The 72,089-nt window shown below is 36.0% G+C and overlaps 2 protein-coding genes across 3 annotated transcripts; one reads left to right on the top strand and one right to left on the bottom strand.

Moving 5' to 3' along the window:
- Positions 1–41,407: 41,407 nt before the first annotated feature.
- LOC125489796 (translation initiation factor IF-2-like) lies at positions 41,408–44,836 on the top strand. Its single transcript, XM_048626891.1, is given in 6 exon segments — positions 41,408–41,633; positions 41,715–41,847; positions 42,551–42,733; positions 43,298–43,403; positions 43,582–43,758; positions 43,850–44,836. Coding segments are annotated over 6 exon segments (990 nt in total). The 5' UTR covers positions 41,408–41,583; the 3' UTR covers positions 44,191–44,836.
- LOC125489795 (putative nuclease HARBI1) lies at positions 43,827–47,395 on the bottom strand. Of its 2 annotated transcripts, none has more exons than XM_048626888.1 (7): positions 46,746–47,395; positions 46,424–46,614; positions 46,196–46,331; positions 45,930–46,071; positions 45,557–45,835; positions 44,974–45,108; positions 43,827–43,960 (listed from the first exon to the last, which is right to left on the bottom strand). In XM_048626888.1, the coding sequence occupies exons 1-6, from the start codon at positions 46,980–46,982 to the stop codon at positions 44,975–44,977; spliced, it is 1,119 nt and encodes a 372-aa protein (XP_048482845.1). In that variant the 5' UTR covers positions 46,983–47,395; the 3' UTR covers positions 43,827–43,960; position 44,974. The 2 variants fall into 2 exon arrangements, with proteins under 2 accessions (XP_048482845.1, XP_048482846.1); XM_048626889.1 differs by having other exon boundaries at positions 44,974–45,105.
- Between the last annotated feature and the right edge of the window lie 24,694 nt (positions 47,396–72,089).

The following is a 72,089-nucleotide window of genomic DNA, read 5'->3' as shown; positions in this document are numbered from 1 at the left end:
ACGTATAATACCTTGCAAACGAATAGCCCACTCCAAGTTTCTACATTCACCTGTATGGTGCTACAGCTTTACGCCTCAGTCTTAAGGTTAATTTATGTATGTCATGTAAGTTTATTATGATGTGTTAAATATACAGGGTGTTGCAAAAAGGGTATACTAAGCCGAAAAGAAATGACTCAGGGGAACAAAAGATGTTGAATGACCCCCCAAGTCACTCCCTTTCGGCGTAGTACCCTTTTGCAACAATTTGTATATTTAACACATCATATGGATAGGCAGAGGATACGCCTAATTAGAGTGTATACAGTGTCAGCATAAATTCATAATAGCATCAGCTACCAACACGGTTTCTCTTCCTTGACGGGAAACTTTTTGCAACTTTCCATACTTACTCATGTACATGGAAATTTCGCTGAGCTTGTAACTTTATTAGTCTTGTTTGTTTTTGAGCAAGCATGTTGAGCAGTGAGACGAACGAATATACAAATGAGTTTGAGTTTTGAAGTATTATTTATGGTTAGATATAAGTAGGTATATGTATTATAGTCCAAAAATAACCTACAGTAATTATTTAACAAGAAGAACAAAGTTTCGTCGAGATTTTTTCCGTTCCATAATATAATTATATAATAGATAATTCGTTTTACTATTCCATTCAAGTTTTATTGGTATGTTGGTTCTTATAATTATCTGGATTGTAGGTGTGATTGTTTATGTACTGAGGTAAACATTGTTAAATTAAATGTCGTTTCCAAATATTTGAATTCTCGATGAGATAGGTGGTCCACCATGTAACCACAGCCACCCATAATCATAAATATGCTACACTTCTACATTCGCAGAAACCATTCCAAGCCAGTACACGCGAGCACACAAGTGGAACTATTCGAGTAGACAGTACAGTCACGTTCAACTATTACATATCAAAGACCTTGAACTGAGGTTTTGGGTCACAAGATATGTCCAGCGACAACGCATAACGCCATATTCATGACTCCATTTGGTGAACCGTAAAAAATATCTCAAATAATATTATTTCGGGGCTGCTGTTATGTTCATTTTCGGTCTGTATTATTACAAAGGGTCATTTTATGTCATGAATAAGTCACACATATATTTAGTTATCGTGTGAGGATTTGATGAGCACGGAATGTGATGTCGCTCTTTGGGAGAGACTTGTGTGCTGTACAGTGACGGATGCGTAGATTGAGGATTAAATTGAAATAGTTGTTAAAATTGGTTAGACCATTATAAATAACTAAGGGTGTTACTTTGTATAATAATATGTATCTATCTATGTAACTGAGGAAGATGTCCACGCATATGTATAAAAAAAGTGTCCCAAACGTTAGTCCTTATGAAAAAATCGTTCCGGTTTTAGTTACACTCACAATTCACGAGCAATGAAAAACCTACCTAACCTAGTAAGGTGTGATTACATTGACCTACCTTCATCTCCGTAGTTGTTAAACTAGGTCCGCTGTATACTTACTAATGAACCCAATGAAAATGCTCGAATACCAATCCACGTGCTAATGGCGGAGAGGGGAAGAGAAGAGGAGGGGAGGGGGGGAGAACGAAATTTTCTATTCATAAATTCCTGGTGGCCGACTGTAATGGACAATTTTTCCCCGATATCCTCATGCATTTAATGGCCAAAATTGAAATGCAAATATTCACGTGCCATTGGCTATTCGAAAGAGGATTTAATAATACCAACGCCTATACAAAGCTCGTTTGGGTTCCAAGTGCAAGTTTGTCGTTTGTCTACTGTGACTTTAGGATTTGATATTATTAATCTGGTCTAAGAAATAAAGGGACTTGGCATTAAAACTTAGATACATGCTATACGATCGATGTCTAGAAGCTGTCAAATGGTGGATATCAGATAATCGAACAAGTCTAAGAGCTATTTTAACTCTCCTCACATTTACGTTTTCCAAAATACACATACAGCAGTGTCTCTGTGAGGACGTCGCATGAATTAGATCAATTTCCCCATAGTGAGGGTCTCAATAATTGATTTTACTATCAACCAACACTCGAGCCCCACTTGCTGTAAACAATTGACCCAGGGTTGCCTATTGATCCCATTGCAGCTCGTCCTGGCCGGTTATTGTAAGGCCTTTATTGTTCTAAGACAATGACGAGACACACCCCTATATCAAGTTAAATAATAGAAAGTTTATGTTTATTTATAGGTTAGAATAGTTGGCATTAATTTGCCAAATGTTTAGTCGTGACCACATTTGAGCGTCAAGCGGAAAAGCTTTTCCTTAAAGTAGAATGAGGTAACTCTAATGCAAGGGGGGTCAACCAAATTTTATGACCAACATTCTACCATAATTAAAACTTAGTTTGGAAGAGTATAATTAAGCTTCAAATGAATAATCAGGTAGAATCGGTAAGTACAACCGATTTTTCTTTAGCCCGTAGACGTAGACTAACAAACGGCCTAACTCTAAAGTCTATTCCCGTGCATTCCTTTTCCTCTTTAAATTAGAGTTTAGATAATATATAATAAAATATTATGTTTCAGTTGCATACCATGATGTGCAGATACCCGTGTCTGTGCAGAACGGGTAGCAAATAAAGCGAGCTCGAAAGTTTTATTAAATTTTGCGTGTTTTTAGAAACTATGTAGATGTACTATGCGACAAAAACGCTGCAAGTATACTTCACAAACACGTTACAAACGATTATTTTATTATTATATGTACATGAGTGGAATTTTAAAAGGAAAATTCATGGTATTATGTTTTTGTATTATTATGTTATTATTATGTTATGTATTGCCAATATTGAAATCTCGAATTACCAAATAGAAGTAAAATAAACTACTAATCTAAATAAATTACACAATACTGACAGTTTGTGAACCTGTAACTTAGGTAATGAAATGAATATTATATCTTCGTCAAAAAACTCCAAGTGAAAAATTCATGCCAAACAATAAGCGAAAAGAACAAGTTCTTAACAACGAAAAAAAAATGCGTTCGAATAGCTCTGGCGCGATTATTTGGCGAATTTCCGGCCATTTGTGATAAGGGTCCTCAAATTATCGTTTAAAACTTCGCACAGTTTTCGGGCGATGTTGCCAAATTGACAACTTCTGACAAGGAGCTTATACTACAGAAAGATTTCCCTATTAATTTCTTTGGTGGGATGGAATCGTAGTTCAACTTTTGAGGGCTCTCAACATCCTCAACCGGAATAACAATTAAAATGAGCCTTTTTCTTTCGTTATTATATTTCATATTTCGGTATTTTCTTATTTCAAGGAGTCTTTACTCAAAATTTTGCTTCGCTATCCACAAAACATGTTTGATAATAATATGTACCTACTTGTAACCTTACATTAGAGTACAAATAAAGTTGTAGAGAACAAATTAGCTTGTGAGAGTGCTTTCTGCGGACATTTTTAACCCAATTATGCAAAAGCATAGCGGCGCATATTGCACTGTCCAAATATGCCTTGACACGGGGGTCACAAATAACAAAGGAGCTAAATGTTATTATCATACACAAAGTTGCATTGCATTAAGTAAGTACATATTTTGACGATAGACGCTGCATACCGGATTATTGTGGGATATACTCAGATGTGGCTGCAAATGGCATGTCATTATACCAGCTAAAGCACCTATTAGTGGTAAGGATTATACTCCCACACCATTCATTTGAGACCTAATAGCTTTGTACTGTTTCATGCATATTGTGCCATCCACGGCGTGGGATCCATGAAGTGGTGTGCAAGAGAGATACTAATTCGGTGCTATAAATGGTTTTGTCAAACCGACGCAATAAAAGGTACAGGTTTAAAACAGTACTTCCTACTTCCACGTACAAGTAGGTATCTAAGGGCTGATTTTTCAATAGGCAGATAAGTGTTATCTGAGGTATAAAATTGTAGCTGTCACTGTCTTATACAAACATTCAGTCGGACAGCATGAGTATTATTCCTCAGATAACTTTTATCTGACTATTGAAAAATCAGCCCTAAGTATATAGATCTTACTCGTAAGTAGGTACGTAACCTTTGGTAAACCTATCAGTGTATATGTTACTGTAAAAGCCCGAACAACGGTAAATCCTAAGATTTACGCGTAAAACCTAAGATTTACCAACTCTTAATGGTAAAAGCCCGAAAGATTTTGCGATTCGCACTTTTACCACTATTCACTTGGTAAATCTTAGGATTTACATTAAGGCAAGGTAAATGTTGAAAAAGCCAGGTTATAACTAATATCCTCCGTAGTCGAACAAAGCGTCCGTAGTCGAGCGGGCTTCAGTGATCGTAACTGATCACTGAGGTTTAGCAACAACCATTGGACAGCCATTGGATGGGTGACCGATTTCAAGTGGTTCTTTTCTGGATGCTTTCGTGCTTCGGACGGCACGTTAAGCCGTGGGTCCCGGTTGCTGCTTCGGCAGCAGTCGTTAAGCCTAGTCAGAGGCCTTCGGGCGGCTTGAAAACGTCTGACAGTCGGGTTGCCCACTTACCCGACAACTCGCTCAGCACAAGCTTGCTTGTGTTGGGGCCAGCGTGGTGGACCAGATCGAAACCCTTCCTTCATTGGAAGGAGACCCGTGCCCCAGCAGTGGGGACGTTATGAGTCGTGATGATGATGATAACTTATAACTAACCGAACTTAAGAAATATTTATTATTGCAATCTACTTTACTCGACGTCAACAATAATAATACGTGAAAATTATTTTACTTTCGGTTTACGTGTTTAAATTATCGTTCAGTGAATGAGTGAAAATAAAGTTATTTTCCAATAATCCAGCATTCAATAATAATTCGCTTCTATTACTATACACATAAATACCATAATCCGGTACATTACATCGCCCAAAAGTTGATGAATGACCTTGACCTCCAATTTCTTTTCGACAAGTGGTTATTGGGAAAAACCGTTATCGCCAAATCAAAACGCACTTTTTTCCCAGCACATACCGACTTACATCGCTAGCACACAATGTCGAGTTTGTGCCCTCAACGGCATCTGTTTTATTCCCAAAACCAACTTTTACTAGGTGTCAGTGGTAAAACCTAGCATTTACCAAATTCTAATGGTAAAAGCCCGAAAAAAATGACCCATTTTCACAAATCCTTACATTTACCAACTCATGTTGGTAAATCCTAAGATTTACTGGTAAATCCTAGGATTTACCGTTGTTCGGGCTTTTACAGTAACATATATACTAATAATAGAAGTGACTCTGTATACATGCGTACATGTCAAGATTAATGACGTAATAACTGAGAAGAGCCATTTGCTTTTAATAAAATTTTACAACTTCCTGCACAAGATCCGGACTCTATAAAGCCAGCCTACTTGGCTATAATTAAAGGGAATGACTCGCCGTAATCATGGGGGCCCTCTGTTGTTCCAATTGCCACACGATAAACAACGCTACTGTTGAAGAGATATGGAGTATTTTGGTATGGTATGAAATTAACCTATATTATAAAGGCGTTGAATTTCGAACAGATTTTTGGGTGACTAATTTGCAAATTCAAAATGAAGGGAGAAAACAATATTTTGAAAACGGTGAAAGTTAAAACCGATACCAGCTAAGACTCCTACAGCTAAGGATACATTTTTGAAGATACTTGAACTATGCTTATTGCTTACAGTTATGGTTCATAAATTATGAAAAGATCTTTCTCTTGCGAGTCACCTCTGAATGAAATATTCTATCAGTGATTACGGTCGAGACCATTTATACGTCTACACAACATACATACGTGCTAGGATAAAACTAACCCCAAAGTTTAGTATAAATCCATTAAAACAGTCCCCTTGTTTGTATAAAGCGGAGTCATTGCATGTTTTACGAGGCCAGAGCTAAGCCTGCCAAATGAGGTCGTGAAAAAGATATTCAAAGCCTATACGGAGAATATGTAAATGATTTTTTTACTGCACAAAGCCCCGTGGAAGGACCGTGATAGGTATTTAATGGGTGACAAAACTTTTTTGTGGCTGTAGCTGAAGTAAAAGTACAAAGGTTTTATATTTGTAAAATTTATTTCAAAAACATTTTAGGTAAAGCATAGTGTAGTGTATCTGCATAAGGTAGGTATTGCACATAATTTAATAATTAATTGTGCTAAGATTTGATACATAATCAAAGAAATGTAATTACCCGGCCTCAGGAAAGGTAATTTAGCGTATTCAACTAATAACAGGAGACAAAAAAAACTGTAGATGATCCACCGTTTACTCAGTATCAAGTAATATACTGGCTAACTGGTAATTGAAGTAATTTTTGAAACTTAAAAAACTCAACACCGTTTTAGGGTTCCGTAGTCTACTAGGAACCCTTATAGTTTCGTCATGTCTGTCCGTCTGTCTATTCTGGCTCGTTCTTTATTACAGAGTAACGATGCTATACATACAATACAATCAGTCAAGTCTGACCCAAGATCGTTTTTATGGAGGGTGAAACATCTCATCTCTCCGCAGACTAATTATACAAGCGAGAACTGACACTTTAAATGTGATTATATGAAAGGGGAACATTAAATCTTTCAGGATTCACTTTAATTCAAGAATTAAATAGGATAAGCTCTTCATAAAATTTTCCTTCACTATTCTGGAATTTCAAATTAGAACCTACATAAAAAAGAGACCGAAGAATTTAATGAGCAAAGGTATTACGGCATAATCGAGCAACAATTTGTCCCATGAAGCATCTGTACAGGGTGTTGCAAAAAGGGTATATTAAGCCGAAACCTATGATTTTTTTTTTCTTGAATTTTCAAATTCTGATTTTTGTTAAGATCTACCATGCTGCACATGTAGGTTTCGGCTTAGTATACTCTTTTTGCAACACCCTGTATACGAACTATTCTGTACCTCAATGTCGTGTCGGTGATCCATCCCATTGGGTTATGTATGAGGGTGATGGGACTGAGAGTGCTCTTATATACTGCGTACACGTTTGTGTACTATAATCTATACCAGGACCTGCTGTAGGCATTTATACCGTTTTTTTTATAAACGACCAGATGGCGTAGTGGTTAGTGACCGGCTGGGCAGAACTTTGTTTAAACACAGATATTTGTTCTCGGGTCTTGGATGTGCCCGTAAAATGGCCTGCCCCCTATTACATTGGGACTAATATAACACTGGCGAAAAGTGGGTGCCTACCCCGCAAGGGAGTACATTAGTACAAGGTGTGAGTGTTTATATATAAACGTTAAATCGTATTAATTAACGTTATTACTTTCATTTTGCAGAATAGGACCTCAACAGCACTGAACTTAAGGCTCCAGCGGTTGGACTTCATCTCATTTACTGAAACGTCTCGCGATATTTTTTTGAGTCTGAATATTTTATACAGGGTGGATTTTTATTAATGTAACTACTCGTTCAATGTGAAGAAATAAACGGAAGCTCGTTACAGTAAAGTTAAATACTATATACTCCACCAATAGGTAGGGAACATTGTTTTTTTTTCGCGATTTCTGAGTTGAATTCATAATTAAAGTTGCTCAGTATATCGTCTAAATACTCTAAAATAACCTACCATCGGGAATATCGCTGCAAAAATTTCACTCTATATAATTAGAACTATACTAAAAGCAGGTAAGACTGAAGTACAGATTTATCTGTCACGTAGGTAACTGCCACAGTTACAAACAGCGTGTGAAACCCACACATTTTGATTTACGATGGATCTTTTTCAATAAACACCGGGAATATTACGGAATAGAACACGGAAACCCACTTCAAGCCGACATCCGCATTGAAAGAAAGGTCACAAAGGTCACAAATCACGATTGAAAGGTCTAATTTTCCAATATATTATTATTCTTTCTTCGAAAATAAATTAGTTTACAATCTCCCTGCAATTCTGTCAAACGAATGGATCAATCAGTATGTATACCAAAGAAATAAAAATCAGTAGGTACAAAGAACCAATAAACATTCATTGAATTAAGGAAACTATCATGCAGAAGGGATAATGCCTAATGATGTGGGATAAATCAATGAGGACAACGGCTATCCTCCAATCACGAGAATGTAAAAGTATTCTTGTTTCATACTAAATAATAATAATATGAAAACATAGTGTTAGCGCGGTTTACAATACAATACAACACAATACAATCCTCTTTATTTGCACCAAAAACAGAAAAATACAAAATAAAGCTTAAAAATAAAAACAGTACTAAAAGACGAACTTCTTAAGCTTATCGGCAAGTGCCTTGTGATAAGTGATAAAATGTAATATTTTGTAATAGTGCTACGAGTGCTACGCTACACTACGCTACGAAATTGCTACGACGCGTCGTAGCACTTAATCCGTAGCGGTTGTTACTAGCAGATCTTGCTGTCGGATTATAATTATAATGTCGGTTCCAGGTATTTAATGAGATGATGTTATATTGGTAACAAATGAATTCATGAACTTCTTATCACTTACGTACACGTAGAGGTGCAAATTTCATTATTTTGTATGGAATACAAAGAATTCAATACAATCATAAGGAGTACAGTGGCAAAGACCTTATTAGTATTATGTTTCATGTTTAATAACTCCTTTTATATTAAATATAAATTACACAATGTTAAGTACGTATAATAATTTTATATACAGAATAAAGAAATATCATCCAGGGTCTAAAAGTGTTGTGAAAAGTGCTGTCAAAATTTCATGATTTACTGCTCAAAGTGAACATCTGTCCCAAAAAAACCTAATAAAATCTACTATTGTGCATCGAATTAATAAATTACAAGACATAATGTTATATTGCACATGTGAGCGTAATACACACAAACGAGTCAATCACATAACCCTTTTTTCCCCGCCGTAGCCGGGTAAAAAGTTGCACACGTTTCAGTTGGTAAAAAGATTTGTCACGTTGCAACAAAGTCAACAAGCTGCAATTGCAAGTAACAGCCTCTTGAGGGAGGGGATAGACGGAGACGGGAAGGGAGGGGATGGGGGGGGATAAATAAAAGATTGTAACACTACTCGCTCCGGCTTCACTGTCCGCCCATTAAGTCTTTGAGCTACGGACGGTCTAGTTATGGGCTCCTCCGGTTTCATAAGGAATGACGGGAAAATATCACTTTACCGCAGTTAAATCTAGTTTATATTTACAACAAAACGACGTTTAACGGGTGTTTAAAACTGAATTTATAAAGCGTTTGATCGCATGTTTTTAGGACAAGTTTTGGTTTTCTGTCTGGTAAGAGAACCGATACAGACCTACCCTGCGTTTAAGAACACACTTAAGTTAAATTTTATCAATTAAGTAACATTATAGGTAGTTTAGTTTATAACATTCTTTATTATTAGGCTTAAGTTACTATCTCATAATAATATATTGTAATATTTCCTCTAATTTAAATAAACCTATAATTTATTAAAAAAAACATTCAAACATTTATACCCAAACAAATAAAGTGTTACCGAACATTAAGTTCTAAAAATAATATTAACCTAAAAACCGAAATTTAAATAGAACTATTATTTATTGCTGTACCTAAAATTAAATTTGCCCTAGAAACAAAAACATCCCACATATAATTTTATTACGTGTTTAAAAAAAATCTACTATTGCCTAAAAAAATATGAGTCCTCAGTTCACATTGGGTCTAAGTAGAAGAACCCCCTGTCTCCATGTACTCACGAGAGTCTCGTGCACCGATTAAGGAAATCTGAACGTGCCTCCCGGTAATATACGGTTTAAGGTGTAACTTGACGGCGGACAACATCAGCAGACGACGAATCCTATAGAAATTTTGTATGCATACATTATTATGCATGTTTCTTTCATTGTCATGACATGAGTAAGAAATTATTACATTCTGAAAAAGAAATATTCAATACTTATTCAGCCCAGAACTGTTATTTTGACGAGCAATACTGTACGAATTGAATGTTATACATTATAGTGATAAATCAATTAAATGAATAAGCTTCTTACATCAATACAATCCCCAATTATTAGCAGATGGAATGGCGGCACCGAAGAAAACTGATAGCTTGAAATAAGGAGAGGTACTTGTGAGGGCTTATGTCTGATACTATTAAAAGTACAGTAAACATAATAAGATGTGAAATATTAAAACAAGTCAACCGTAAACGTAGCTTATTGAAAAAGAGTGAGAATATGAATTTAACATAAAGGATGTTTCCAAACACAATTCATAATCCTAATCAATTTTTGTTCTAAGTATTTCATAGTTTTTAAGTATATTTTTTTATGTCGGTGTTTTTTATACGTTACATTGTATAGTGAAATGCAAATAAAGAACATTATGATGCCTACCCGATATTCGCTCCATAAAATAAGTCTTCATTATCCGTAATAGCGATTTTGCTAATATCGTGGCAGCATGGAGCCGATACAGTGGCGTTATCGTAATTATATCGGCTTTTAGGACGACCGTAAACCGTTGGCGATTGAAGCTTGATCGCTTGGCTTATGCGAGATTTGCAAAATTGATTAAAAGGATGTTATTAACTGACTGGTGTTTGTACTTTTATGCGAGTTACTTTTAAATATGTCTTGAGATATAGGTATTTAAAAAAATTCTAGTTACCTATTATTCTATGATGAGTCACAAATTGATGTTCCCATTCAGAAAACGAACTCTTGACCACCTAACTTCAAAGAATGCAACTAGACTAGACGAGGCATACGCAAGCAATACAATTGAATTCAATTATTTATTGGTAATAACTTAAACAATATTACAAGTGATACACAGTATGTAATTGTTAAGTATGTACTAAGTATAATAAGCACTACTGGGCAACATCAGAGGCCAAGCCACCAACGCCAAACTTAGTTGTTATAAATATTTGTTAAGCAGCTTGATACATGTCACCTGGCAGAACAATACCAAATTACTAAAACTATCAACGTTCAATTTACCTCTCTGTATAAAAGTGTTATTCTTCTTATTGGCTGATGACAGAAACAAGCTATAGCTACTAGGGTTTGTCACTGTGATGAAAGGATTGGCCAGTTAGAACAGTGTCAGTTGCTGACCGTACAGAGTGCGAACGTATATCAAGAAAAAGACATACTAGAATATAGTCAAACATGGTTCTATTTTTAGATTTAGAGCCAATTTCACAATATCGGATTAAAATTTATCTGTATGTATATTTTAAATTAATTAATCAACCATTGTTTGTAATCATGCGGCGTCTGTAAAGAATAATTTCTGACGACAAAGTCTAGCTCAAATTAGCCAAAGCCTTAATAAATCTCGACCGTCATAACTATTACCCAGTATACTATTACCCAGTATAACTATCACAGTTTTCGGCCAGCAATAAGCCGGGGATTACCCTCGTTCAATAAAACGTGACCGCCCTGAGGCGGCGCTGTATAGACAATATTGTGTACTCTAACTAATAGTAACTACAGTTTAACTCGAACACTAAGTTATGGATGGAATTTGATGTTATTGTCTGCAAACTTTGTGGTTGGGTATTGGATAAATTGGTTTTCATCGTCAACTGAATTATGTTTTACTGATTTTGATATTTCAAATGAAAATAAATGAAAGATAAGTTAACAGATACGGTCTAGCAGTACATTTATACCCTAAACCCATAATTAAAATATTAATAATATTTGAAAATGAGAAATTTTGAAGAACTTGTGTTGACACTAGGCTTAGTATACCCTTTTTCCAACATCCTGTATAGTGCATTTTTAACCAAAAGGAAAAAAGGGACGTCATCCAAGGTAAGCACTATTTTTTCTAACAATAATGAGGAAAATAGAAAAAAAGTACTTTAAAAATTGAAAGACTTTAAAAAATGCACCCTTACTAATTCAACACTTTTTATGAATTAAAGAAAAAATGCGACAAATCACGCCTACCCGTAAGCTGTAACTTATGTTTTAATGAACACATGAACTCCTGAAGTTCTGCTTCAGTAATAAAGCGAAGATTCCCATCGCAGCACGCGCGCCCCCGCCCCGCTCCGCCCCGCCCCCGCTGTAACTCGCCGCTCAGTTATTATGAACGAACGTGACCATTCCTATTTGAACAGATTATACTTAGGTACCTACTTACTTGACAAGTGCTAGTTGGGTATTTTTAACCAGAGCACGACGCGGTGGAGAGAAAATCTGGATTATACACTAGTATTTATGTGCGTATGCTTTCCTTAAACAAAAAGTGTGTTTTTTTATTCATTGGAAACAAAGGGTGCATGAAAAATATGAAAGCGTGAGCGAGTGACGCGTGCGTGCATTGTTCTGGTTATTGCGGCGTAAGCTTCAATTTCTTCGTTAGATTGTCTGTTTGTATTGGTTAGAATCCGAAATGAACTAACTAAGTACTGATATAAAAATTTTACTCACAATTAGGTATAAAAATATAATATAAATATGTCTCAGTTCTGTGGGGGTGTGCACTGTGCAAGTTTATCCCATAAATTCCGCAGATACCTTCCAATCTTTATAAAGTCCATAACGGAGTTTACTGAAAATACAATTTTAATTTTATTTTAAATTAAATTGTAAGACAGTTATTGTAGTATACAGGGTGTTGCAAAAAGGGCATACTAAGCCGAAACCTACATGTGCAGCATGTTATATCTAAGCCCGAAACTGAAAGCAGAATTTGAAAATTCGTTAAAAAAAATTCATTTTCCATAGAAACTTTGTTGGTCACGTGACTTTTACTATGGAATTTTTTTATAGATTTTTTGTAGGTTTCGGCTTAGTATACCAATTTAGCAACATCCTGTATAACCTGAAAATCCGTATAGAACATAGGTTTTGTAATTCTTGGAATCGTAGCTTATAGATAGGCTATAATTTGAATATCGTATTTGGCAATACGTGGAACTACGGCTTGGTCGTAGTTCCTGTGCCTATTGCCAAAGATGTGAAGAGAACGTACTAAACTGGCGAGCAATAAAAAAGTTCCACTTACAAAATACCAAAGGGCAGCAAATTTTAATTATTTTTAAATTATAATTACCCCAATTTCAATTGAATTACAAGATAATATGATTTCAAGAGATGGCTTATCGAAATATTGATATATTTTACCTATGATATTGAAAACAATAGCACTATCAAAGTTTAAATTATTCATACTGCAAAATGATATTTACACATGCACTTTTACTGCCAGTTTCAATACTATTTTGACGCATTTAAAGTTACAACCTGTCAAAATCGTATGAAAGTAACTGCCAGTCATCGGTAGATAGAGTTATTGAAACTGGCAGTAGGCGAAGAAATTAAGGTTTCATCATTGTTGGAACGGCGCCTTTAGAATCGACTTTATTTTTAATTAATGATACAATATATATATTATATATTTATATGTATGTACATTACAGTTTAAACGGATAAAATCATAGCGGTTCTACCCTACAGCGATCACTTTGTAAAGCAAATATGTGTTTAAGCGGCCTAAATTAGGCTCTTGATACGAATCTAGGGTTGGTTTAAATATGTCTAGCTAGCTAGATTATATTAATAGGTCGCTCAGTAGACATTTTCGTGTTTGTGAATTAATTAATACGAGTACTGCACACATATTGCGGCTAACATATAAAGGGACGGAATTTAATTACGGTACAGTGTGCTGAAGTGATTAATACTACAGTAGATTTATAAAGCTCAGATATGAACACGTGGGCTGTCTCATAACTTATTAGCCTAGATAAAGGGAAGGACGAATGGAGTTGAGGTGCGTCTTCGGAGAGGAGAATATCCAGTAATGCTATTTACATTATGTTGGTATACATACAAATAAAATAAGTTACAATTTATAAATGGTAATTGAGTCCCAGATATTGTATGATGGAGCTGGTTTGTTATGGGACTATCATATATTATAAGTAATATATTAACTAATGAACTAAATGGAGCGGTGGTAGCTCAGTCGGGTAAGCGCCCGCTTCTCACGCCAGAGATGCGGGTTCGAATCCCGGCGCTGACATGTACCAATGAGTTCTTTTCTGAATTTAAGTACCATGTATACCATCGCTCTTACGGTGAAGTAAAACATCGTGAGGAAACCTGCATATCTAGATTTAGCACATCTAAATATGTGAACCCACCAACCCGCAGTTGACCAGCGTGGTGGGAAAATGGTCCAAGCGTAGGAAGGCAGTTTAGACCTTGGGGATATGCACAAAGGTTCCATTCGAGAGAGCCAGGTGCAGGTACTGTTACCCCCACAGAGAATAGAATAGAATCGAATATATTAACTAATGTATTGGTTGGAGTTTTCATTTTTATATTTGGTAGTCGTAGTCACCTACAAGACGCGAAATAACATTTTATATTTCGAAGCCGCCGTTGTCTATTGTTTTAGTCCCATCTCAAAGACGTCTTTGAAATGGGAAGAAAACAGTCCCACCTTGCTTCAAAATATAGGTACTCGTATTAGTTGTATAAATTTTACAGTGCGAATTCCTCGCTTCGACTTCCGTTTAAAATTTCAAAGGAGGTATTTTGGAAGTCACATTTTAGCAACTTTTCTTTGACGCAAAAGATATTGTCTTTTCAAGTTTCGTCATTGTTTTTCATTTATATTTTTCTTTGACGAGACACTGTGAAGTTTCTCTTTGTCGCTAGAAATGAAAATTTGGAAAATATTTTAATCCCCTTTCAGACGTTGCTGGTTTCCTTCAGGATGCATAGTGCGAGATTTTACACTGTTCGGGAGTGGAATGTAAACGCGAATTTGTGAGGCGGGGAAAAATAATTATATCATAAAAATTAATAAATCAACGACAACGAACGTCCATTACCACTAGTTTCGGGAGTAAGTAAATAAAACATCAAGCGTATTTATACCAGCATGTTCGTATATGCACATAAGTACAAGTACAATATACGTAAAAAGAAAAAGGGTCGGGGACTACTTCCGGCAAATGATCACGAGGAAACACCATCGCCATCAAAAAGATTCATATACAGGGTGGCCCAAAGAGTGACGTCCAAAGGAAAATGTTTGATTCCTTAGGTCAAGGGGTAGCCAAATCACCCCCATGTATGTTCAGCAATTTTTAGTAGTTTAGGAGTTATGATTTTTTTTCAAATTTTCTACGAAAATCGACCTCAGTGGATTAATTATGTTTTATTATTTTTTGGATAACTTTTTTAAAGCATTTTTTATTTTTGTGTCATCCTCTTAAGTTGTTCTTTTAACCATAAAAGTTTCAGCTTCCTAGCTGTAATGTAAGTTAGTTATTTTTTTATCGAAAGTTCGAATTATATCATCGAGCTAGACTGCTCTGAATTTTCTACTTGAAATTAAAAATTGAAAAAGATATTCTCATGGTCCCTTATTAATTTTAAAAACTCCGCAAGGTTCCAAAATTACATAAAAATAAAAATAAACTATTGCTTAATAGGGTATTATTTGCAGAAAAAAGCCTTCAAAGGTACCTGGGTGGAAATTACCTAATTAGTAAATTGTTTCAGAAAGTTGAAATATTCCTGTTATGTCATTACTAACGACTAATTAAGTTAGAAAATGTATCAAATTAAAGGGAAAATTAAATTATTAACTTTTTTTTTTAAATTTACGTTACATTTTTGAATGTAAATTCTTAGAAAAATGTTTTAGTCTGAGTAGTAAGATTTATGAGATAATTTTTTTATTAATAATAAGTAAATAAACTCTAATAATTATTTTACACATTTACTCACAATAAATTTTCAAAATGGCGACCTCCCATAGCAATACACAACCTACATCTACGCAAGAAATTTTCTTTAAGTCAAAAAAGTGACAAATGTAAAAAATATGACATTTGTTAAAAGGTTAAACATGTAAAAAAAGTACCTTTTCTCAAAAATGTGACATCTGTCACAAAGTTACATCTGAATGAAACAGAGAAGCGTATAGGCGACTTAAAGAAAATTTCTTGCGTAGATGTAGGTTGTGTATTGCTGTGGGAGGTCGCCATTTTGAAGATTTATTGTGAGTAAATGTGTAAAATAATTATTAGAGTTTATTTACTTATTATTAATAATAAAATTATCTCATAAATCTTACTACTCAGACTAAAACATTTTTCTAAGAATTTACATTCAAAAATGTAACTTAAATTAAAAAAAAGTAAATAATTTAATTTTCCCTTTAATTTGATACATTTTCTAACTTAATTAGTCCTTAGTAATGACATAACAGGAATATTTCAACTTTCTGAAACAATTTACTAATTGGGTAATTTCCACCCAGGTACCTTTGAAGGCTTTTTTCTGCAAATAATACCCTATTAAGCAATAGTTTATTTTTATTTTTATGTAATTTTGGAACCTTGCGGAGTTTTTAAAATTAATAAGGGACTATGAGAATATCTTTTTCAATTTTTAATTTCAAGTAGAAAATTCAGAGCAGTCTAGCTCGATGATATAATTCGAACTTTCGATAAAAGAATAACTAACTTACATTACAGCTAGGAAGCTGAAACTTTTATGGTTAAAATAACAACTTAAGAAGATGACACAAAAATAAAAAATGCTTAAAAAAAGATATCCAAAAAATAATAAAACATAATTAATCCACTGAGGTCGATTTTCGTAGAAAATTTGGAAAAAAAATCATAACTCCTAAACTACTAAAAATTGCTGAACATACATGGGGGTGATTTGGCTACCCCTTGACCTAAGGAATCAAACATTTTCCTTTGGACGTCACTCTTTGGGCCACCCTGTATAAATAATATATTTCAATATCCAAATATTTATTTTATTGATTGAACTTTCCATGCTAGACTAGTTTAGCTTTGTCAATAGACGCAAATACTTTATTTTATGACTGACAATAAAAATTGCTTTTCCTAGATATAACAGTACCTACCTAAATGTATGAAATATAATCTATGTATCACAGTATTCCAGCCAGTAACCGCAGACGGAGCTTACTGTTTGCTTTGACGACTGTGATTCTAATCACTTATGCAAATCAAACCACAGCGCCAATACACGGCAGATATAATAACCTGGTGGCCTGTCGACAACGCTAAACGATTTCAAATTTGGAAGTAATTTGTTTTTAATTCCATTTTGAAGATAAGATTCACTGCAACAGTTCTACGAGACACATTATAGGATTATATTTATAGGATCAAAATCCTTAGCGTCAATGCGTACTTTCTTTGTACATTAAAAAGTAGGCACCCTTAATTCAGAGTAATTTTGAACAAGACATTATCTCGCAACCGCTGTAAGTTCTCTAATCAGCCAGGTGGAAAGCGAAGAGAGAAAATTGCGGACCAAGATTGTTCATCATCACGCTGAGCCCCGGGGGATGCCGGTGTTCGCGGGATTTTTCTAACCCGCAGTTCAATTTGGTTCGATTCCTCGGAAATGCGGGTATTTCCAAAGCGTGGAGAGCGAACAACGCCTGGGATTTGCGAAATACTTCTGAAAAATAATATTATACGGCTTAGGATTGGCTTAAGATGATTGAAGTTTAAAGTGCTGTAGCAAACTGCAATTCGCTTAGCCTTAAAATTTAAAGAGTGTACCTATCGAAAACTTGTTTTGACAACGATTTTCGGATTCAAAATTATTTGACATTAATTACCTCGTAAATTTTATTTCATTTTGACTTTGCGCTAGGACCCTAGGCTAGAAAGGTATGGTACATGTGATTCGCATATTATTAAGTTACAAGAGTATTTAGGAAGGAAGCTGCTTTTGAGTTTGATATCCTGTAACCATTTAAAACAATCTTCCAAGCGTAATTTTCCACCTTTTTATGAAGGACAGTGGAAATCAAGTCATGTAGTCCGAATATCCGCACGAGCATTTATGTTCAAGAACTTTTGTATTTTTAATTGAGCCTTTCAAGGCTTTTTACAGGTCACGATTATGATACGATTTCGGGTAAATAAACGACATTTTAATTTTTTTTCTTCTTAAACTTTTATTTACAGAAGCGCCATAATATTCAGAAACTCACGTTAGCTCAACGTTCATAAACTGAATAAATAAAAGTATCTAACACATATAAAGAAAAGTGATTCATATGATAATAAGAAAATTCAATAAAAATAAATTTAATAACATCACAGGCAAGCTTAAAAGCATTTTACGGGTGAGTTATTCGATATAATACCTGCAAATGCAGAACCTATTCTGCTGTATAATGACATCTGGAGCCAGGTGCAGAGACTCCAATTAAAATACTGGAGCTGTGTGTTAGACAAGGTGCTCGTTAGTGGAAAGTTTTTATGCGTTTATCTGCGTTTATAGTCGGATACAAGTTATGTGATCAGCATGGGTAGTGCGAGTTTTTACTCCGTTCGAGTAGTGGCGAGTAAACGACAATTTGTATGGGGCAGTAGAGTTGCCCCCTAGCGGTATAGGTGCTGCAATAGATCCGCGCAAATTTTAGTGAATTTTCACTACTCCATTAGTTAAGAAAACTCAACCCCTACACGGGGATCAAGGGGGAGTATTTTCCATTACGAGCAGTGAAAAATTGTATATTACACTCACGGGCAATGGAAAAGTTACAATCAGAAAAGCACCAAGTAATTCCTAAGCGGAAAAGGCTAGCTCAATGACGCCTTCTACAATAATGAAGTAAATTTAAAAGTTCACCAGAATATTACCTAAATACGTAAACATTTTGTTAAAATTTTCAATTAAATGTTATAAAAAAATAAAAAACTTTGTTGGTCATGTGGATTGTTACTATGGAAAAGGTTTTTTATTTCGCGAATTACCAAAACTCGTAGAAAAAAGTTCTTCAGAATGACCCCTTGAGTCACCCCCTTTCGGCTTAGTATACCCTTTTTGCAACATCCTGTATATTACTGGCCATTTAGTGTCGGAAACTTGTAAGTTTGTCTGTTTCTTTGCACGTGAGTGTACATATTGTGACGAGATGGGTATGAATTGTGATAAAGATAAGTTTTTGTTGTTGAATTTTAGATATACAATTGACATTATCATCAATATTGAGTTCACTGATCCGCAGTGATTGCTGATAATTACGCGAATCAAATTACTGTCAATTAGACGTCATAAATTATAATGGACATTATGCACGAGAAATTGAATAATAGATATACGAGTAGTAGCTTATCATTATTATAATACCTAGATTTGATTGAAAGGTTTTAACCAATTTGTTAACGTCGATTTATGTAAAAAAAAAATGATTCAACTGGTATGGTAATTAGTTACGGCATATCTAGTCAATATGGAAAATAGAGAATGAGGCGTTTGTTAAAAAAAAAGTTTACATTATTGGAGAAACAGATGGCGTTGTCTGAGTTGTACTAAACGTCCGTCCGTGGACATAACTAACAATACCTCTCGGTGGGCATAATTTAGCTATGTTTAATGGGCCTAATCAACGAGCTGAATGAACATGAGCACGTATAGAAGATATTCTGTCTCTGACAACGCCACCTATTGAGCGCACACAAACACTAGACATCGTCTCTCTCAGTACACATCTTAATAGCAAGGGGGCTACTCTTGCACCAAATTTCCGTGCCATCGGTACGTTTAAAACAAGGTAGAGCCATGGTTAGGGCAGCAGCGCTTCGAAACTTTGTATCTTGTAAAGCTAGAGTGACCTAAGTCTCCTGACACTAAATCCCAAACGTAGAACCAACATCGGGCGCTGATTGCCACCATATTGACTCGGAGCCTTCGCCCGGTGACCGTAGTGTCCGCAGTCCGTTTGTCTTAGAGTCTATTAGCCATCCGCCATGTTCCATTTGCGGGAATCGGTCCAAAGCCTTTTCGTGTGTATAGCAACAAAAAAATTGAGTGTAAACATGAGTTTTTACGATTTGTTTGAAAAGTAGGTGACCCTTATACTTCACATATATATGTCGCAGGCATCTGGTTTAATCTCCTGTTTGATTGAACCGCTAGCCCGTTCATTGGATGACGCTACTCAGTTGAATGACTAAAGAACAACTCGTCAAGTGGTTGACTGTAACGTCCAACGTCTTGACTGAACGTTATTCAGCGAAGTCGTTAAATGGGATATAGTATAGCAACTTTGTAATGTCTGGTTAGGATGAACATGACCAGATAAGAGTCAACAAAAAGACTATGATTGTTACAAAGCTCTCATCTCACAAATTAACTAAACAATAACAATAAACGTACCTTGATATTGTTGTTCATAATTATCCAGTTTCAGCACATTTTTTTTCTTTGAAACTATCCGCCGGCGGTGTAATAATAGGTAAATCCATGTTGTCACACTATTTTAACATAAATAACGCACTTTAAAGCTAATTTATTTGCAAAAAATAACATTACAAGTGCTTTTTGTGTCAGTTGTTCGCTGTTAGACGCCATATTTGTTTTATTCACCACCTGACTGATTTTAAGTCCGCTAACTAGTTGGACGTTTTGTGACGCTTGTACAATCAACGTTCGGCCTAGTCATACAACTGAATAGCGTCATCCAATGAACGGGCTAGCGGTTCAATCAAACAGGAGATTAAACCAGATGCCTGCGACATATACATCACACCTTCTTTAATTTAGACACCTTCCCTCACTGAAATAGCACGCGAAATTTCGTTTTTTTTTATAATTTTTTAGCACGTGCATTCCTTTAGGTATCGGAATTTTAATTATGAATTGTATAAGTATCAATTTTGCAATTAATTTTCACACGCGCGTCGAAAGGCTTGCGGCGAAGAATTGGGGCTTTACTTTCGACTCGAGTTTTAAAATACACTCACGGGCAATGAAAAGGTTCAACTGAGAAAAGTGCCAAATTACTCCTAAACGGAAAAGGCTAGCTTAATGACGCCTTCTGAATTATTGAAGTACATTTATCGGAACATCAGGATATTACCAACAAAAAACGGTAATATTTAGTTCAAGTTATAAATGAAATGTTTGAAAAAATTTAGTTTGTTTGGTGTTGGAATTTTATGAGTGGAACGTTTTCATTGCTCGTGAGTGTATATTGCAAGTTGTCATTAATATTACTGCGATGGTCATGAGACTCGTCAGTTTATGATGCGCCACTGACAAGCTACAAAGGCGGGCTGAGAATGGGCTCAGCTTTCAAATCTAATGCACACAGATATTTAACAAACCTAGTTTCATGAGAAGTTAGCTGCACACGGCGCACAGTTAATGGACACCGATTAATTCACGACAAGCACATTAGCAGTCGAACGTTCAGGAAGTTTAACGGTAATGACGACTATCACCACCGCACACCCTGTAGTTGGGCTCACTGTGACGGTGCTACGGGTCTTGACATGATTGCAGTAATTGCAGTCTAGTTTTCGTCCGCGTTCTGTCAAAACATGTTAGAGTCACACCACCCTAACTTTGCTAGGGGTAAAATGGGAGAATATTATTTTATTTAACGTCAGTGTCAGAAATTACCTACCTACAAAGAATCTAATAACTTTATGATGGCACTTGTTTCTATTGAAAAGTTAGCTTTTTCGGATTATAGTTATACTAACTCAGCTTTTGGTATGATATCAGCAGTTGTATAAGCACAACTGGTGTCATAGAATAATACCAAAACACACAAAGTTCTTAAATTTCAAACTGCGGCACTCACATCCTTAGGTGCCTATTTGGCGACCAATTTGTCTTCTAGGGAAATGAATTTCCTTACGTAAACTAAAATTGGCGAACGAGAGACATGTTAAAACCTTGCCTAAGACAGGAGGGGAGCGCCCGTTCAAAGTTACTACCCTCTTGGAGCTTGCAGCAAGGAATGAAGGTTTTTATGTCTACTCCATATATTCTCGTAACTCAAAACTTCTCTGTACGCCCAAATATGTAATAAGGTTTGCGGCAAACCTGGTGAATTTTGTCACGCAACTTTTAGGCTTTGGAAGCAGATCCGGTTTCCTTAAATATGCATTGAATTTAAGTACTCTTGGAGGAAACTTTACTCAATACTGAAAGCAATCAGCTGGAAATTGATAACTTGAAGCCGGTGACGTTTCCTGCAAATGATAAAAGAAAACTATACTTTACTGTATTTATTGGCTTAAAAAAAAACATTTACGTTTTGTATATTGCGAAAAGGATATACTAAGCCGAAAGGAGGTGACCTAGAAGGTCATTCTTGATTTTTTATTGAAACTGTTGTAATTACTTTATTTTATTGGTGAGTAAATATTGAAACTTGACTTTTTACTATGGTGAGTAGTTTTTTTTGGCGAATTCCCAAAAGTTCCATAACAAAAGTAGTTCAGACTCAGAATGATAGGAGATCACCTTTTACACCGAGTATACCACTATTGCCACACCCTGTATAAAGTGAACATGCGGACAGCCTTACGCTAGCCCCAACATGCAAGCAGGACAAGTTATGTGCAATTTGTCTTTGGTCTCCATAAAAAAGTTTTCAACGAGTGGTTTTTGAGGACCGGACCGCATTATGGAAATACGGACTTTTGGAAGTTTCTTCCTTTTCTTTCAAGTTTGAATTATTTTTATGTGCTTTGGTGATTAAGTTTGTATAAAGTTAAAAGTAAGTATATCAGTGAAAATATTTTTCAAACCGGTATACAGTCTATACAGAATGATTTACTTTTGAAATTCATCTACCCATGATAAATGTAGAAGTGGTTTATGGTAGTGGTTGTAATATACCCCCCCCTGTAGTGACTCTTCGGACTCTAACCTACCTATTTGAGACGTATTTTTCGCCCTACATAAATTGGAACGGAACTGAAGAGAAGTTTTGTAACGGTATACGTGTTTTGCATTATTCGTTTGGCCAATACGTGATCGTCTAGTCTAGCGGTTAGGACTCTACATTGCCGAAGTAACTCAAGTTCTTTTAGGAGGTTGAGAGAATCCCTACCCTAGTACTAATCCCTAGAACCCTAGTTCATAATCCCTAGTTTATCTAATTTTTAGGACAACAGAACAAAGCTCAAGCAATAGTTATTTCTTAAAAAATATACATAATTGAGAGTGATTTAAAAATATATAATATATATATATAAAAAAAAGGGTTTTTAATTTGAATAGAAGGTGCGCCCCGCCTCGCACACCCTATGAAGGACGACCAGATCCGTCCACCAGACCCATCTACCTTCTCTAGCCCACTGGCTCTATTCAAACTGGTTTTTTTTTTTTGTCAGTCAGTCCCTAGGAAAGGATCTATTGATTGGGATCCAGATGATGTTAATAATATTTTATTCAGCTTCACAATTCGGCACGGATATCTCCTGAGCCTACTTAAGCATTTATTCGACACGGATATTTCCTGAGTCTACTTCTGTATCCATAATATGTAATAGTTATTCGGCACGGATAGTTCCTGAGCCTACTCTTGTATTTTCGACACGGATATTCCCTGAGTCTACTTATACATTTATTCGACACGGATATTTCCTGAGTCTACTCAAAGTATATCGTCACAGTACAATGTCTTCCCATAATGGACATAATTAGAATATAATTAATATCTCCCATTTCAGCTTGTGTCAAGAGCAATCACTCAAATGTATCTCTATATTGTAGATCTCAGAGTTATGTGACAATTAATATTTTATCGATGCTGGCTTGTGTCTACCATGGTACCTACAAGTTGTTCGAGGTGGTTTCCCTGCCTCTAATTAACTTCATCACAGTCAAGCTCAACATTACTTATTAATAACTAACTGTCATCATCTCCTGTATATAGTATATTGGTAAGTTTGTAAGAAGAATCCAATTCAGCAACTGCTTTCCTTTACCCAAGCTGATAAGAAATCATTTCAATTTATTTATCGGTCGTAAGTAAAGCACGTACTATGAAAATATTTTCCTATCTTATTCAAAACTCAGTAAATTTTATTTAGAATAGAATAAAGTTGAAACTCTTATGGCCGTCAATCGCCTCACTGACCCTAATTATAAGATTTTGTTTAATATTATCAACATCTTATCCAAACCCAAACCAATCATTATTTATATTAGCATAATTAAAGGAGAATAATAAGTATAATAAATTATTATTAATTACTGAATATATAAGAATTGTCTTAGTCACAAGCAGTCAAGTAATAGATACTATTTTGGTTCAAATATACTTCACATGTATATCTGCTTATGTAAAAGGATAAGTACCTACATAAATCCTATTCTGTCACCCATTAATTACCCAAGTGATTGACTCTAAAAGGTACCTATAGATCTGCGATCCTTAACGATTCCAAACCTACCTATAACATAAGCACATTCACCTATCCAACCTACAACACATAACACCCTCATTCATATTACCCAGGAATTAATTTGTTGGTGCCGAGTCCCTAAATTATTTGATTCCAAATAATATTCCACGACAAGTAGGTATATACCAGTATACATATCGCCATCCGTTATAACACAGTGATGTTTATATCTCGGTTGGTAGGTTAGGTGTTTAATTGTTTATATAATAGGATAGTTATACCTAATAACCCGATTAGTTTTAGTAAGTATAATAAGTTTTAAGTTTTCCATTAAGTTAGTAAATAAGTACATAATAGGTACTTTTGTTTCAAGGTTATTATTTTTGTAGCTTTGAATGAGATTTAATTAGATAAGTAATATATCAAATGGAGTTAGTTAATATTGCAAGTACATAATAAGGTTAGAGATCATTTCATAAAATAATGAAAATACCCCACAGCAAAATTAGATTAATTCACTACTAAAGGAGATGAATAGTATGTTAGGCAAGTACTTACTTATGTAAGTTGAGATAAGTTAATGCAAATTCATCAATCCCTCAGTGAATTAAATGCAACCATATTGGACCTTTTGGAATCAGGGACTCCTTAGCACATTCAAATAAGTAAATAAGATTAAATAATGATCCGCTAAAGGGATGAATTCACTTCAATATTAAAGGAGGTAGTCCAATATAATTTATATAGAAAATTCCACCCACCGGTAGCCAGAGACCCCACATTAAACCTATAAAATAAAGGATTATATTAACATTCTTCCAACTCGTCTGGAGATGTAAGGTCTCTTAGCTTTATGTAACTCGACAGCACACGACGAAAATATTAAGAATCTCAAATCTCCAGGATCACTGCTTCTTGTAAACTAGAATCCTGAAGATTTCTTAGGGGAGAGCCACTGTTAGAATTTATTTATATCCTCCCTGATTATTTCTACTATCATAATATCATAGGTAAATAAGTTAAATATCCGGTGTTATTACATAGTAATTGGACACATAATATAACAAAACAGAAGCATTATTTAAAGGATTAATAAACCATAAGCATAATAATAATTCCCTGTAACCATCATGACTTTACGCCTTTAGATTATCACTGAGTAAATATTTACGATATGTTACAGCCAAGTAGGTAAGTAAATAATTAATTATAAGTGCTACATTATTTTAGATTCTGGTTTAGACACGATCTTTCCCGCTCATTCGTTTGCCACTACCTCATAAAACCTCATGTCCTAATTTTCACTAAGTATTGACCTATAAGTAAATATTATAACAATAAAGCTAAGCCCACTCGTACGTTACGAAATATTCTGGAATTATCATCTACATCAGCCTCCTATATACAATACAATGTTTAGTAAAGATAACACAAAATGATAACTAAGATTTTCCTAATGCTCATACACCTACCTGCCTAAGTAAGGTGGATAATACAAGAACCTCTCTATATTTCTCACAAGAAAATGTTACCTTCTAATAAGTGGTACCGGAATAACTACATATTTTTAAAATGTTAATAATATTTAATTTGAACTTGTTTACTTATTATCAATAGGTAGGTATGTAGAATCCAACAACGTCCATGATCTTATAAGGTAAAGCCTCACCTAAAATTTCCCTTTCCCAAACCATTTACCTATTCACCCTACAGCTACAACTCTTTATGAGAAATATAACTTTCCGATAAGTGAAACACAACTTTATTCTAGTAGAAATTTGAAGTAGAATTATTTAGCCTATGCTTGGTCACATAACTTTTAAGTAACTAGGTAGGTAGATTGCTGAGTCGAACAGCACACCCACATGACCATATAAGGTAACGCATTCTTTGGAAATGGAATACCTACTCACCCTACAACAACAACTTATTCCCATAACCTCTAACAAGAAAATAAAACCTACCGGAAGCTTCTAAGTGGAATTTAAATTCTTAAACCTTTGCTTAATCCTGATAGAATATTAATAGTATTAATGCGCTCTTAATTTAAGTTGGATTTTCATAAAAATATTGGTAGGTAGACACGGGTTGGCTTGACCAACACCCTCCATGACCATATAAGGTAATGCATCATTTGGAAAATGGACTTTCCCAACTTCCGATACGAAAACACGTGTTAATCCTAACAGAATATTTATACGAACGACTAACCTAAATTTGATTACACATTATAGAAAAGTAGGCACGTGTAGTTTCGAACTACACCCCCATGACCAAATAAGGTAATGCATCATTTGAAAATGGACTCTCCCTACTTCCGATAAGAAAACACGTGTTAATCCTAACAGAATATTTATACGCTCGATTAACCTAAGTTTGTTTACACATTATAGAAAAGTAGGCACGTGTAGACTCGAACTACACCCCCATGACCAAATAAGGTAATGCATCATTTGAAAAATGGACTCTCCCAACTTCCGATAAGAAACACGTGTTATTTCTAACGGAATATCTATACGATCAATTAACCTAGGTTTGTTTATACATAGAAAAGTAGGCACGTGTAGACTCGAACTACACCCCCATGACCAAATAAGGTAATGCAAATGCATCATTTGAAAATACACTTTTCACAACTTCCGGTACGTGAAACACGAATTAATCCTAGTAGAATATTAATACAAGCAGTTATCCTAACATGTTATTAATAAGTAGGCACTGGTTGAGTCGAACAACACGCCATTATGACCATATAAGGTAACGCGTCATTTGAAAGTGGGCGTTCCCAACTTCCGGTTTGCAAAAATGAATTAATCCTAACAGAAAATTAATACGAACAATGAAACTACGCTTGTTTACATATTATTGGTGAGAAGGCACTGGTTGAGTCGAACAACCTACCTCCATGACCATATAAAGTATTGCATCATTTGAAAGTGGGCGTTCCCAACTTCCGGTTTGCAAAAACGAATGAATCCTAACAGAAAATTAATACGAACAATGAAACTACGCTTGTTTACATATTATTGGTGAGAAGGCACTGGTTGAGTCGAACAACCTACCTCCATGACCATATAAAGTATTGCATCATTTGAAAGTGGGCGTTCCCAACTTCCGGTTTGCAAAAACGAATGAATCCTAACAGAAAATTAATACGAACAATGAAACTACGCTTGTTTACATATTATTGGTGAGAAGGCACTGGTTGAGTCGAACAACCTACCTCCATGACCATATAAAGTATTGCATCATTTGAAAGTGGGCGTTCCCAACTTCCGGTTTGCAAAAACGAATGAATCCTAACAGAAAATTAATACGAACAATGAAACTACGCTTGTTTACATATTATTGGTGAGAAGGCACTGGTTGAGTCGAACAACCTACCTCCATGACCATATAAAGTATTGCATCATTTGAAAGTGGGCGTTCCCAACTTCCGGTTTGCAAAAACGAATGAATCCTAACAGAAAATTAATACGAACAATGAAACTACGCTTGTTTACATATTATTGGTGAGAAGGCACTGGTTGAGTCGAACAACACAGCTCCATGACCATATAAAGTATCGCATCATTTGAAAATGGACTCTCCCAACCCATTTACCTAATCACTTGATTACGAGTATATGAGAAAATCAATCTAAACCAGAATTTAACACTTTTCACAATCAAAATCCTACTTGGCTTGAATTCGTCCTAACAGTGGCTAGTAAATTTGCCTAGGGGTACTCACCGGAATCCTGTCTCTGCGGCCTCGTGCCTGCCACCTCCATTCGCTTCTTTTCAGCTGTAATATAATTTTATTAGTTACGCCTGTGGGGAGGAATTAATTATTAGGACACACAATAACCCAAATAGCCAGTAAATACAATAGATAGATCCTGTGGAACACGAATAGATTAAAATTAAGAGCATTTTACACAGATTTAGAATAGTTAGGTACAATAGAATAGATTTATCCCCGACTAAACTTTCAAGTTTACTGAGAGGTCCCATTCCGTTGTCACCGTTAGGTTTCCAAGGATCTCTCAGTTAACTATCGCAGGGCTTGGGATTAAGGGGAAATAAATTATATCCTGTAGGGGAAAGAAATTATTAGCCTAACCAAGACTTGGGTTTAGATAATTTTCCGCGTTACTCCTAGCTAAATTTTACTGACTTTCCCTACGTGTAAGGAACAAATAAAATGTCCTTCCTAAATTAATTCGAGCAGCTAAACCCAAAGCCATCCTTTTTAATAATTTTCTGGATTGAATCCAGCAGAGATTTTGCACACTAGGTAAAATAATACTTTTTCTTTCTTGATTCCGGCAGAGTTTTCACCCTTTTAATTGGTCCCGACGCAACTGCACGAGCCTGGCCGCGTGAGGTCCTTTTATAGTCGCCTGGGACGACCTACCCCCTAGGGATGTGCTTATTTTCGATTTATTGATTATGTTTAGTTTTCGCTACCCGACACCAAGGGCGCTGATGGCGCTTACATAGTCTATGACTCGTACAAATGTTTCACATGTGTACAACAGATGGCGCTATTCATAGTTTTATTATTTCAAAATTGATTTATTAAAATGCTCCTATCCTACTGGACACTAGATAGCGCTAGCAGTAGGTTAATATGTTTATTGTAATTATTTGTCTTTGTGAGTGTTACTAGATGGTAGCAGATGGTGCTTTAACTAGATTAATGTTTACTGCATATTTACCCACTTTTCGGAATAAGTTGCCCTGACTAGAAATGAGAATAAATTTAAGCCGACTAATGTTCATTAATATTGCATAGCAGTGAACTATGTACATATATTATAAGGTACTACACTGCAATGAGATAAGTATGTTAAAAGAGAATAAAATCATGGCCATACCGTATAATACAGAATAAAATAACAGTGAGGACAATATTTCTTACACTAACAGTAAATGTGGCAAAGATAATGATAATAAGTAAGTTAGAATACAATCAGTCAGTTTCCATCAATTAATTTCTACATTTTAAATTTATTAATATAGCTTATTACACTAATTTAACTAACTTAATCATTATACTAACACTATTTTATACCTACAACTTTCAACACCGAACTTAAGAGGTATTTTCCCCGCAATCTACTTACTCAGCGTCAGTCAACAACAATAATACGTTTAAATCATTTTACTTCCGACTTCCGCGTTTAACCTATCATACGGTGAGTGGGTGGAAATAATGTTATGAACGTTATGATAGCCCGTTTCGTTGACAATAATCCAGCATTCAGTGATGATTTGCATTGTTTAACGATATATTGCATAGTCGAAGAATGACCGTGACCTCTAATTTCTTTTTGACAAGTGGCTATTGGAAACAGTCATCATTATCACCAAATCAAAAAGTATTCTATTCCCAGCACATACTGACTTATTTTGCTAGTACCCAACCTCGAGTTTGCGCCCTCAGCGGCATCTATACTCGCTAACCTAAACACATACAAGTCGAAGTGCTGCCTCACGCCTTGGTGATCAAGTACTCTCATCGAAAATCATAGAGGGCGTTGCAAGTCAAATACGGATGATCAATAAATTGATGAACTTCCCAAATTATCAATATCAAATGAAATAGTGTCAATGTAGTTAATCAATAAATATAATTACTATAATAAATAAATTAATTAATGCATTAACAATCTCCCTTGGCCCTGACCGATATGAGCCCGACCTTATTGTAATATACTTAATAATATACCTATATGTTCTATTTCATACATACATTAAGATACATAACTCAGACAATGAAGCAATGTATAAGTCCCGACAGACTATGTCCCGTTACAACCACCCCCTAAATTTTTAGGAAATGCAATTGGATAAAAATTTACCTATTTAAGACTTATACATGAAACCCGGTATGTGAACATAAAATAAATATTATTAGATACATACAATCTCAATAAGTTCCGTTACAACCACCCCCTAAATTTTTAGGAAATACAAATGCATAAAAATTTACCAATCCTTGCAAAATATAACCATAATCAACTTTATGTGGAAACAATATGACCAATAACCAACTCATAACAAATGAAACTCATCAAAATTGCAACCAGTGTTTTAGTGTTACCATTAAATTTATCATTCGAAATAACAGTCGTTGTGCCCTTCGCTATCTCGAATATACAACGAGTTCGGATCCCCCTACTGCAGATAAATGCCACCCACTCGACCAGCGCACCCAATGAAGACAACAAAGGTGTCATTACCCGACAGGCGTGCCCATAATCAATCCTATCAGGTAACTCATTTGATAACTCTCTTATAAGAATTCATCAAACGCCTTATATGTTTCTCAGTGATTTCTCCATACGATCGATGCATTGGTTGAATTGCTTACTGTTTTCTTCCCAATGTCTTTACAATTAAGAAAAGAAACTAAGTAACAAAGTTAAACTAAATACTTGAGTTGAGACCCATATCCCCTCTCAAATATGTGATCGATTAGAGCCCTCACTGTAGATCCTCACCGAATGTCCAGTCAAGCAGACACCATCTACGACACAGGTATCATTATCCAATAGGCTTACACTATCAGTAGTCCTCTTGAACAACTCATTCGATAGCCCCCTTATAGAAGCTCACCAAATGCCTTATGTGCCTATCAGTGGTTTACCCGAATCGTTTTACTTTTCTACTTGAATTAACTCCACTTCAACACCTTCACAACTTGATATTTTAATGTTTTAACAATATTTGTAATGTGGTTAGGTTATGGGTTCTATTGTCAATGGCAAGTAAGATGAGATATTAGAAAGGCTTTATGGAAATAAATTTAATAAATACCTTTATATATAATTTCCAGTATTTGGTGTAAATATCTTGAATATTGCAGTACTCCCAAACCCCGTTCCTGTCCCGTGTGATCTTGATGTCCCTACATATATTTAATATATTCTTTTGTGATTATTAATACATATATTTTTTTTTTATTATTTTATTTTTATTATTATTTTTTATTATTATTTTATATATTTTTTTTTTTTTTATAAAGGAAGACCACCACCTTCCCCAACAAGAATATGTACAAACATATCAGCCTTAATGATGAAATTAACCATATTTTACTTTATTACAGGAGTCGAGATTATGTGAGATTGGACTTGTTCAATTTGTACGCATTCTTGTGTCTTCCTCCCGACACCATCATTAGTATTTTTTTTTTTTTTTTTTTTTTTTTTTTTTTTTTTTTTTTTTTTTCACAACATAGCTTAACATAGTTTTCTTAATATCCTAATTTTCACAATCTTATATTTAATCATCCTTAATTATAATTATTAATCATTTATAATATCTAGACAGGTGAATTGTATTAAAATTTCCCCTCATGGCATTTGTAGTAGGTTCCATTAGAGTGTACACATTAGGAAAAGGCACTGCCGCAACAACATATGGCCCTTCATATAACAGTTCAAATTTCTTTGTTACTTTAAGGTTAGCATCTGATTTGTTTAATTTACGAATCTTAACTAAATCTCCTATTTGAAACGTTATTAACTTATGAGATTTGTTGAATTGAATCTTACGTTTCTGGCTGGCTTGTTTCAAATTAACCCTAACCCTTTCTCTTATTTCATTTACATTAAATTCCTTTTGCATTTTTAGGTTACATTTATCAATGGTAAGTTCGTTTCCTTGCCCAAACACTACCTCATTGGGTGTGAATCCTGTACTTTCATGGAATGTGTTATTATATAAATTTTCAATGCGCGGAAGAATAGTGGCCCATCCCCTATGGTTGTTACTGCAGTATGTCCTAAACAATCTTCCCAACTCCTTATTCACCCGCTCGGTAGTGTTTGGTCGAGGATTACGAACCGTGGTGTATATTGTTTTCAGGCCCAAAGCTTTTACACCTGTTTTCCAAGTATCACTTATGAATTGGCTCCCGTTATCAGTCATTACGGCTTTCGACTTCAGTATTGATACAAATTTCTTGAACTTACTCAACACGGCTTTGGCAGTAGCTTTCTTAAGGTCAAATAGCTTTACAAATTTACTGAAAGAATCCTGTACTACCAAAATATACTGTGCTCCAAACCTTCCTTTTGGTAACGGTCCATAAAGGTCAGCCATGACAAGGTCACCAACCTCTGTGGTTATAATGGATTGACATTCTCCTACAAACTTTATATTGTTGCTCTTTGACAACTGGCAAATATGACATTTTCTTAAAATATTCTTTATATCTCTAGACATTCCCATCCAATAGAACCGGTCCCTGACATACCTGAGGATTTTCTGGGAACCCTGATGGCCCATTTTTAGGTGTACTTGACTAACTATTTCTTCAATGAGTTCCTTCGGTAAGACTATGACATCATGAGTTTTCCCCTTTTCCGTGTAATATAGTATGTTATCTTGGATTTTACAATATTGACTTACTCTTTTGTACTTAGTAGCATTCAGAGACGTATTACTGTTATTGAGACTAGTCATAATAAGTTTACAAGCTTGATCTCTGCTTTGAAATTGTTGTATATTATTTAGTTTAGCCAATAATAATTTGTTTTTCCCTCCCTCCATGTAATTTATTTCTGGACAGAGTACTTTATCCTCTTGCATGAACTCTGTGTCAGGTGGAAACCGGGACAATATATCAACAGCCACATTCTCACTCCCTTTCACATGTTCTACTGTATAATCAAACTGCTCTAAATATAAAGTCCACCTAATTATCCTACTATTGTACAATTTCCATGATTTAATAAAAGTGAGTGCTTTATGATCTGTCCTAATCGTAAATTTGACTCCACGCAAATAGGTCTCAAATTTCCGCAGACAGTAGATCACAGCCCAAAACTCTTGTTCCGTTACTGTCCATTTTAATTCTGGTCCCTTTAGGGATTTACTACAAAACCCTATGATGCGCATATGCCCATCTTTGTCATATTGATATAAAACCCCCGCTAATCCAACCCCAGAACTATCAGTCTGTAAGTAGAAGGGCTTGGTCATGTCTGGATGATGTAGCATGATAGATTCTAAGAATGCTGCCTTTAGTTCGTCGAAAGCCCTCTGAGCCTCGGGGGTCCACAACCACACATTGTCCTTTTTTAGTAGTTTACACAGTGGTTTCATGATATTACTGTAGTTAGGTATAAAACGCCTATAGTAATTACACAATCCTAGAAATGCTCGGAGATGTTTTATTTTTTTGGGAATTGGAAAATTCTGTATTGCATCAATTTTGCTAGGGTCCGTTTTTATGCCCTCTGTCGTTATTATATGACCTAACATTTTGATTTCTTCACAGATAAAGTGACACTTTTCAATGTTACAAGTAAGTCCCGCATTTTGTAATTTATTTAAAATAATATCGATATGTTCTATATGTTCTTCGAGGGTGCCGTTAGTCAGAATAGCCAGATCATCTAAGTAATTAACGCAAAATTCTTTAACCTCTGGCCCTAATATAAAATCCATTGCTCGGCTAAAACTACCCACAGATGTTTTAAGACCTTGAGGAAGGACATTATAACAGTAAGATTTGCCATTAAACGTGAATCCGGTGTATTTTTTGCTCTCTGCTGAAATAGGTATCTGGAAATATGCGTTATTTAAATCTATTATACTGATGTATTTAACACCATGAAATGAATTTAATATGTCTATTTGCATTGGGGGTGCTTCAGATTCCGCAATCATGTATTTGTTTATCTCTCTGGCGTCTAATAAGACTCTCAATGAACCATCCGATTTAAAGGTATAAGTTAATGGACTACTATATGGTGTGGCTTCCCGTGAAATAATTCCATCCTTTTCCATTTCAGCCAACTTATCCTCCATTTTCTTTCTATAAGCATAAGGCACAGGGTACGATCGTTTGATATGGGGTGTATGTGCTGCCATTTTGATATCATGAGTATAACGGTTACAGCGTCCGAGAGTTTTCGTGAATACGGGTTTATGATTAGACAGTACCTCTTTTAGTTTACTAAGTTCTGTACTGGATATGGATACCCCAGGCTTAATGTTTTGTATGTACGCAAGAGCGTCTATAGGCTTATTTATTTGGATTTCTCGTATCTCCTTCTGTGTATATGAAATTGGGAATGGAAGAAATTCCTCCTTATCCTTTATACAAATATATAACCCTCTTTTATTTGCGTGTTCCAAGTTTAATATGGCTTTATTTGCAACTAACCAATCAAAACCTAATATAACTGGCCTTATTAAATTAGGTACTATCAAAAAAGCAGTTTCTACCACAGTATTTCCAATTTTTAAAGGCAAGAGAACTAGTTGAGTTATTTTAGAACTTTTTTGACCTACAGCTCCGCGTATCTGTATCGGTTTTATAGGTAAGAGTGCAATATTTGTATGCATTAAGCTTTGCCAAAAGGTTTCAGAAATACAAGTTATGTCACTTCCAGTATCTATTAAACATACTACCTTTTGATCAGCTATTGTTATGTCTACTTCCGATTTTACTAATTCCGTGGCTACCCTCTCGCATGCATTATCCTCATCCTCGAACATTGAAGCTACTAATGATTCGTGTGTATAAAATGGATAACGGGTTTTTAGTTCGACATCAATCGACAATGCACGTACAAATTTTAATATTGTTTCTTGTGTGACGTATGGTTCGACCGTGTTATTAAATCCTAAGCCGCAAGTTTTGTCAGTACCCTTTCCTATTATAGGCTTTAATAAACCGTCATTACGTATACCGAGTGTTTGTCCCGGCTTCCATCCTAGTTTTAATAATAATCCTAACCCATATGTTGAATTATTGTCCCTCAGGTTACTGGCTGATAGCGGGACAGGGTTATCAGCGGCATTCAGTTTAAATTACTAGCAGACTCAACAAAGTTAGTGCTCTCAGGTATAGCAGGGAGAGGTTCCATTTGTTCTAATTCATTAATGGCTCTAGCATCAGGATTTCTATCTACTACAGGACCGTTTCTTGCTTTCCCCTGGTTGAAGTTTCTATTCCAGACACGTGGACGAAGCTCAGGAACGGGGTTGGGTCGTCGTTTATTTCTTTCTTGGCGATGAACGTCATCTAACTTGCGAAGAAACTCACAAGCCTCTAAAGTCCCGGATTTGTTGCTGACCGCCCAGGCATATTGTACTTCTTTAGGGTAATGTTGTATAATATCATTAACCATTTGTGTTTCATTCATGGGGTACGTTAACATCTTGGCTTGTCCAGATAGGTGAAGAAAGTGACTTAGCATACTCCCCTTGGTAGAATCCCAACAATTGCTAACAATACTCCTCCGTAAAAGGCTCTGTTCCGCCTCTCCCCAATATGTTTCTAGGAAGTCACGCTTGAAATCTTCAAAACTGTTCCACCGCTCCAGGTAGATCCGCGCCCAATTTCTCACATCTCCTCCCAGGCATTCAACGATAAGCTCTGGTTCGAATGTTATACCCTGAACCTTCCGTAGATAAGATCCCAAATCTTCTAAAAATGTGGCTGGGTGAATTCCATGTTTGCCAGGGAACTTGGGCTTATCGAGCTGTTGAGGCATTACTAGCTGAGGTCGATGCCCATCATTGTCGGTACGCGTTTGCAATGTACTAGTGGACTGTGCTGACACGTTGGGGTTTATCGTAAATGCTGTGTTGTTCAATGATTCTTCTAGTTTTCCAATTCGCGAACTTAGTACTCCAACAGTTCGCCTCAACAAGGATTTCATGTAGACCATTCTATTAGTAGATGGAGCTACTCTTCCATCTCTTTCTTGCCCCTGAGGTACCATTTCCCTTTCAGGTTGGCGGGTAGGTTTTGCTTTGCGCACTCTTGGCATATTTATTTAATAGTTATTCACGTTCAACTAGATATAACACTGGCTTTCTTGATGAAGAAGACTACTTAAGGTTTTATTAACTGATGCTTCTAACTCTATGCAGGCGGTCCTGTTAAAGAAGGAAAAAAAGGTAAAATACTTGTTGTAACTCGCCTAAGTATTTAGAACCTACTCACTGTCTAACTAAAATAAGTATAGTTAAAGCAAAACTCTCAACAACCACTTCCGTGAAAGACCATTCCCGCTATAGATTAGTCACCACTAAATTTGTCAAATCCCGGAATGTCCAATGCTCGTAGTAATATTACAAGCGAAATCCATGAAATCTGATATTTACAGTCACCCAAGAACCAGATCACCTTCGATGACTACTATCCTTTAGAACTTTTCCGGTGATGAACGACACTCGCGAACTAGACCAGTAGATAACGAGGTTCTATATGAGCGTCCTATAATTTTTTTTTTTTCACATTGACAACTCCGAACATGATTTTATATTGAGAAGTAATTATTGAATTTCTGTACAGCACTTGCAAAACAATGCAACAATGACAACTCAACAACCAAGTTACCACCCCCAATATGGTAAGAATTAAAAGCCCTTACGTGTAGTACATCGGCAACTGAAATATAACCTATCCAATAGACAATGTTCCACCCGCCACGACAATAAACTCCATCCTGTAAGAATAGTATCTGACATAAACCCTAGATGCATAGCTAACCTTCCACATGTATACGTAACATACCTAGATGTTATCCTAAGAAGCACGAAGACAACATACCTATCTTCCACATACTTTTCTACCTACCTCCGTTAGTGGATAAGTATTAAAGGTTTACCTGTATAACTGTATGGTCATTAGCACTAAAGCGTTTGTATTATTATAAACTATCCTATTGTATACTCAATACATAACTATTCTAATTCGTTTATCTTGTATGATCACCAGTATTAACCATGTTATATTTTCGAATTTTCACCTAAACATATTTATTATAGCTTCCTTCCTTTCCTTTTAGTTCGGCAACAATATAAACTATCAGAATCAAAAGTCAGTAAGTAAGTATTCCCAGCTAGATCAAATGTAAATAAAATAAAGTAAATATGTTTACTCATAAGCATCACAACAAGGAATATATGGAGAACTAACCTTTAGTAGGTACCTATATGATTTAATTTATTTCCTATAATTTTCCTATGCTTAAAATTTTATAAATCGTACTTAATTGTACTAGTTGGGTCCTTCATAACGTCACTATAACTTTATTAATCATATCTAGATGAGAAACCTACCGGTTCGATTACTGGAGTTATTGGTTAATAATAAGACTAAAGAATGATATAGGGGTGACCTCAACACATTGTTATCACACTATAACATTTTACCAGTGCATAAAAAGCCTAATGTCCGATGGCCGCACAATATTAATATGATTATAAACACAAATACATAACCCCTGATAAAATTGTTAGCGAATAAAACTAACATAGGTAATAACTTAACATACTAAACTAATAAACTAACGAACTTGTACGGGGAACGCACAACAAAATATTAAGTACCAAAATTAATTAATCAAATGCCAACTGATGTAAGAAATAGGATTAACAATATGAATTTAAAAGAACATCAAAATTTCTCACCAATAAAACATTAAACATACCTACTTATCATACAAGTTTAATTATCATCCTGTATCTTGGTTAACTTGTTGAGTTACTGTTATCACATTACTTTGTGAGTATTTATCGTAAAAAAAATTAGCAACTGTACGCATATTTTGCAAATAACCCACGTAATATTAATAGGTGTTCTATTTCTAGTAACGAACGAACGTAAGAAAAATTGAATTTAAATGTACCTACCTATTGATTGTAACACTATACTTATGTATGTATTTCAGTCGAGGAACCATAGTGCGCATATAAACTCTAACAGGTTTCTGATGCACTATTCACTTGTAACCTAAATGTTTTTTATTTTTGAATATCTATGAACAAGGAACTAGTAAGTAACTAGCACCCAAAACCTATAACAAGCGGCCATTATAATTATTCAACTGTACCTAATAACCGACAATTGTTTAAAACCAAAGAGAAGAAAAGAAATGATAGTATAACAAGAATAAGTAGATATCCCTTATTATTTCTATGATGTGTGATTACTGTGATTAAGTAGGTTCTGACATAGGTAGTCGACCGACACACCTCCATACCATACCGGCCCTTAGGCTTATCCTACAGCTATTATGACCACATGTATCACACTTTAATAATCAATCTTCCTAAAAGAACAACCTAATTTTATTATTTATAGTAGGTATAAATAATAAATTAAGTTGTATTAAACCAACTTCCTTGCATACCCTACCTAAATGCAATGCTTCGAAATTATTTCTGATGTGGTTGATACTACACGCAAAGATACTATAACTTCACTAGATAAAATTAATGTTCAGACACATAGGTATACGTAGTGCACCTAAACTATAAAATTCCGGGGAAAACACCATCTATAGGAAGTGGCTTGAACTACGGTAAACTCTTCGATCAACTGAAGCGTCAGTAGTTAACTCACATCACTATTCCATCCTAGAAGTACCAAATAATTTCGCCAGATGGCGCCACAAAATAAACTTTGGAAAAAAGACAATCTTTAAATAAACAAAACATTCAAAACGCCCTCTGTGGAAAAATATTGAAACAACTGTAAAATCTTTTGATAAATCTGCAGCACTCTTCTTAGAATTACCAAATAACTCCGTCAGATGGCGCCACAATATAAAATTTGGAAAGGAGATAATTCTTTAAATAAACAAAACCTTCAAAGCGCCCTCTGTGGAAAAATATTGAAACAACTGTAAAATATTTTGATAAATCCGGAGCACCTTTTCTTAGAATTACCAAATAACTCCGTCAGATGGCGCCACAAAATAAAATTTGGAAAGGAGATAATTCTTTAAATAAACAAAACCTTCAAGGCGCCCTCTGTGGGAAAATATTGAAACTACTGTAAAATATTTTGATAAATCCGGAGCACCTTTTCTTAGAATTACCAAATAACTCCGTCAGATAGCGCCACAAAATAAAATTTGGGAAAAGGAATAATCTTTAAATAAACAAAACCTTCAAAACGCCCTCTGTGGAAAAATATTGGACCAACTGTAAAATACTTTGATAAATCTGCAGCACTATTTCACCTTAGGGAGCAACAAAATCCCGCCAGACGGCGCCACAAAATAAAATTGGGAAAATGCTAAATTTTAAATAACCAAAATTTTACAAAACGCCATCTGTGAGAAAGGATTTGAACTTTTATAAAGACATAAATCGAACGGAACCTAAATCAATAACCTTCTACATTATCTTTCCTAAAAATTCGGGAAAATTCCGTCAGATGGTGCTACAAAACTGGCCTTTGATCCAAGAGGATAAACTCCTGCAAAACGCCATCTGTGGGAATGATTGGAACCAATCTACTTTACTAATTCTAATTACCAAGCTTGCACAATTCATCCTTCACGATTTCCTTATTGAACATCCAGCCCACTACCGGATTTATACTGAATAAACAATCGGTCAATCATCCACTGATTTTAGTTTAGTAGTTGTTGAGAGCGTGCTATCAACTATTATCTCCCGTATCATTAATCCCAGTTAGCGGTAAATCAGTCGGGAAACACACCAGTCAGGGCCTCAACCTAACCCCATTTCTGAAGTTACTACTCTCAAAATTATGCAAGCGCCATCTAAACCATATTCCATCGTGAAATTTTGGTACCTACATTACAAATTTTATTAATACAAACAAGTCAAAATTTACATTTTCAGTTTGCTGAAAATGTAAATTTTGACTAAATAAATAACATCCTGACAGATAACATAGTCTATACATCTATGCCTAGTCTAGTATTGTATACAGTACACCCTATATTTAAATTAATAAGAAAATTACCCAGCCCTTCAAATTGAATTATCGTCAGAAATAACCCTAAACCGTTCAGTTAAAAGTTTTAACTCCTAACGAATATTGCAACACGAACGCCCCTAACGGTCGCTTCTCGAACTGAATTAACAATCTGATATGGACAGAGTTCGAATCCTGCTAACCTCTATTTCCCTTTCCTTTCTTACTAAATATTGATGACAACGCCACCACCGGTCATTTCTTGAACTGAAACGAACAATATGACGGACAAGATTCGGATCCTGCTAATGTACTTCCTTTCATATAAATAACAAACAAACACAACACAATAACTAATTCCTGTAAGCGTCCATTGCAAGTTTCTCGATTAAATATGGCAAAAATGAATTAAGTATGGACCCTAATCTTTAACATCCCACACTGAATTCATCATACCTACCTACTTACTTATTTTGAATCTTCCTTTCTTTTATACCCATATTAAAAGAATTACTTTATCAGCCTTTTTAAACATGCGCCAAACCGATAACACTTTAAATCCATCTAACAAGTGATAGTAAAATTTAGGTCGTAAAGAATTTATTAGAAAGCGATCTGGAACAAAACGTTATGTCAGCGCCACCTGTGTCATTTCTTTGGAACTACAGTAAATCATGGGTCGATACAAAACAATCCGGGTTTAAAATTCAAATACCGATGACTTTTCCTAGTTCAAACAAAATGTATTGTACACATTATTTTTTTTTTTCTCTAAATGCCTATTTTATTGTACGCCTACACATATGATTTTCCTATTAACGTTTTCTCTCAATCTCCTTCCGTTTCACGGCAACAATTGTAGGCTAAAAGCCTTTTAAGTTTTTGAATAATGCAAAGCACAAATAAAATAACGTTCCTAATAACCCGATCCTGTTTCTAATAATTCTGATCACCCTATCCTGGTCTACGGCATATCAATTGTAATATACCCCCCCCTGTAGTGACTCTTCGGACTCTAACCTACCTATTTGAGACGTATTTTTCGCCCTACATAAATTGGAACGGAACTGAAGAGAAGTTTTGTAACGGTATACGTGTTTTGCATTATTCGTTTGGCCAATACGTGATCGTCTAGTCTAGCGGTTAGGACTCTACATTGCCGAAGTAACTCAAGTTCTTTTAGGAGGTTGAGAGAATCCCTACCCTAGTACTAATCCCTAGAACCCTAGTTCATAATCCCTAGTTTATCTAATTTTTAGGACAACAGAACAAAGCTCAAGCAATAGTTATTTCTTAAAAAATATACATAATTGAGAGTGATTTAAAAATATATAATATATATATATAAAAAAAAGGGTTTTTAATTTGAATAGAAGGTGCGCCCCGCCTCGCACACCCTATGAAGGACGACCAGTATGCTGAGTGTGAGTTTTTTCACCTATCGAGTAGAGAAGTCGAAAACGCAAATTTGTATAGGAATCAAACAGCGCCATCTGGTGTTCACTGGCTGAACCTTTAGTTCGAAGTGTAAGTTACTTCCAATTTGATTTATCGATACCGAAAGCGTTACCTTTTCGAAAACGGGCATAGACCACTCGGTTTTTGTTGAGTGTGAGTCAATAATTTGACAGCTCGATTCGAAAACAAACCGTGACAATACTATAATTTGTAGCGAGTCTAGCTCACTTGAATTTTTGCGGTGAAACCTCAAGTTTGGAAAACAAAAAGTTGAAGTTGAAGTGTTAATTTACTATAAAAAGCTAATCAAACGCAAGAATCAAGCATAATTATGAGGACTAGCCCACAGCAGTTCGACTTATTGGTCACATTTATGGAGCAGTAAGTTACCTACACGATTTCATTTATTTACGAAATAAACACGTGTTGTTAAAAAATATCTGATTTCTCTTATGTTTGCAGGCACGGGGACCTCTCGAAGCCGTCGAATACCGCTAAAGGACGAATAAGAGCCATACAATTATGGGATGAACTAGCGAACGTCTTAAACAGTGATGGCACAGGCGATACAAAAACTCCAGAAAAATGGAAGAAAGTAAGTTCTTAAGTACTACTTGTGCGAAATAACTGTGTACCTGACTGACAAAAACCGGAGGTCAAATTAACTAGCTTTGGCGTGACCCCTGGTTCTTGCTGGCCAGCAAGAACGCACAGGTAGTAGTGATTAACTATGTTTACAACTTGTTTTTCATTAACTTAGGGCCAAAATGGACGACACACGACATCCCATGCATGGCTTCATCCCTGCGCCGCAAAGGCTGCCAAGTCGACGCAGCTTTATGAAATGTGTCGATCCACTAAACACTGGCCAAGCGCAAGCGAGGTGTGCTCTCTGGCGTCAAAAAGTGTCCCTTCCAACCCCATTTGTGCAGCTGTCCGAAAACCTCCCACCTGGACATAACTTGCCTTGGGAGACCTGGAAGTGTTTAAACCGACTTCGAACACAGGTCGGTCGTAGTAAGGACAATATGGCTAGGTGGGGATTTACGGATGCACAAAATCTGAACTGCTTGTGTGAAGCGCCACAAACTATGGTGCACCTTACTTCATGCCCCGCGTGTCCCTACACCTGTATGCGGGAAGAGCTCATGACCGCTACCAGCGGTGCAGTATCAGTGGCCCAGTTCTGGGCATGTATTATTTAGCAACTTTGTTGGTTTGTCGTCGACACGATAAGAAGAAGATTAACTTTTCATAGATTTTTGTTACCTAATTGTATTTCTTTTGCTTGTTATTAGGTATGGAGCGATTTTAAAAATAATTAAAAAAAAAAGGCTGCGAGGATCTACAAGGCAGCTGGAGGCACGGGTGGTGGACCCGCTAACTTCTCTAAACTAACTGACTTAGAGCAGCGGGTGCTTAACATCATTGGACACCAATCTGCTACTGGATTACCCATTGAAGAGGCGGGATATTCCATGGTAGTTATTATCTTTCATTAATTTAAACTGCTTTTTGTAACTTTTTTTTTAAATACTTACACCTTATTGCCTATAAAATTAGATAAGTAATCACAGTAAACAGGATTTTAGTAAGTTCCATAGAAACTATGCAATATAAACTGTTTCCCCATTCTTATTCATAGACATTTTAACCACTTAAATTGCACTAAGTTATTCATACCAAAGACAAAATTTGTTTTGTATACCTACTGGTTGTTATATTATATTATAACGAAGAAACATCAAAATCCTATAATACAGGATCATTCCTAGCTTAGGTTTATGATGGTTCAAGTCACAATGCGTTTGTTTCAACATTTATTTTGTCTACTTTAAGTTGGTCTGTAACGTTGTTGCTATCTTTTTATTGAAAATACATTTTTATTATTATAAAATAGATTTGTAACTGTCTGCAATGTTCCAGGATGTAACTGGTTATAGGTCTTTTTGAATGAAAAGTATAGTTTAATTGACTCATGTCATAAATAATTTTAATTGAAAAAAATACTTTACTAAATTGTTTTTATTTTGTTACATTCATAGGAAGTTGTAGTATCTGATAGCCTGCCTGCAGACTTAGAGACACAGCCTACAAGCCAAGCAACATCTACACCTATATTGACAATTATAGAGATGCAGAATGAATCAGGTAATCCACTTACTTACAAAATTTGATCACAGTTAGGTACATTGGCAATTAAAATAGTAGAAGTTAACATTTCATGCCTGAACAAGGCAACTTCTGTCCTTTTTGTTGCTAGTATAGGCTTTAAATATTTAAGTATGTTAATTTTTTTTGTATTAATATAAATATCCCATTCATTCAGACTCTCAAATATGGAATATGCCGGGGCCTTCATGCCGCAGGACTCCCTCACCCGTACTGGAGAGAGACACAGAAATGTGGAATATGCCAGGGCCATCAAGCCGGGCTCACCAAGCACCGCCAACTGCACTACAAACCCCAGCCAGCCCCAGCCTTCAAAATAACTTACAGGAAAATGGTAATTTTTATTATGGTTTTTACTTGATTTAAGTCATTTCAATGAAGGTATAAAAAATACAATGTATACTTATTTAAAAATTATTTATTAGGTGCTGATACTGAACAAATTGAGCAGCCGGCGCGTTCGGGGCAAACAACGCCCCAAACAAGAACCCATGTTGCTCCCAGCCGGTCTCGACGCCGGAGCCCATCACGGAGAGCTGTAAGACCAAGAAGAACAGGTCAACAAGATCAGGCCCAGGAATTCCTGAATTCAGAGGAGCAGTGGAGGGAATTCCGCAGAACGCAGAACCAGGATTATGTGGCATTGCGTTGGGAGAAGCACAGACTCCACCAAATGGAGTTGGACTCCCGCAAAGAATGGCAGAACATAGCCATGTCTGTGCTTCAATCTTTAGAAAAGGTGGTAAACAAATTTTGTAAAGATTAATTATTAATTAAGGTTTGTGATCACAGTCATTATAATATCTGTCAGCTGCATAAGTAGCTATACACTTTTGTACCTTGTCAATCTGAAACCGCCTATCAATTCATTGAAACATTGATGGTTCGTCAGTTTGACAAGGTACAGAAGTGTATAGCTACTTATGCAGCTAACTGTACATTAGACTGTACTTAGTAACGTTGTTATAAAAATGATTTACTTATAACAATTTAAACTGTGATTTATAGTTCATACATGTAAGACTGATTTTATTAGTACCTAAGTAATGAATACCTACCATATTTTGTTTCCTTTTGATATTTTTTGCCTTAATTACATATATTTTGTTTGAAATAATTTAGTTTGAAATGTTTATATCACATATTGTGATATTATTGTTTCTTTTTATTTGCTTTGTTACACTAGATTATAAAAATATTAGTGAATTTATGTTGATACAGACAGATGTTGATAATTTATGTTGATGCAAAAAGATAGGCTATTTTGGCGCTCATTGCCTCATATAGTAAGGTTACTATTTCTTTAGAGATCAGGAAGCCAAGACTGAATTATTATTAGTTTTAAGCATTTATCAAAGTGATGTATATGGCTGAGTTTAATTAAAATCAATAAATGAATATATCAATCATAATATAATGTTTATTTGAAGTACCCTTCCCTTTAACTTTTAAAGAGGGCGTTGCCTAATCAAAATAAATTCTTAGTATTAGTAACTAGGTACTATATAAAAATTGTATATTAATTTGAAATTAATATCGGATCACCAACCTTAACACATTCTCCTAACTAGTTGATCTCGCATAATTCTTCCTCTTATTAAATCTGTAGTGTTCTGTGTTGCTCCACCTCTCTCTGTCTCTCCAACATTGAGATCTTCATTATCTTCTTCTTCCACATCGTCTTCTAGAAAAAATATTGAGTTTATTTAGTGAGTAGGAAGAGCGGTGGTAGCTCAGTCGGGTAAGCGCCCGCTTCTCACGCCAGAGATGCAGGTTCGAATCCCGGCGCTGATTTGTACCAATGAGTTCTTTTAACTTAAGTACAATGTATACCATCGCTCTTACGGTGAAGGAAAACATTGTAAGGAAACCTGCATATCTAGATCTAGTACATCTAGATATATGAACCCACCAACCTGCAGTGGACTAGCGTGGTGGGAAATGGTCCAAGCTTAGGAAGGCAGTTTAGACCTAGGGGATATGCACAAAGGTTCCACTCGAGAGAGCCAAGTGCAGGTACACTTACACCCTCACAGAGAATATAATATAATTTTTAGGAATTCCATTAATTTAGACTTATCTAAATTTAATAACTATTTCATAATAATAATAGCAACAGTAATAATACCAACCTGCAGGTATTAAATCCTCCATGTCTGCCATTCCATGCTTGATACAAAAATTGTGCAGCACACAGCATGCTTGTATAATTTGTGCACATTTTAGTGGTTTGTAGTGCAATGTTCGGTCCTTATTGCAGCATCGCCACCTATTTTTCAACTTGCCAAATACATTTTCAATTACCACTCTGGCCCGCATTTGCTTTTCGTTGTACTGTGCTTCTGGTGTATTTGAAGCCGCATTTAGTATAGGGGTCATAAGCCATGGGCGCTGTGGATACCCCGAGTCTCCTAAAATAGTAATAAAAGTATAATAAATTATCATCCAGTACCTAACTATTTTGATCTATTACCCTGAATGAAGAATAAAAATCAAGTTCATTACCTAACAGCCACACTTTCTCCCCATTTTCATGCAATGACTGCATATATGGGTTAATATTACTATTCTCCCATATAAATGCGTCGTGGTTAGCACCCCCAAACTTAGCGTTTACATTTAAAATGCGGTAGTTATCGTCACAAATCTGCAAAATAATGATAATAATCAGAAATGGGTACAAAAGAAAATCAGCTCGCCATGATAGGTAGATAGATAGCATAATATTTAATGAACACATAATGTTTTTATAAATAATTAACTACATTTACCATTTGCACATTCAAAGAGTGGTAGTGTTTGCGGCAGTAGTAACTGTGTTCTTCTTCCTTGGGAGGCCCAAATATCCTGAAATGGCTGCCATCTACACAACCAATCACTCCAGGTACTCCATACTTTGTATAGAACCTTAAAAAAACATTTTTGTTGAATTTTAGGTAAGTTTAAGTATGTGTATATAATTAATTAACATACACCAAGTTATTTAACACAAAACAAACCTTTGGCTTATTTCCCTCCTGGCAGCTGGAGTATCAGGGAAGTTAATATACTTATTCAGCATATTTTTGCATATCAATGCTTGTGTTACCTCCTCTATATACACACTGCACATCTTTTGCGATAAATTTTTTGCAACTCCTACAATCCTCTGGTAGGAACCAGTCGCAAAAAATAAAAGCGCTGTGAGCACCTGCAAAACAAAAAAAAACTTGTAAACAAACAATATGTGAATATTATGAGTCATTACTAAGTATGCAAGCTTAAAAAAATACAACTATGAGTTAAGTAACTGAAGTTCAATAGAGTTTTAGATTAGCTTACCTTTTCCTCGAGTTTGACCCTTTGGGTCGACCTTAGACCACCATGCCGCCTTAAGTCCATGCACAGCCGCTTAAAAGAAATTTTACTAAGACGATATCTATTTTTAAATTCGTTGTCGGACAAATATTTTAAAGGATTGCTTGAAGCTCGGGCTTTGGCGCGGACCCTCGTGTAGCTGCGATCTTGTGGCTGCTCCTTCTTTAATAACAACCAGGCAAAATAACTCCTCGCTGCCATATTTCAAAATATTTAAGAACCACTTAAGAACTTTCTCCAGTTGCTACAGCTTCGACAATGACAACAATATAAACATAACCTATAAAATAATCCACTCATAATCCAACTAATTTTGAATAGTCGTCATTATTCCGACGAATCCTAAAGAGAACATCGTATTAAATTTAGGTGGCTTAACAGTACGTTCATGTTGACGGAGACTTAAAAAAAAAAAAACATAAAACATAGAGTTTAAGTATGGTAGTGGTTCCTCTATATTCGAAACGTGAATCTACATCGAACGGGAATTAACGTCGGCTGATAATATTGACTCGCACTGCCAAGGATTAGATACTCGCTTTCCTTCTACGAGTAATCGTTTTTCGCTGTAGTCTCGTTTAACCGCGTTTACGAAAAGACTGCCACTTAGGATACAGATCCGTCCACCAGACCCATCTACCTTCTCTAGCCCACTGGCTCTATTCAAACTGGTTTTTTTTTTTTGTCAGTCAGTCCCTAGGAAAGGATCTATTGATTGGGATCCAGATGATGTTAATAATATTTTATTCAGCTTCACAATTCGGCACGGATATCTCCTGAGCCTACTTAAGCATTTATTCGACACGGATATTTCCTGAGTCTACTTCTGTATCCATAATATGTAATAGTTATTCGGCACGGATAGTTCCTGAGCCTACTCTTGTATTTTCGACACGGATATTCCCTGAGTCTACTTATACATTTATTCGACACGGATATTTCCTGAGTCTACTCAAAGTATATCGTCACAGTACAATGTCTTCCCATAATGGACATAATTAGAATATAATTAATATCTCCCATTTCAGCTTGTGTCAAGAGCAATCACTCAAATGTATCTCTATATTGTAGATCTCAGAGTTATGTGACAATTAATATTTTATCGATGCTGGCTTGTGTCTACCATGGTACCTACAAGTTGTTCGAGGTGGTTTCCCTGCCTCTAATTAACTTCATCACAGTCAAGCTCAACATTACTTATTAATAACTAACTGTCATCATCTCCTGTATATAGTATATTGGTAAGTTTGTAAGAAGAATCCAATTCAGCAACTGCTTTCCTTTACCCAAGCTGATAAGAAATCATTTCAATTTATTTATCGGTCGTAAGTAAAGCACGTACTATGAAAATATTTTCCTATCTTATTCAAAACTCAGTAAATTTTATTTAGAATAGAATAAAGTTGAAACTCTTATGGCCGTCAATCGCCTCACTGACCCTAATTATAAGATTTTGTTTAATATTATCAACATCTTATCCAAACCCAAACCAATCATTATTTATATTAGCATAATTAAAGGAGAATAATAAGTATAATAAATTATTATTAATTACTGAATATATAAGAATTGTCTTAGTCACAAGCAGTCAAGTAATAGATACTATTTTGGTTCAAATATACTTCACATGTATATCTGCTTATGTAAAAGGATAAGTACCTACATAAATCCTATTCTGTCACCCATTAATTACCCAAGTGATTGACTCTAAAAGGTACCTATAGATCTGCGATCCTTAACGATTCCAAACCTACCTATAACATAAGCACATTCACCTATCCAACCTACAACACATAACACCCTCATTCATATTACCCAGGAATTAATTTGTTGGTGCCGAGTCCCTAAATTATTTGATTCCAAATAATATTCCACGACAAGTAGGTATATACCAGTATACATATCGCCATCCGTTATAACACAGTGATGTTTATATCTCGGTTGGTAGGTTAGGTGTTTAATTGTTTATATAATAGGATAGTTATACCTAATAACCCGATTAGTTTTAGTAAGTATAATAAGTTTTAAGTTTTCCATTAAGTTAGTAAATAAGTACATAATAGGTACTTTTGTTTCAAGGTTATTATTTTTGTAGCTTTGAATGAGATTTAATTAGATAAGTAATATATCAAATGGAGTTAGTTAATATTGCAAGTACATAATAAGGTTAGAGATCATTTCATAAAATAATGAAAATACCCCACAGCAAAATTAGATTAATTCACTACTAAAGGAGATGAATAGTATGTTAGGCAAGTACTTACTTATGTAAGTTGAGATAAGTTAATGCAAATTCATCAATCCCTCAGTGAATTAAATGCAACCATATTGGACCTTTTGGAATCAGGGACTCCTTAGCACATTCAAATAAGTAAATAAGATTAAATAATGATCCGCTAAAGGGATGAATTCACTTCAATATTAAAGGAGGTAGTCCAATATAATTTATATAGAAAATTCCACCCACCGGTAGCCAGAGACCCCACATTAAACCTATAAAATAAAGGATTATATTAACATTCTTCCAACTCGTCTGGAGATGTAAGGTCTCTTAGCTTTATGTAACTCGACAGCACACGACGAAAATATTAAGAATCTCAAATCTCCAGGATCACTGCTTCTTGTAAACTAGAATCCTGAAGATTTCTTAGGGGAGAGCCACTGTTAGAATTTATTTATATCCTCCCTGATTATTTCTACTATCATAATATCATAGGTAAATAAGTTAAATATCCGGTGTTATTACATAGTAATTGGACACATAATATAACAAAACAGAAGCATTATTTAAAGGATTAATAAACCATAAGCATAATAATAATTCCCTGTAACCATCATGACTTTACGCCTTTAGATTATCACTGAGTAAATATTTACGATATGTTACAGCCAAGTAGGTAAGTAAATAATTAATTATAAGTGCTACATTATTTTAGATTCTGGTTTAGACACGATCTTTCCCGCTCATTCGTTTGCCACTACCTCATAAAACCTCATGTCCTAATTTTCACTAAGTATTGACCTATAAGTAAATATTATAACAATAAAGCTAAGCCCACTCGTACGTTACGAAATATTCTGGAATTATCATCTACATCAGCCTCCTATATACAATACAATGTTTAGTAAAGATAACACAAAATGATAACTAAGATTTTCCTAATGCTCATACACCTACCTGCCTAAGTAAGGTGGATAATACAAGAACCTCTCTATATTTCTCACAAGAAAATGTTACCTTCTAATAAGTGGTACCGGAATAACTACATATTTTTAAAATGTTAATAATATTTAATTTGAACTTGTTTACTTATTATCAATAGGTAGGTATGTAGAATCCAACAACGTCCATGATCTTATAAGGTAAAGCCTCACCTAAAATTTCCCTTTCCCAAACCATTTACCTATTCACCCTACAGCTACAACTCTTTATGAGAAATATAACTTTCCGATAAGTGAAACACAACTTTATTCTAGTAGAAATTTGAAGTAGAATTATTTAGCCTATGCTTGGTCACATAACTTTTAAGTAACTAGGTAGGTAGATTGCTGAGTCGAACAGCACACCCACATGACCATATAAGGTAACGCATTCTTTGGAAATGGAATACCTACTCACCCTACAACAACAACTTATTCCCATAACCTCTAACAAGAAAATAAAACCTACCGGAAGCTTCTAAGTGGAATTTAAATTCTTAAACCTTTGCTTAATCCTGATAGAATATTAATAGTATTAATGCGCTCTTAATTTAAGTTGGATTTTCATAAAAATATTGGTAGGTAGACACGGGTTGGCTTGACCAACACCCTCCATGACCATATAAGGTAATGCATCATTTGGAAAATGGACTTTCCCAACTTCCGATACGAAAACACGTGTTAATCCTAACAGAATATTTATACGAACGACTAACCTAAATTTGATTACACATTATAGAAAAGTAGGCACGTGTAGTTTCGAACTACACCCCCATGACCAAATAAGGTAATGCATCATTTGAAAATGGACTCTCCCTACTTCCGATAAGAAAACACGTGTTAATCCTAACAGAATATTTATACGCTCGATTAACCTAAGTTTGTTTACACATTATAGAAAAGTAGGCACGTGTAGACTCGAACTACACCCCCATGACCAAATAAGGTAATGCATCATTTGAAAAATGGACTCTCCCAACTTCCGATAAGAAACACGTGTTATTTCTAACGGAATATCTATACGATCAATTAACCTAGGTTTGTTTATACATAGAAAAGTAGGCACGTGTAGACTCGAACTACACCCCCATGACCAAATAAGGTAATGCAAATGCATCATTTGAAAATACACTTTTCACAACTTCCGGTACGTGAAACACGAATTAATCCTAGTAGAATATTAATACAAGCAGTTATCCTAACATGTTATTAATAAGTAGGCACTGGTTGAGTCGAACAACACGCCATTATGACCATATAAGGTAACGCGTCATTTGAAAGTGGGCGTTCCCAACTTCCGGTTTGCAAAAATGAATTAATCCTAACAGAAAATTAATACGAACAATGAAACTACGCTTGTTTACATATTATTGGTGAGAAGGCACTGGTTGAGTCGAACAACCTACCTCCATGACCATATAAAGTATTGCATCATTTGAAAGTGGGCGTTCCCAACTTCCGGTTTGCAAAAACGAATGAATCCTAACAGAAAATTAATACGAACAATGAAACTACGCTTGTTTACATATTATTGGTGAGAAGGCACTGGTTGAGTCGAACAACCTACCTCCATGACCATATAAAGTATTGCATCATTTGAAAGTGGGCGTTCCCAACTTCCGGTTTGCAAAAACGAATGAATCCTAACAGAAAATTAATACGAACAATGAAACTACGCTTGTTTACATATTATTGGTGAGAAGGCACTGGTTGAGTCGAACAACCTACCTCCATGACCATATAAAGTATTGCATCATTTGAAAGTGGGCGTTCCCAACTTCCGGTTTGCAAAAACGAATGAATCCTAACAGAAAATTAATACGAACAATGAAACTACGCTTGTTTACATATTATTGGTGAGAAGGCACTGGTTGAGTCGAACAACCTACCTCCATGACCATATAAAGTATTGCATCATTTGAAAGTGGGCGTTCCCAACTTCCGGTTTGCAAAAACGAATGAATCCTAACAGAAAATTAATACGAACAATGAAACTACGCTTGTTTACATATTATTGGTGAGAAGGCACTGGTTGAGTCGAACAACCTACCTCCATGACCATATAAAGTATTGCATCATTTGAAAGTGGGCGTTCCCAACTTCCGGTTTGCAAAAACGAATGAATCCTAACAGAAAATTAATACGAACAATGAAACTACGCTTGTTTACATATTATTGGTGAGAAGGCACTGGTTGAGTCGAACAACCTACCTCCATGACCATATAAAGTATTGCATCATTTGAAAGTGGGCGTTCCCAACTTCCGGTTTGCAAAAACGAATGAATCCTAACAGAAAATTAATACGAACAATGAAACTACGCTTGTTTACATATTATTGGTGAGAAGGCACTGGTTGAGTCGAACAACACAGCTCCATGACCATATAAAGTATCGCATCATTTGAAAATGGACTCTCCCAACCCATTTACCTAATCACTTGATTACGAGTATATGAGAAAATCAATCTAAACCAGAATTTAACACTTTTCACAATCAAAATCCTACTTGGCTTGAATTCGTCCTAACAGTGGCTAGTAAATTTGCCTAGGGGTACTCACCGGAATCCTGTCTCTGCGGCCTCGTGCCTGCCACCTCCATTCGCTTCTTTTCAGCTGTAATATAATTTTATTAGTTACGCCTGTGGGGAGGAATTAATTATTAGGACACACAATAACCCAAATAGCCAGTAAATACAATAGATAGATCCTGTGGAACACGAATAGATTAAAATTAAGAGCATTTTACACAGATTTAGAATAGTTAGGTACAATAGAATAGATTTATCCCCGACTAAACTTTCAAGTTTACTGAGAGGTCCCATTCCGTTGTCACCGTTAGGTTTCCAAGGATCTCTCAGTTAACTATCGCAGGGCTTGGGATTAAGGGGAAATAAATTATATCCTGTAGGGGAAAGAAATTATTAGCCTAACCAAGACTTGGGTTTAGATAATTTTCCGCGTTACTCCTAGCTAAATTTTACTGACTTTCCCTACGTGTAAGGAACAAATAAAATGTCCTTCCTAAATTAATTCGAGCAGCTAAACCCAAAGCCATCCTTTTTAATAATTTTCTGGATTGAATCCAGCAGAGATTTTGCACACTAGGTAAAATAATACTTTTTCTTTCTTGATTCCGGCAGAGTTTTCACCCTTTTAATTGGTCCCGACGCAACTGCACGAGCCTGGCCGCGTGAGGTCCTTTTATAGTCGCCTGGGACGACCTACCCCCTAGGGATGTGCTTATTTTCGATTTATTGATTATGTTTAGTTTTCGCTACCCGACACCAAGGGCGCTGATGGCGCTTACATAGTCTATGACTCGTACAAATGTTTCACATGTGTACAACAGATGGCGCTATTCATAGTTTTATTATTTCAAAATTGATTTATTAAAATGCTCCTATCCTACTGGACACTAGATAGCGCTAGCAGTAGGTTAATATGTTTATTGTAATTATTTGTCTTTGTGAGTGTTACTAGATGGTAGCAGATGGTGCTTTAACTAGATTAATGTTTACTGCATATTTACCCACTTTTCGGAATAAGTTGCCCTGACTAGAAATGAGAATAAATTTAAGCCGACTAATGTTCATTAATATTGCATAGCAGTGAACTATGTACATATATTATAAGGTACTACACTGCAATGAGATAAGTATGTTAAAAGAGAATAAAATCATGGCCATACCGTATAATACAGAATAAAATAACAGTGAGGACAATATTTCTTACACTAACAGTAAATGTGGCAAAGATAATGATAATAAGTAAGTTAGAATACAATCAGTCAGTTTCCATCAATTAATTTCTACATTTTAAATTTATTAATATAGCTTATTACACTAATTTAACTAACTTAATCATTATACTAACACTATTTTATACCTACAACTTTCAACACCGAACTTAAGAGGTATTTTCCCCGCAATCTACTTACTCAGCGTCAGTCAACAACAATAATACGTTTAAATCATTTTACTTCCGACTTCCGCGTTTAACCTATCATACGGTGAGTGGGTGGAAATAATGTTATGAACGTTATGATAGCCCGTTTCGTTGACAATAATCCAGCATTCAGTGATGATTTGCATTGTTTAACGATATATTGCATAGTCGAAGAATGACCGTGACCTCTAATTTCTTTTTGACAAGTGGCTATTGGAAACAGTCATCATTATCACCAAATCAAAAAGTATTCTATTCCCAGCACATACTGACTTATTTTGCTAGTACCCAACCTCGAGTTTGCGCCCTCAGCGGCATCTATACTCGCTAACCTAAACACATACAAGTCGAAGTGCTGCCTCACGCCTTGGTGATCAAGTACTCTCATCGAAAATCATAGAGGGCGTTGCAAGTCAAATACGGATGATCAATAAATTGATGAACTTCCCAAATTATCAATATCAAATGAAATAGTGTCAATGTAGTTAATCAATAAATATAATTACTATAATAAATAAATTAATTAATGCATTAACAATCTCCCTTGGCCCTGACCGATATGAGCCCGACCTTATTGTAATATACTTAATAATATACCTATATGTTCTATTTCATACATACATTAAGATACATAACTCAGACAATGAAGCAATGTATAAGTCCCGACAGACTATGTCCCGTTACAACCACCCCCTAAATTTTTAGGAAATGCAATTGGATAAAAATTTACCTATTTAAGACTTATACATGAAACCCGGTATGTGAACATAAAATAAATATTATTAGATACATACAATCTCAATAAGTTCCGTTACATGGTTCATGATTCATTTGTTCACTGTGATGTACTTGTCGATAATATTTTACGATATTAAAAAACATCGTGGTAGTAAATAATTTCCTCTAGTCTTACCTTTCTATTCTATTCTATTTCATCTCTATTCTACAAGATTTCCTCTATTTAAACCCTGTCTAACCACAGGTGCTCTAGCGTACCCATCGTACCTACTTGAGAATTACCAAGCGTATAGTTTACTACTCCTCCCGAGATGCAACCTCGAGGCGAATAAGCAAAAACAACCCGGTAGTAAATGCTAATCTGTGAATGAAGGTAGATGGTACGGATTTCTCAGACTGCATTCTCGGTTTCCAAGGTTTGCAAGCATTTCTCAACGGATCCCAATTTGATACAAAATCAGTTGACATATCCTTTTCTTATTTGTGCTTAACTACGTCAGAAAAAAAACAGGATATATCTTGGCTACAACATATTTTTAGAGGTAAGTACATACTTTACTATAAAGTAACTACCAAATCCACCAAACTATTTCCGAGCCAATAGTTCACTTCACATCTAGATTCATTTCGCTCCAGTGGATACTCATTAGGTAGGTTTAATTTATCAGCTGTGATTGCCAGTTATAGTCCGTAATGGAGATTTAATTGTCAGCTAACTGTTCCTGAAATTGCAGGCCTGAAATTGAGTAATAGATACGCACATTGGCGGTTCTGAAAGTGGTTTACGATGTAATTAATTTTATCTAACGCTTTATTCACAATATCGTGTGAATAATTAATTAATTGACACGTATTAATAAGTAATTTGTATAACTCTGAAATAGGCATTACTTCTCACAACTTATTCTAATATTAGGTTTTTCTTAGCATATGTGCTAGTGATTTTGCTGATCAGTGATCACCCTGGGCCATCGTAAAATATATCTCATAATCCCTCCCTAGCGCTCGTCTTGCATCAGCAGCAGCAATATAAACTTGATGTTCATCCGAGTGGAGACCACGAACAGGCAAACGCAGCGTGGGACGCCCTCCTGCCCGCTGGACTGACGACCTTAGGCGGGTGGCGGGTAGTGGTTGGATGAGGAAGGCCGAGGACCGAGTGTTGTGGCGCTCCTTGGGAGAGGCCTATGTCCAGCAGTGGATGATTATTGGCTGATGATGATGTTCATCCAGCAACGTGAAATGAATCATTTCATGCTTTGATAATGATATTATAATGAGGAACAATCGGAAAGCAGCGACCAGTAAATTGAGCAGTTTGTTTGTTGCTGACTGTTGCACACAGTTTATTACGGTCAGGTGCAGAGAAACCTGACCCCCCTCTCATAGTAACAATGCTTCTGAGGGGGGTCAGGTTTCTCTGCCCCTTACTGTACTATCGCAGCTATTTCTAATTTACTGCTGCCTCTATTCTATTCTATTCTATTGTCTGTGGGGGTGTGAGTACCTGCACCTGACTCTCGAGAGTGCAACCTTTGTGCATATCCCCAAGGTCTAAACTGCCTTCCTAAGCTTGGACTATTTCCCACCACGCTGGTCCACTGCGTGATGGTGGGTTCACATATCTAGATGTGCTAAATCTTGATATGCAGGTTTCCTCACGATGTTTTCCTTCACCGTAAGAGCGATGGTATACATTGTTCTTAAGTTAAAAGAACTCATTAGTACATGTCAGCGCCAGGATTCGAACCCGCATCTCTGGCGTGAGAAGCGGGCGCTTTCCCGACTGAGCTACCACCGTTCTCTTACACGGGTTCGGTATCTACCAAGATAAATGTCACTATATCGCGATTTACCATTAATACAGAGCTGTGATTGGTGGATCGACGTCGATAACGAACCCGTGTAACGGCCGCAGAAGGATATTCTATTCTATTATATTCAGAGAGGGGGGCGAAGCACCTGTACGTGGCTCTCTCGAGTGGAACCTTTGTACATATCCCCTTAAATTCAGCTCAACCAGCCTAGCTCCCGAGTAAACTGGAGCAGCAAGCCGCAGGAGGATAATAAGTATACAGAAGATAACGTTTTTTAGAATACACATGAAATTTTATTGTAAATGCTGTTGCACCGTTAAAAATAAACTCTATATTTTAGTCGTAAGTTAAGATAAGGTTGTTACAATACACTTTTCACTATATTATTATTAATACCTAACATAACTGATACAAGATGGATAATCAACACAATAAGCAAAGCAACGTACAATCGACAGCGGTCCACTGAAAAAACGTTTATTCCAGAATTCGAACACAGAAAAACATGAAATGTTATCTTCAATTTTTACATTTGCGTTGGATTTTAGTGATTAAAAGTGAAATATCCAGCAGATGTTAGCGCCTGTCACCGGCACACGAGGCGGCATAAAGCCGGCAGAGCTTACTGTTGATCGAGCTTACAATACGAAGCTTAAAGCTCGTTCGTTAAGATTTTCCTTCGGTTGGCAAACTGATTCAAAAGAAATAAAATAATTTTATGAAATTGCTTAACTGGTATTTTTTGTCCAGATACAAACTCCCAGATTTTTTGTCGTTTTAGGTACTTACTAAGCATTTTTTTGTAAAACATACTTATAGGTACAGAAAACGAACTTTAAACTCTTCATGTTATTAATAACCAAGTGAGATGATTTAGCGATGGGAACTAACAGTAGATACATAAACCAATGCGAATATGAATACCACTTTATTTTGAACTTTAATCCAATGGATTAAGGACGAAAATCAATTAAAAAATTGGAGTAGCACCCTTAATAAGGGTTAATTCCCGCCCCACAGTACCTACATCAATGAAAAAGCTTTATTCCTTATCAGCCACCGCAACATAAACCTCATTTCACAACTGCCATTAAAAATGATTTCAGTGTAACTGAAAATACAGCATTCAGGATGCGAGCGACACAGCCCAAATGAACTGAACCGAATTAAAACGTGGTCGAGGTACAAGATTAATGGGAAAGATACTTTTGAGTTTTGTATGAATTTCTCGGAAATATTCTCGTTAGTTAAACACGGCGGGATGAAAGGATCGACAATAATAAGCAGGCCCGCGGTCGTAAAACCACAAAGAAAATGCGCATCAAATTATTCCCCCGCTATAAGTCTGCGCGTCCACAGCGGAGCGAGCGTGTAGCGAAGCGAGCAAAGCACGAGAATGTGCTAAGTTAGATATTTCAACTATTTGAACCAATAGTAGCAGTCAACTCCATAGAAATGGGTATCATGTACCTCGTCAAAAAGTAAAACGCGACGACCGACGAGTCTGCTCTTCTTTCATCGTCGGGTCTCTCAACGGAATCACAACGATTCGCCGTACTGCTTCGGATTAGCTTTTCACCGCACCAATATCAATAAAGAATAGTACCTACCTGACTGCTTAGGTATTTTTGTACTGTCACATAGAATTGGTTTGATAATAAAATAATTTCAGTGATTATTGAAGCCACTTTCAATCAGTTCAGCTTTTCATTTTTCAAAAAAGCTACGATGCGAAGTTAGGTAAAATTTTAGTTAAGAATTATTTAAAGTAAAACCATATAGTAAATAGCGTAATAATATATGACACGCTGCACTGGATATGCTACTTTAGTCTGAATAGACGATGAACCGAATTTTTTTACTTATAGTTTTAAGCTTGTGGTTTCAGGATAATTATATATTTTCTTATACTTAATAAAATTTACTGTTACCTTTTTATTAATTTATTCTAAAATATTTTTTTGTTGAAATATACTTAATTCTTCTTAAGAGATTGTTAACTTATGTACTTAAATAGTGTTCTAGAAACTAAGTGATACGAAGGAGTAAAATTTCAACTGCAAGTAATCACATGCTTCATCATCATCATCATTATCAGCCAGTGAACGTCAATTGCTAGACAAAGACTCCCCAAAAGAGCGCCACAACACTCTCAAGTTACAACAGTAACAATCATCTTCTTTAGTGCGCGTTCTATTCAAAATTAATAAAGCTACATCTCATTTTGTAAACGCTAAATTAGCGATGGTAATAGCAAAAACATGTTGCCATTTATTAGGCAAAAGCAGAGTTGCCGTCAGTTCTCATTTTTTATTCATTTGCTTCATTCATTCCGGCAAATAAAATTATACTTCATGTTATTTCATTACCTGAATTTCCATGACAGATGACGAGGTCTTTTGAGTATTATTTGACTATATTTCAAGGAAGTTTATCCTTAATTTTCTTCTTTTGAAAAATATAATGATGTGACGAGCATACATTTACTTAAGGCAAAAATAGTATATCCATGGAAAACCATCTTTGTTTTAAACATACAGCATTGCTCGTAATTTTTTTGGACTGTCATCGATAGAAGAAGTATAGAAGGTTACGCAAAATAAAGTTAAAACTTAAAATATTGAATTTTGTACCAGTGCCATGTAAAAAGCTGTTCTGGGGGGGCTATTTTCAGAAAATTTATAAAAGTGTCAATATCTCAAAAACTATCGACATTTTACTAAGGTCATATAGTGATATTCTGGTCACTCCTAAGCTGTACTATCAGCCCTCCAAGGCATGACGTAAACTTTTGGAATATTCTGTATAGGATGAGGTTTTTTACCGTATGAATCATATACATATGAATCAGGATTTTGCATAAAACCTTAAGTAGTTCATAATAAATTCACACTATAGTGTTGGTTATTTTTTTCATAAATCTATAACCCAAGAGCATTACATGAAACTCATATTGAAGAATCATACTCAGAAAATAGATTTTTTACAGGAGGAATATTAATCAGAAGGGTACCTGAACCATAATGAAGACCATATGAATTAGATATTGACCTTCTTTTCACCTGGATGTAGGCATTCTAGGAGCATTAGGCATCTACTGACTGGTGCGTTGGAGAGCTGGCTTCTAGCGAACGGATAGCCAGACTCCCATTGCCACTACATGACCAAGTATAGTCATCAACATGTTACGACATATGAATCAGTACTACATGCCGGACACTCCTTAATTATTTGTTTATAAAAAAACTTACGTATTTATAAGTATTAAATATTTTTTTTGTGAAAGGAAAACTCATTGCCCTTTGATAAAATTTTAATTTATGTTAATAAATTAAAAGGGAAATGTGATACTGAACATTCTGTTCCTCAAGCTGGCAAACGGACGCTCTATATGAATCAGAATAACACACTTCAAATATATTTTTTCAGTACTGAAACAGTATTTACTTAAAAAAAATGAGATTGGTTACAAATAGAGATAGAGCTAGACTGTATTAAAAAAATTACGTGTCATTAGCTTAATTGGTTACAAAGATATCCTCACCGCCGTCGAAAATATGGTCCCTGAAGAATCGCCCATATATAGGATCAAAAAAAAGACACAACGGGACCTATTGTATTTATTTTATCTCTATTAGAAACAAAATCTCAGTTAGACAATGTCGTAATCGATAAAATCAAAATACATTCTAAACACAAAGTTCGTTAATAATAGTTAATTACATGAACTGAAAGTAAAAGCATACAAGTTCTAATAGTCGCGGTTATGTATTAGAAAAATGTTGTTTTAGCTCAAGGAAACATCTACTGATTACCGTTTTCTATAGCATCGCTAGAGGCCAATAAGAAATGGTCTTCCAATACCAATATGCTATTTTCATAATCAATTCTGCCGTCCAATATTCACAATATAAAACAGAATATCTGATATTGGGACAGAATCGTATATTCTGCGTAAAAGATTCACCACCGCGAAGTAGGTCGCGGATCGAATGTATAGCTCAATTCTTTGCTACGGCTTCTGTGATTGGTCGAATATCAACCAACTTCGGATCGGTGAAGGCAGATGGCGGATGTGGAACACATAAGTTTATTCCTCAACTGATTCTTGTGGAAATTCTATCCCGAAAGATAACTTTTCGGTCGGTTTGCATAAGATTGACTTGGCAAATTTTTGTTTACTGAATTTCTTTTATATTTTTGTTAGGCGGATGTTCCGTGGCTTAGTCGTGTCGTGGGAGACTGTTTGCTCGCGGCAGACGGAAGGACTCGAGCAAACAGATGAAGCTGACGAACGATTCATGTAAAAGGAATTTAATGGAATCAGTAGTTTGTTTACCTACATTTAATATTTACTCTAGCGGAGTTCCTTAATCTAAGGTTCTACGAATACTGATGGAGTATTTTTAAAGCTATTCAATTCGCAGCTGTATTTATAAGGATTTTACTTTTACCTACTAATTTTGGATAAACACATTAAAAAAAAACTGGTCTTCGATCATCACTTTCTTCCATCCATATTGGGTTTTTTTAAAAACATTATTTAAGTAATCCAGCAGGTAATTACTATAGTGACAGGGTATATAGAATATATGTATGTATGAGTACATAGAAAAGTGTCATGTCCAATTTCCTTACATCTGCAGGATTAATTTTCATTCACGGAAGTGAGAATCACAGGGAATGAACCCAATCTCCGGAGGAAGTAGGTATTTGGATCAACTACCTGCTCTTAGAATAACCCCCCATAAAGCTAGCTGTCCTTTAGATGCAATAAATATTATTATGATAATAAGGTTGATTTTCGATAAAAAAATACAATGAGTGATTAAAATTATTATTATTATTTATAGAGCGCTGATGCACTAATAAAACCACGTCAGTATCTATCACTTTTTATTAAAGATGCCGATGCCGTGGCAGCTCTCCGAAATACATTATAGGTAATTTTCGTAAAGTTAAAGTGAGCTTTTTTCAATCGTTATACTATTTTATATACAGTATAAGTTAGTACAACTTCTAACCACGTTTCACCTCAGGGAGATATCTAGTTGCAAACGCATAATATGAGTTTGGAAGTCCTATTCCTCCCGTGGTTCAACGCTCGTTTAACAGATGTCAACTCCCTTTAAAACCAGTTTGGACTGTCATCCAGAGGCTCGTGTTAATCACGGGGTGTACACAAGTGGACAAGAGACATTTCCAGAGCAATGTTATCTTAATAGCGGTGGGCCGCAGAATGACCGAACTACGTAGTTTAGTGACCGCTGCATTAAGCTCGTTTTGGGGTGGGTTACATGAAGAGGTCATTTATGTGAGATTATTTCAGTATCTCGAGCCGCAGTGGAAATAAGTTAGCTGGTAAGTGAATTAAGGTGCTTTAAGAAATTAATGCTCTATCCTGAGAGTCCTGCCCTGTGAGTGCAGCGCCGCGTCTATCGTACTTCTGTAGTGGCGCGGACAATACCTATATGATTATATTAGGTATGAAAATAATCCCTTAATTTTGTCGTCTACCGTGGCTGGATGAGGTGAAAAGGCAAAAATATAGTACCTAATCATAATTATTAATATGAATATCGGGACTTAAATATCGGGTCACAAACTGTCGCGCTACAAAAAATCGCAGTGCGCGCAGGCCCTAAGTAGTGGAAAATAGAGATTATCAAAGTGTCAAAACAGTGGGACCGCGGCCCGCCTCGTACATTAGGGGACCCAAGTCAATTCAAACTTTTTGTGACATTTATAACACTTACAAAAGCTTCAGGCGGGTATGAATTTTTAAAACTGTTTGTTCAACTGAAATCCGCCCGCTTTTTATAGAAGCATTCATTGCATAAGTTGCAACTGGATAAGTTTTAGTGCATTCATTTCACTCTGAATGGGCCACTGAACGGATTGAAAGGATTTTTATGTTTGAATTTACGAAATCTGCCGGTAGTTTATAGCACATATCCTATGTATTCGTTGGTATCTTATTTATACTTATACCTATACTAACTGTTTCTCGCAAGCTCCATTTAGTCTTAAAAGGTTTCCCAACGAATTTTCCAATTTACTCACCTTTTAAACCCTGGACTCCCACATAAATATATTCCTATATTTCATAATCTATATCATATCCTGCCCAAATGATAGTATAACATTTAAGTATTCGTTTAATAACATCATCCTATTCTAGGGTTCAATCTACACAAAGGTCCCGAAGGATGGCAACAGCTAAATGTAATACAGGTCTTTTACAAAATTGCACTTGTGAAATGTGGATGAAGCAATGCACAAGCACATCTTCCTAACGTGCAAGGTACTAGGTATTTTCTTCTGTCTTACTTTATAGCACAACGTTAAATTCACGAAAACACACATACAAAACGTGCTTTCTAATATCTGAAGGTCACTTTAGCCTAGTTGCCCGGACCACCACTCAATAAGCTCGAATCTTCGTTCGATTTTTTGTCGACCTAGAGTAACCCTCCACGTCGCCCCCTAAATACGCGATTCTCCTTGCACAACTCGACTAAAACCCCATGAAAGTTGCATAAAACGTTTCTATGAGCGTTCACCAATGCCATTTATTAGCCGTAAAACTTTGTTAATTTGTGTGCGGTTTCTCATAAAAATGTTTACGAGAGCTAACGTGATTACATTCAGCGTTTAATAGCACCCTGGGGCACGGCGCAGCGGTAAAACGGATCACCTAAACGCTTTGTTTTATTTGGGCCTTGGTATTGGAAAGATTGTCTGTGGATCTCGGGCTGAGTTCACATTTGCATATTACTGTCGTCTTTTTCAATTACCACATAAGTAAATCGTGGCTGGGTTTTGTGCCCTATGTAGGTATAATAAGTCTTTTGACTGTGTGTGGAACAGTAAAATTCACCGTTTGTCACTATAAATATGGAATAATAAGCACCTGAATCTATATTTAATGTTTCCCAAGGAGTGCTGATAAGCCCATCACGACTAGGGCATGCAATACCGTAATACCGGTATTGCGTAATACCGGGATCCCGGACAAAATCCACGCTATTTTCAATACCGGTATTGAAGTAATACCGGAATCGGACATTTTTTTAGGCTATAAATCAAGCGATTAAGATATAGTTAGCCTTGTGCTCCTATATAATATGAAAGTGCACTTGTTTTCAACCGTTACATGCCGTTTTTGGCGTTTGGAAACCTACTTGTTGTCCATGCGTTCTAAAATTTTAACTCTAATACTCAATTCTCGTAAAAAATATTACATAATACAAAATTTGATTGCTTTTTCTTGTTGTATTCTGCCCTATACGACCTTTAAACAAAATATATGCCATTTATTACAAGGAAATCTAAAACCGGTATTAATATCAGGATCCCGGTATTGAGTTGCAATACCGGAACTCAATACCGGTATTGAAAATAGTTCCGGTATTGCATGCCCTAATCACGACCCATCACGTCCCCACTGCTGGGGCACGGGTCTCCTTACAAAGAAGGAAGGGTAGGCCTGGTCCAAAGCAAAAAGCGATTGTCGTGATAACAATATTAAATAAACTGTCGAATATTTTCACCATGAAAAATCTATATTAAAAGGAATCCTACATAAGAAAGCCCAATTCATATTCACAGTGTTATACCTATGTACTTATACTACTTATGTAACAACAAATACAAAAACTACTTAAATGTATTTTTTTATTCCGTTCACTGTGTGTATAGGCCCTAATACCAGCTTGGGTTAAATCGGTCCCGGTTGTGCGATTCACTAACGACCCTGATAACGCACTGTTCCATGTTTACATTATAATATACGAGGTTTTTCTTGTTTTGCCGATTTCGGTATACGAATCCCTGCTGAACCCCAAAATTTATTGCATTTATAGCTACAAGCATTACAGTATACATTTACCCAGTTTCTCACTTTAATAAATCTACCTCAGCTAAGTTCTTCAACGAAAATAGAGCCAATCAGCGTTCTGCATACAACCTTCAAGTTCTGCTTAGCATGACGTCCTCAGGTGAGAAAATTACAGATGTATTATAGATCCACTATTAATGTATTTTTATTTTAGGATTTATAACCCCTCGATAATAATCTATTAATAATTGTAATATTCTAATTATATTCTATTTAATCAATCATTAATCAAATATAAATAAACTTACTTAAATTGGATTCTTTTTTACATGCTATTATTCATCCGTAGATAAAATACGTATTTGTGAATCTATTGAATAAATTGTCGATAAGTCTTCACACAGTCAGTGAGAAATGTATCTGGAATATTTTATCGATATCCTAGTTTCCATATCTCCATAGATTTACTGAATATTTCATGAATTGTCATTTAAAAGCTATATTGATACAAACTGTTTAACATTATGATCAGTTAGAATATTAGGTACTTAGATTAGACAAACACTTAATTTTACTGTACCTTTACACATATTTACAAGTACGTACATACAATTATTGACAAACAAATTTGAGACTTAGATAACAACTATATTTTATATGTAAGTACTATTATAGAAATATCCATAGTAATATACTTTTAAGTACTCACCTTTAGCTACTAAATTGCTAGGTCCGTATCACGGCCATTTAAATATGTGATCTTCCTTGATTAAATTAGATCCTCGTTCACCAATCATTACAACAGGTCCATTAGTATTGCTACTGGTTGTAGACGGCATTACACTAGCGTCAACTATTCTCAGTTTCTTAATTCCATGGACTCTCAATCGGCTATCGACCACAGCCGTTTTTGGATCGGGACCCATTCTAGCAGTGCCTACTGGGTGATAAATTGTCGTTACCATATTGAGTGCGATACACTTCCAGTAAATGTCACTGTTCAGTTCATAATTATTACACGGACCCCATTCAATTCTACCTAATTTACCTCCTATTGATTTAAAATAAGTAGTGTTAACTACTCTGGTTAAAAGTTTTATTCCTGAAGCAGTTTTTTCTAAATCTCTTTCATCAATAAAATAGTTGGGATAAATAAGCGGTTTATCATGAATATCGTTTGATTGCAGGGAAATATTACCCGTGGAATATGGATGCAAGAGATTAAACAGAAATAAATACAAAGTCTGGTTTTGATTTTGTTTCACAACTGATTGAACCACTTCGCTTTTGTACCTTGCTATATTATTAAAATATTTAAGTGTATTTGATGAGTTCTTAAAAAATATGTTCAGGTGGGACTGAAAATCTGGATATTCAGAATCTTGACGAACAGAATAAAATGCAGAGATATCTTTAAAGCTTACTTGTGCGAGATATCCCGTTCTGTTGTAAAGATATTCAATTTCTTGAAAATGGCGCGATGCTGTACTCTCTTGTTCATGGTCTTCGCCATAGATAGTAACTGGAACTATCACATGATCTTTTAAATGTTGACCAACTGCTGGTGAATTAACTATTGTATCAATATTTTTTAATAGCAAGTGATCCCTTGGTCCAATTCCTGATATCATTAGTATTTGTGGTGTATTTATGGCACCAGCAGATAAAACCACTTCTTTTTGAGCAAAATATTTTTGAATGTTACCGTTATGTTCAACTTCAACACCCAATGTTTCTTTAGAATATTTGTTTATAATAACTTTTGTAACCAATGTATTTTTCAATATTTTTAAGTTTTTACGTTTTTGAATATTTATAAGATAAGCTGTAGCCGTGTCTTCCCTGCGGCCACCGGTGGCTGTGACCCTAAATATGCCGGAGCCCATAACATTTGCTGCATTCAAATCATTGACGGTTTTAAATCCAATCTCATCCCATGCACTGAGTACTTTATCAGTTAATGAACGATATGTACTATTAAAAGTGTTGATAACTAATGGACCACTATGACCATACTCAAGCCTTACCCTATTATCCTTAAGTAAATTTTGGTCTTGCAAATTTTCAGCCTTTTTGAAATACCGTTCAACAATTTCTGGACACCATTCTTTGTTGCCTTCATCATACCACCGTTGATAATCGAAAGAGCTGCCTTTGAAGTAAATCATACCATTCATGCTGCTACTACCGCCAAGCATCTTTCCTCTGGGCCACATTACTGTACCATCTCGCATTGCTTGATTTATTCTTCTATCGTTTACAGTTGTATAGTTCCAATCGTATTTTGTTCTAAACAATCCTTTGTCTAATCCTGGAACCTGGAATATTTTTGATATAAAATAAATTTCAGTGACGCAATAAAAATCTGTACTGTTTTATACTTGCGTAAATCCACTTATGCATGAATTGTCTTTTTTAAATGATTAAATGTCTTTCTCAGGTATATAACTAACCAGTAAGTTTCATTTTATTATTAACTTCTTTAATCTATTTCGTTCTTGAAATACTTACAATACTTTCAATAGGTGGATCATCGCCGGCCTCAATAAGGAGTACGCTCCAATCTTCAACTTCACTCAAGCGGTTCGCTACGACGCAGCCCGCACTGCCAGCTCCTACTATTATGAAGTCAAAATATTCACCGTCTGTAAAATAAACGTTATTATTTTAAAATTTAAAACAAAGAATTAAAATAAACGTTAATATATTACAATTAATTTTAACATTGAATTTTTAGCTTATGCGATATAAAATGTGCTACATTCCTGATTCTTGCGCCCTTGCTACATTCCTGCACCCAAAAGCATAAGCTAGAAAAAGTTAAAAAAAAGTTTATGCGTTGAAAATTTTCAAATATTCGAAAATATATTCTGTTTAAAATTAGTATTCACTGAACAAATTTTTTGCTATTTAATGTCAGCTATGTTATGTAGGTTACAATGAATATGAATGAGTGACGTCACTGACGTGAATACGGTGTACAAGCTGTCGTTACGTTTGTGAGATTAAAAAATAAAATACGGAGTATTTGATCTTAAAAAGTATATTTATACAATCAACATAGTATAGTTCAGTACAGAAAGTGTTATCTCACAGTGAAGTGCAGTAATTACGCTGGAAACATAATCTAGCCTAGTGTACAGTGTACTCATTGTGATATTATTGTGGGTAATTCACGTAAACCCCATCGTGTGCGTACCCTACAAGCGAAACACTTGGACCATTCTACTTTATTTATAAAAGTCATACACAGTGCCATCTAGTTCTGACGACATTAACTATTTTGCGCGATCGATAAATAAACATCAGCTGTTGTGTTCTGCCTACATTTCTTATTATCGCCGCACTATGACTAAATGCGGGATGTGTAAGAAATACATTCCGAGGGGCGATATCGCAAAATGTGCGAAATGTGCCAAATGCAGCAGTCCCTACCACCCGTACTGCATCAAGGAGGGCGAGGGCGAAATACCAGTTACTTGGACTTGCCCGGCTTGCAGCAAGGATAAGGCAGTGGAGGCTGCACCTAGCGCCCCCGTGCGCCCTGCCAGCCTTGCGCCCTCAGTAGCCGCCGCGCCCCCCGCGTCCCCTGCGCCCCCCGCCACCTCCGCGCCCCCCTCCACCCCCGCTACCCCCTCGCCCCGGTGCGGCGCCCCCGAGCTGCTCGAGCTGCCGGAGCCGGTGGCCGCCGACCACCGCCTCAACTCCACCGCCAACGACACCACGGAGGAGTTCAAGGTGGAGCTGGGCCTGGAGATCCGTCTCTTCAGGGAGGCGCTAACCGAGGTGAAGGAGGAGATCCGCCTGTTCCGGAGCGAGGTGATGGAGTTGAAAAGCTCGTTCATCGCCTCGGACCAGAGGCTCACGGAACTTGGCTCTCGGGTTGACATCCTCGAGAAGCGTGTGACGGATGGGACGGGCTCTCGGCTCGAAGCCGTTATTGCGGAGCTACGCCAGGACCTCAATGATAAGGACCAGGAGCTTCTGGATAACGATGTGGAGATAACTAACCTCCCTGAGGAGAATGGAGAGAACCCCACTCATATCGTTCTGTCTGTGGCCGTCAAATTAGGAGTCCAAGTGCAGGAGTCCGATATTGTCAGCGCTGAGCGTGTGGGACCCCGGAACCGCTGGCACCAGGCGCCGTCGGGCGAGAGCGGGGCGGGCGCGGGCGCGGGGGCGGGCCGGCCGCGGCCGCTGGTGGTGCGGCTCACGCGCCGCGCGCTCAAGGACCAGCTGATCGCCGCCGCGCGCGTCCGCCGCGGGGCCACTTCAGCCGACCTCGGCCAGTCCTCCGCGCCGCGCCCCTTCTACGTCAACGTCCAGGTACGAGAAGTCGGGCGAAGGCAGTCTTGGAGATTTATGTGGACCAAGAAAGGCCGCATTTACGCTCGACAAGGTCAGGACAGTCCCCGGCACTGGATTCGCAAAACAGATGATATTGTTCGCGTGTTTGGTGTCACTTATACACTGTAACATACCTTTTTACCCTCATGAATTGAAAGCCTTTCCTACTGGCCCTTTAAACGCAGTAACGTTTGTAAATATGCTTGCTAATTGTATATTGTGTGCCGTAATAAACTTTAACTATCTTTTATGTAACATTTCAAACCTGTTAACGTACAATCTGAAAATAAGTCATTTAAATTACACAACTTTGTTACCTTTGTTTAAGAACTGTTATCGCGTAAACATCTTGGCCTATTCCAATATTTGTTTTTGTTACGAAGTATTGAATGAATTGAATGAACTGAGTATTGAATATAACAAGGTAAATTACAACTATTACAAGTTAACTTTTATATTTTTTTACCATTGTATTATTTATTCGAGTGTTGACCTTAGAGTAGTTTGTTGTCCAGCACTGATAACGCTGTTGCCATGCGCGCACCGGGCGTGTTCCGTTTACGTGGTATCTACCTACTCATTATGGTTCTGCAAGTTTATTTTGTCCGAATATTCTAATATCCCAATTTATCTATCTAAACTATTTTATCTGTTCTTATATGTATTATGTACACATAACCAGACATTATTAATTATTATAATATTTTCAAACCGACAATATATAATAAACACGATATCTTATTTATTTCTTTGTTTACATGAATGATTAAGCTTAAATTGTTTTCAGTAGGTATTTTCAACGCAGGATCGCTATCAACTGGACAGGATGAGTTTATAGCTACCATGCAACAGTACTCAGCTGACATAATGGCCATTAATGAGACTTGGCTCAGGGAGGGGAGCGATGACTGCGCCCCGGTCGTGCCGGGGTACAAGCTGCGTCACGTGCCGCGGCCGCGCACCCTGCGAGACCGCGGCGGGGGCGTGGGCTTAGTTCTACGTCAGGCACGGCATCAACACGCGCATACGGGCACATCCCTTCTCGCCCACCGTCGAGCAAATGTGGCTCAGCTGTACCGTCAACTCAATTAAACTTCTTGTAGGTACCGTCTATAGGCCAGAATGGGTAAAGGTAGACACATTTCTCGATGCGCTAACCGACTCAATTACCTCATTCTCAGGCTATGATCAGTTAATTTTAATGGGAGATTTTAATATCAATCTTCTTGTTCAAAATAATAAAGCTACCTTGTTTAAAGATTTTCTAAGCGTCGTTAACTTAACTCAAAGGGTACAACAACCTACTCATTTTACCTCCAGCAGCCAAACTTTAATAGACGTGGTTTGCACCGATACCGATATTATCAACTTAACTGTAGATCATATTCCAGCTCTGGGTAAACATGCTTTCATAACAGTTGGTCTTAATATAAAAAAAACCGAAACCACCGCCGAGATTTATAATTATTCGACCATTAAAAGACATATTATGGGATTACTTTTACAATGACCTAAATAATATGGATTGGGAAAGCGTCACGAGGATGGATAATATAGACTCAATGGTAAACTTATTTAATTCACTGATACTTCAACTGTATGATTTACACGCACCGGAAAAACAAATATGCATCCGGGATCCCGGTTATCCGTGGATCACCGACAACATCAAACACATGATGTTCCTGCGAAACGAAGCTTTTAATCGGTTTAAAAATACAAAATTAGATTCTCATAAAGATTATTACTTAGACTTGAAAAGGCTAGTAAACTCTGCTTTACACAACGAAAAACGCGCCTATTACGAAACCTTCATTAATAAAAATAGCAATAACTCAGCAACTCTTTGGAAAAACCTAAAAAATACCGTACTTCGTAGTCACAAGGATACTGATTTACCATCTCATTTTAATGATCCTGATGCAATTAACAAACATTTTTTAGACCTGCCCTGTAAGGAGAATATTAATTTTGAAGAATTGGCATATTTTGAAACCAATAAATTTTGTGATAGTATATTTCGTTTAAAAACTGTAAACAAAGAAACCGTTCAAAAGATCATTAATAATCTGAAGTCCAACGCACAAGGTATTGACCGTATTGCTATTAACATGATTTCTCTCACCTTATCACGTACTCTTGACATCATTACATTCATTATAAATTATTCTATCTCGACTTTTACTTTTCCTGAATTATGGAAAATCGCACTCATTAAACCTATCCCCAAAACAACCTGTCCTTCTACATATGGTCAACTAAGACCGATAAGTCTCTTAGCTTGTTTGTCAAAAGTCCTAGAAAAAACTGTTAGTTATCAAATGACACAATACATTGAAAATAATGGCATCCTACCGTCTGTTCAATCTGGCTTCAGGAAATTTCGTAGTACGTCAACCGCTTTACTGGACGTAGTTGACAATATCATCGCATCTCAAGACAGAGGAAAGGGTACCATTCTGACCTTGCTAGATTTCTCACGTGCGTTTGACACCATCAGCGTTCCACGTCTGCTAGCCAAGCTATCTTATTACGGGTTCGATGCCGACACAGTAAGATGGTTCTACAACTACCTCAATCAAAGGTCGCAAATAGTAAAGTTAACTAACAGTAACGGAAAATCCCACAATTCCTTGTCGTATCCAGTTACGAGAGGTGTACCTCAAGGGTCTATCCTTGGACCCCTATTGTTTGTACTTTACGCTGCTGACGTAGTAGAGAGCATAAAAAATTGTAAATTTCATATATATGCTGATGATTTGCAAATATACCTGTCGTGTACTCCAGATGGCACCGTGGACGTTGTCAATAAAATAAATCATGACTTAAATATGATAGTAGAATGGTCCAAGAGGAATTCACTTCTACTTAATCCAACAAAGTCTAAATTTCTTATTATAGGCTCTAGAAAACAAATACAGGGTATTAAAGCAATGAACCCCGATATAAAGGTAGCTGGGAAATCTATAGAACAAGTTACTGAAGCTAGAAATCTCGGTATCTGCTTTGATTCCAATCTGCGTTTCGAAAAACATATCCTGTGCTTAGTTTCAAGTTGTTTTTATAGACTAAAAGTCCTGTACCGCATTAGACCTTACATTAATACCGATTTGCGTATAAAACTATGTGAGAGTTTAGTACTGTCTAAATTAAATTATGCAGATACGGTATATGGACCTTGCCTTTATGCGAAAACACAACGTCTGCTACAGCGGGTACAAAATGCTTGCGCTCGATTCTGTCACGACATCCCCCCCCGGGCACACGTCACTCCCTTCATAAATAACAGTGGATTGTTAAAAATAGCAAGCCGACGGTACCTACATTTTGCTTGTTTGTTGTTTGGCATAGTACATAGACACATACCTGAATACCTTTATGATAAACTAAGGTGGTCCCGTGACTTCAATATGTACCGTA

This window comes from Plutella xylostella, chromosome 17, assembly GCF_932276165.1.
Source record: "Plutella xylostella chromosome 17, ilPluXylo3.1, whole genome shotgun sequence".
NCBI lineage: Eukaryota > Metazoa > Arthropoda > Insecta > Lepidoptera > Plutellidae > Plutella > Plutella xylostella.
The sequence above is the reverse complement of the archived record's forward strand: the minus strand, read 5'-3'. Positions and strand labels throughout refer to the sequence as shown.

Coding starts and splice junctions, on each gene's coding strand:
- LOC125489795 (XM_048626888.1), bottom strand. CDS start 46,982: ATGGCAGCGAGGAGTTATTTTGCCTGGTTGTTATTAAAGAAGGAGCAG. Junction 46,332..46,423: donor AGGAGGGAAATAAGCCAAAG/GTTTGTTTTGTG, acceptor TGTTTTTTTAAG/GTTCTATACAAAGTATGGAG. Junction 45,836..45,929: donor GGAGAAAGTGTGGCTGTTAG/GTAATGAACTTG, acceptor TTACTATTTTAG/GAGACTCGGGGTATCCACAG.